This window comes from Anser anser (assembly GCF_964211835.1).
Source record: "Anser anser genome assembly, chromosome: 15".
NCBI classification, from domain to species: domain Eukaryota; kingdom Metazoa; phylum Chordata; class Aves; order Anseriformes; family Anatidae; genus Anser; species Anser anser.
This window is the reverse complement of record NC_139736.1, coordinates 10834018-10894623: the sequence shown is the minus strand read 5'-3', so window position 1 is coordinate 10894623 and position 60606 is coordinate 10834018. Positions and strand designations below refer to the sequence as shown.

General features: G+C 38.5%; 1 protein-coding gene and 1 pseudogene across 2 annotated transcripts; both read right to left on the bottom strand.

The window, feature by feature from the left end:
• Positions 1 to 6272: 6272 nt before the first annotated feature.
• On the bottom strand, positions 6273 to 18042 carry IL20RB (interleukin 20 receptor subunit beta; the record flags this gene model as incomplete). Its single annotated transcript, XM_083800954.1, has 8 exons — positions 6273 to 11378; positions 12058 to 12203; positions 12524 to 12674; positions 14117 to 14241; positions 15052 to 15104; positions 15811 to 15931; positions 17070 to 17260; positions 17969 to 18042. The coding sequence occupies 8 exons, from the start codon at positions 18040 to 18042 to the stop codon at positions 11253 to 11255; spliced, it is 987 nt and encodes a 328-aa protein (XP_083657080.1). The 3' UTR covers positions 6273 to 11252.
• Positions 18043 to 23179: 5137 nt separating this feature from the next.
• Positions 23180 to 40131, bottom strand: LOC310882334 (DNA repair endonuclease XPF-like; annotated as a pseudogene). The gene is made up of 10 exons (XR_014589240.1): positions 36737 to 40131; positions 36007 to 36187; positions 33342 to 33501; positions 33135 to 33189; positions 32492 to 32673; positions 32026 to 32154; positions 29889 to 30481; positions 29072 to 29164; positions 28257 to 28369; positions 23180 to 27179 (listed from the first exon to the last, which is right to left on the bottom strand). The product of XR_014589240.1 is annotated as a DNA repair endonuclease XPF-like (transcript).
• Between the last annotated feature and the right edge of the window lie 20475 nt (positions 40132 to 60606).

The following is a 60606-nucleotide window of genomic DNA, read 5'->3' as shown; positions in this document are numbered from 1 at the left end:
AATCATTTCTGATAGTATGTAGCAAAGACCTTAGCAGTCCTGACAGAAAGGTCTCATAAAAAGCATACATCAGAATCAATGGTTTGTTTTACTGTTTTCCAGCTACAATTTCCTTGATCCAGTGTCATTGATCAGAGACAAGACATTCCTAAGTGTCAGTTTCAGAGTAGCTTGTTTTGATATTTTAAACAGTTTTCGGTGTTGCTCATTCTTTCTTAGACACCAGGTCTGTGCCACTCAAAGACTAGATCTATAGGCACCCTTTCTTCTGAAAAAAATGGTGTCTCATGTGAGAAGAGGACCATCATCATGTGGGATATTTTGACAGTATTCTCTCCAGAGATATCTTTGAGGTCAGAGATAAGACAATACTTCCCATCCTCTTTCTTTGGTGGATGATGTGTTCACTCAGAAGGCGTGATTGTATGGTGCTATGGATTGCAAAATGTTATTTTTGCTGAGGAACTCTTGCAGAGTATGAGGCCTAGCTTAGGAGCAATCTCTTTCCTTCATGCCCCTCCATCCTTCACTGGCCAAACAATTCTCATCTTGATCATCCGGTAGTGACCCATAATGCCACTGTAACCCAGCTTCTGTGTCCAGGTAATTTTTACTCCAAATGACTCATTAGATTAGTGATTTTTATAAAGATGCTTCTCCTGTGGGAAGCTTATTGTCTTTCCACCTGAAAAGAGTACATATGATGTCTTGCGTGTCTGTGCTGTTCCCTGCATTTGACTGCTCAAAGGTGGTAGCACATCCTGCTTGCCCTTTCATAATGTGCCTCTGCTTGTGACTCAGGTTTTGAATAGGTTGGTTATGCACAAAGAAAACAGCACACATAAAGACGCAGCAATGCATATTAGGCTGTATTTGGTGAAAACAGGACACATTTATCAGCATCTGTCCACAGATCAGGGTATCTAGGTGCCATATAGGAGCATGCTGGAGAGTAAGAGGGCTGTGGCTTCTGTATTCCCTGTATAAAAGGGCCTGCTTTCAGATTACTGAACAGTTTGGCAGAAAACAGGCTGTGAAAACTCAGGCTGTGTTTTTGTGGGTGGTGCAAGTGGATTTTCAACACAGCAATGCCAGTGCAGCCGTAGTGATTCTCTCTTACAAGTGCTTTTGTTATAGCACTGAGTAGAGTTGAAAGTTGATCCCAACAGTTGCCTCCCAGAAAGGGATTGGATGTGGTTGCACTTGGCAGTTCAAGCTGCTGACCAGGGTTAACTCCTCCAGAACAAATCAGTGCAAAGATGCACACCTGCTCTATATCACGCCAAGTAGTTTTATATCCCTCCCTTTCTTGTGTTGTGCCTTTTGTTAAATTGCTTTGCTCTATACAGTTATTTTCATATCATGTTTAATGGGTAAATAGGAAACTTTTCCCCATTCACGGAAGGAATATTTCTAATATAAAGGATGCTTGCTACCCAGATAAAACTTTCATTCTTTAATTTGCTGCAAGGGATCTTGGTATCCATTTCTGACCCTGAATTAGAAATTTTTCTGTCAGTGAATTACAATTGTGAATTTCTTCACAAGCAAGATGCTGACTGTTGGGTTGGTGTAAGGTGAAAGTTTAATTAATATTTGTTACTTTTTCCAATGCTAACTTTGCTCAGACATGTTTAAATTATTACAAGAAGTTACATATTCATTTAAGCAGAACTCTAGAAGCAAAATTTATGTTCTGTATTGCTAAAATTAAAGAAGCAAAGCCTTACTGTCAGATTGTAAGTTTTTCAATATTCATAGACTCCTTGGCCTGGCAAAATGGTTGCCCCAAAACAAAAGTACCTACAATAAATATAGCAGTGCTGAGAAATGTCAAACACGCTCTTTTATAACCCAGACATCTGGCTTCCACATTCATAGAAAGTTTATATCCCACTATGCCTTTGGCGGTGCCTAAAACACTAATTACAGATGAATTCATTTGTATCTCTTCCATTTTTTTTGGCAACATTGCTAGGGTTACACTCACCCTACAATAGTTCTGCAAAGTCTTTTGAAATCGTATAGACCTTATGAGCATTGCATCCCAGCCCTTATAGCTGAACAACCAAATCTGAGCTGGATTTAATGAAAATTTGACTTCTTCCTCAAAACAAATAGCTTGGCTCAGGCTCTGAAAATAACATTTTAACTCTTGACAGGTATCATCTTGCCCTTCCATTTTCTCATTTGAATATATTTTTCCTTTTATTATCAATATATTTGTATGGACAGAATCTAGGCAGTTTAAATGACTGTAGTTTTCAGTTTCTGCCTGGCAGAGGAGTAAACCATGTACATTTGGTGATGTTTGTGTGAAAAATAATGTTGCTTATTCATTCATATGTCCATGTATTTTATTGTCATAAATAGGATTCATCCATATGCCCATGCATTGTAAGAGATAGAATATGATTTGGCAGTCTGATTTTAGCTCTGAAAGGGGTGGCCAGGCAAATGTGTTTGAAAAAGTTCTGTATCCTGGTTTTCATGTTTCTGTATATTCTCTCTGCAGAAATTGTGCTTTATTGGGAAAATAGACTTTACCAGAGAGGAATAGGAGAGGCTACTTATATTGGCTATACAAGGACGGCTTTTTGCTGGGGCCAGTATGTCTGGCAGAGATGACATCAACAAACCAGAACCAGTTCTTTGTATTATTTTGGTGGTTTCATTTTTTTATTTTTACTGAAGAGAAAATAAATTTCAGCATCACAAATGCACTTTCCAATAAGGAGAAGGTCACTAATAAGGGGAAAAAAAAAAAAAAAAAAAGGACTGTCAAGCATTCAGCTTTGAGTGACCCAGACCAGTAGAGGATCTGCATTTGTATACAAAAACATTCCCAAATTCCATTCAAGACTAGAAGTAGCAGAAAGAAAAAGCTTGTCGACAGGAGGGGCTGGGGGGCTGGCTATTTAAGTTTTCATAAAGAAGCACTCTAGCATCCCTATTTTAATGCTGGTGATGTTAAAGACTGTAATTTAAAACAAGATTGTTGTTGGGACATACATAATTTTCTAAGGGAAAACATTTAAAAATACGGTTTGTCTTCTGAGGAATCAGAGACAGCCATTTCTCCATGCCTACAGAGCTGTGATAGTTGTATGTGCCCTCAGACCATGGTAAGTGTAAGGGAATGCAGCTTCAATAGAATCCAAGCTGACCTGAGTCATGCCCTGCCTGTGGTGGTCTGTAAGCACACTAGTGACCAGCTGCTACGGTTTGGCTCATGTGTGGGCAGGGGTTCATGTGTCTATAGGCAGTCACGTATCTTGCAGATTTCTAAATGAGTAGGTTTTCTAGAGTTAGTCACGAGAAATTCACACTTCCAGGCCAAATGTAAGCACCTGAAATTTATAACCTATGCTGGGCTGCCGTTTGTCACTGTGCACTGTAAAGAAGGGAATATGCTATCATATATACATCTTCTTGACTACTTCACTGTACTACTGTGCTGCTGCTGAGGAGGGAAATGGGTCTGAGAACGTGCAGTTTTAACAAAGCCATGGAGGTGTAAAAGTCAACTCCATTCTACCAGCTCTCCTGGTGGAACAAAATGGATGGCAAAAATGTTTTTGACCAGGCACTTGTTTTGATTTTAAAATGATTTAGGCATATCCTTTATATGACAGAGGACAAAGTCACCGCTGGCTCATGATTCAGATAGAAAATGAAGGAGAATTCCAAGCCAATGGATCAACAGCCCTGGGGCTGCTGGCTCAGAGACAAATGGAAGTGGGGTAGTCTTCCTGAACATTAATGCTAAGTTTGGCAGCCACAGGAAGGCAGGACAGTCAGGCTAGCTCTAGAAACTGAAGCTGAATTTTGCAAAATACTGCATGCAGTTTATATTGAGCTAGGAGCTATAGAACATGGCAAATTTATTCATACAGCAAGAAGATTTAAAACATTTCAAATCTCAGTTTTTGCAGAACTCTTTCCGTCTGGGAAGATGGGAAAAGGTAAAGCAACACAGGATAAAAACAGGAGATTGATAGCAAACGCAAAACAGAGTGAAAAAGATACATCTTCATGGCAAAGCTAGGTAATTGCTTAACTGTTTAAAGTGGAAGAGAACAGGTGAATAGGAGGACAACAGGCTGGTGACCAGAAGGCTTGTGCCTGGCAGGCGACAATATATCACAGTGCACTGGAAGAAAAATGAACAACCGTGCAGTAGTGGCTATGAAAATGCCAAATTGCACAAGTAATGTGAGAAGCTGAGAAGGCTTGCGTGAGACTATCCCAACAAGACACACAGTGATGGTGAGAGGCATCTGCTAAACTGGTTTAGTTTGGTGCCACATTTAAAGTACCAAATTTAGCAGTATGATAACAATGTCAAAATTAACAATGAAGTTGTACCAGATGGCAGAAGAGGGAGTCAGGGTGAGGGCTTGGCAAAGAGGGGGAAAAATATTAGCCATCAGTCTGTCTGGATAGCGGCAGGAGGGATGAGATGTATGAGCAACCTGAAGGACAAACAGGATGCTATTTAACAGAATGAAAGCACAGCAGCTAAGGGTTATACGTATAAAAAGTGGGAGGTAGGTTTGGACACCACAATATGTAGTAATAAAAACTATAGAGCTGCAGCTGGTTTGTATCAAAGGCAACTTTCATAGGACTATGTGAACTTTCTGACCTCAGCAGGGGGGCAAAATGAAAGAGCAATTGTTCAAAAGAAAAATGCAATAAATCTTCTGGGAATTTAAATGGAATGAACTTGCAGGAGGGAAAAAGCTCAGCAGTAGCATAAGGACTGTCTGCTTAGGTTGGGAGCCTGAGGTAGTATTTGCAGGCTCACAGCTGATCATGAGTAAGTTATTTCCAACCCTTTCCTTGTCTGATTTTTAGATAGGGAAAAGTCCTTTTTGTTCTGTTTCCTGAAACATCTCAAGCAGGCTACAGGTCACCTCTCCAGTTGGCCTCTAATGGTGTGTGCATCTTTGAAGAGATCCCCATTTCCTCCACAATGTGCTCTACTTGGAGGCTGCATACTGTTCAGGTTTCACATAGGTCTATTATTCTGCATATGTTAATATTAATTCCGTTAAACTAAATGGACTGCATAATTTAATATAGATACAGAGCACTCAATTAAAATAGTTCTGCCAAATGTGAATTGTAGAATATTTTTAATTGGAGGGGATCTCTGGAAGTCATTTAATCCAACCCCACACTCCAACCTAACTTCCAACCTACATCAAAACTACTGGGCCTTGACAAGTTCAGTGTTATGCCCAAAATAATACAAGAGAGCTTCTGTCACGATTTAAGGAGCCATTTCTTTTCACCAGTTAGGGTGGTGCACAGGTTGCTGAGAGAGGTTGTTCAGTCTCTATTTTTGAAGATTTCCGTGCCCAGAATGGATAATGCCCTGAGCAACTTGGTCTGACACCAGAGCTGGCCCTGCCATGAGCAGGAGGTTGGACTAGAGCCCTCCTGAAGTCTCTCACAGCTTAAATTATCCTGGGATTGTATGAAGAGCGATGCACCACAGCTAGTATTCAAATCTTCCATCCACATGCAGGAACTCCAGGCTGAATAATATCTGGATTGTGTAATTTACTAATTTCCTTCCTAATGAACAAATACTCCAAGCACACCCACTTGTGAAAGGTAATCCTATGCTTTCAGATATAAGGACTTTGCTTGGGAGCCTTAATAAAATCCTTCACAGTAAACAAAGTTGTTAAAAGTTCAGTTCATTCTTCTGCTATTGCTCTATCTTCTCTGAGATCTGCTTTGAAACATGCTCATCTGTTGGCCCTGTAGACTCCCTGGCAAGCATCCCATTTCTAATGTAATTGGAAAAGGATTTATTATTAGTTTAGATGTTTTTAGGAAGTTGTATCTCAAATTCTTTTTGTCCTGATTTATTGTGTATTTACTTTTAATCAGACAGAAATTGTGATCCCTCCTTTTTTTCTCATTTAACTTTAGGTTTTTGAAGGGTGCCCTGTTGCTTGTACTATCTTCCCTCACCTTGTTATTTCAGCATACCAAGTTTTCTCTGTTCTTACTAAAGTCTTTCTTGACAGGTAGAATGCATTTTCTTTAAGCCCTTGGGTCTTTAAAAAGGCCTTAAGGGGTGTTTAAAAAGGCCTTAAGCCACTTGCTAAGATTTTCTGTTTGTATGCCCCTTACCTCTTCTTTTTAATAAGCTGCCTAATTTTCCCATACTACCATTGCTTGAAATTAGCACAACGATGTTTGATGTTTTGTCCTTATTGCTAACACAGATGTTGATACTAAGTGTATTGTGATCATCTCTTGGATATGAACATCTCCTGAACTCATCAACAGCAACGTTAAGAATGTTTTCTGGTGTAATGTTCAAGAAAGCCAAGTTGTTTCTCTTCTTATCGACTCTTGGGCTAGCTACTTTAAGAAATCATCAATGAGGGTGTCAAGTGACTAGACTCAGCACACTGCCCTGAGAAATTTGCCTAGTCCCCATGAGGCAACTGCAGCATCCCGTAAAAGCTGGTTTGGGCCTCAGCATCTCTCCTTATTCAGCAGAGACATTGTCAATCCCTTTGGAACAGTTTGTAGCCGCCCTTGCAGCACACCAGCTGTGTGAGCTGTCCAACAGCATGTCCTGCAGTGCCCTTGCTCATCGCCGTTAACTGTTATCATAGAATCACAGAATATCCCGAGTTGGAAGGGATGCTCACTATGACTGAGATGGCCGCCAATTGCCACGTCCCCCACAAGACCCTCTCTGTTCTCCAGCAACAGATCTAGGAGGGCACCTTTCCTAGTTGGCTCCGTTAGCACCTGCACCAAGAAGTTATCATCTAGGTGCTTTAGGAACCTCCTGGACTTGCTCGTGGCGGCCGTGTGGTAATCCCAGTTGACATCTGGTAACATCTGGCAAGGTGAAGTCCCCCATAAGGACAAGGAGAGTTGATCTCGAGGCCTCTCTTAGTTCCGCAAAGAATAATTCATCGGTATTGTCATCCTGGCCTGGTGGTCTGTAATAGACTCCCACAACAACATCCCCTTTATTTGTTCGTCCCTTAAGCATTACCCAGAGGCTCTCAACTTCGCTATCGCCAACTTGAAGTTCCACACAGTCCAGCCCCTGCTTCACGTACATCGCCACCCCCCCACCTCGGTCCTCCTGAAGAGCCCGTAACCATCTATTGTGACACACCAGCCACAGGACTCATCCCACCAGGTTTCGCTTATGCCAATGATATAGCAGTGGGACTGGGCCAAGACTTCGAGCTCATCCATTTTATTCCTCATACTGCGTGCATTTGTGTGGAAGCACTTCAAATGCGCCTCACTGCACGCAGCACCTTGTGGAGCAGACCAAAGGACCTCACTAGCACACAGTCCCTCTGATTCTAGCGCACCATCCCTTAGCTTATCACCGGTGGGCCTGGGTTTATCCCTTTCCCCCTGGGGAAAAGGGGAGTTTTATCCCTTTCTGGGGGTCTGGCCCCAGTCATTGCATCTGGCCCCGCTCTGCTGTTCTCCTGTGGGGTCCCGGGTGGGGTCAGGGACTTTAACTCCTCCGAAGCAGCTATTTCTGTGTCAAGAGCTAAATTATAGCCCATACAATGGATGAAACCAAAGTAGGGCTCCATGTGCAGTATTTATGTGGGCAATTTCACTTAACCTTGCCATCTTTTAAGTCCTTTTATACTTTGATTTAGCAATTTATTTATTTTTTAATAGTTCAGTTTATAGAGAAGACCATAATAGATCTGAACTGAGTAATTTTATGTTTCTGCAGTCTGGTATTCTGATAGCAACAGAATCTCTTCTACATGAACTCTTTAAAGAGTAAACATCTTTATCTGCAGTGCTTTAGATATTTATTATCTTTGTAGCACTTAGGATACATATCACATTCATAGAAAATTGAAAACAATTTGTAGTCAAAGTAGTGCTTTTGGATAGTTTTTGATTTTTTAAGAAAAAATATAACTTTTAAAGAGAAAAAATCATACTTTAGTTATACAGAAAATACTTTAAATGGTAATTTATCAAGTTATAGATCTCAATTCAATTGGAGAGTGAAATGCTGGACAGCATATTAATATCAGCAGCCCTTAAAAACTGCTGACAGTAATATACTTCCAAGGAAATATACTTCACAGGAAAAATTAAGTTATATTCCAGCCAGTTAGTGTTATGGAACAGATAATCAAGTTTCTTGCTTTCTTGTCAGTTGAGTTATAACATGTAACCCCTTTTTTAAAAGTTCGTGTATTCAACAGTCTTTATGCTGGTCTGCATTCAATAAACTAAATATTTTTTCTTTGAAAACAGGTCTTATCAACATTTCTTCCATTCTGCTTTTTCAAAGTCTGCAGGAAAACATTGTTTTTAGGAATTACATCCCACAGGTTATAAGCAGCATAGAAAAAAACAAAACAAAACAAAACAAAACACCACACACACACTAAAAAGGTGATGCAGGTTTGTACTTTATTTTCATGCAACATCTTTTGATGAAAGTAACAAAGAAGTGTATTTAGAAAGAAATGGAGCCACTTACCACCACACCAATGGAAAGAAACAGAGCAAAGTTCATTAGAACACATTGCTCTTTGCTGCAATTAGTTTTCTGATCCTGCCTTTGCAATGCATGGTCGTGGGAGCAAGATCAGTTATCAAAGGCAGCTGTTGCCATGACTGCTACGGCACGATTAACTCTTTCAGTGCATGGGAATGAACTTAAAGGAGTGACTGATGGCAGCTCCCTACAGCAATGTCACCATGTTACTGGGTGCATAGATGGCAAAATAATTGCTCTTGTTCTATTCCTTAATTTTCGGGCTTGGCAAAATGCAGCACGTACTTCAAAGTTGGAAACTTTCCAGGTACTTTCAATCAGCATCTCAAATTTGGTTTCAAGTCTCCACAGACACAAACTGGAATATCCTGATGTAAATGTGGTCTTGCTAAGATAGCAGCAGCACTTAAACATTTCCCTTCTGTCTCCCTGTTGCAATAGTTTTCCGTGTGTCTCTTTTGTTTAACATTGTCTAGGCATTTTTGTACAACTGTTTAACCACTTTATTGGCAGTGAGGAAGGTCATAAAATCTGTTATTGCAAGCGAGAAAGAAACATATGCACTATGCTTAATATTCTGAAAACGTCTATTAAAATAATGTTTAAAAGCCATTCACATTCAAATTAACAAGCCTTTTCTTTCCCTGCTTTCCTGTTTCCTTAAATAACTGCCAATACTGCAGTAATGCAACAAAGTCAGGGGGAAAAGAGATAGGAGAAGTGCAAAGGCTGCTCATGGATTGGACAAGCAACAGATCAGTTTCCTGTATGGGAACACCCTTGTGGGGCACACTAGAAACCACGACACTGAACTCATCCCAGCCAATGGGGAATAAAGTAAGGACAGACGGAAAGCACAGGAGCTCACTAACCCAGCTTTATCACCGAGACATCGGTAAGGGGGAGATATTTCAAAAATCTGAGCGCTGGGCAAAGCCATCTGGAGACATGCTTGGCAGAGAGCCCGTAGGCATGCTCGGGAGAGCACTTCGGTACCGACTCCTGCTCACCTGGCCATTGCTCCCTGCCACCCGCTGCCAGCTCAGTCACTGCTTGCCTCCCCCTACAGCCTCCCAGCTCAGCCTGGCAGCAGAACTGGCTGGGCCTTCCAGCACTCATCGGGTTAGGCCATGCATGCCTCCTCCTCCTCTTTGCTCCCCAGTCCTCTCGCCTGGGACTTGTTGTATGAAGTACTTGCAACTAGGCCTTTCCCCATTCATTAGCCACAACCTGACTATCAACCCTGAGCCAGCGCATAGAATTTCTTATTCTACAATCTGCTACTGATTCAGCCCTACCAACGCTATCGTTATTAACAATAATCACTAGGTCCTAATATTGCTAGGAATGAAATAAGCAACCCCGCTGCAGCACGAAAGTGGGGGTCCGGCCAGGAAGCGGGGTGCGGAGGCAGGGAGGCTGCGGAGGCCTAACTGCCTGGACGGGAGCAGCTAGGGCTGGGGCTGTCGCTTTCACTGTTTTCGCGGTGCTTTGTTGCCACCTGGTGGTCTGATGCAGCCTTGCAAGGATGCAATGCCTTCCGCTGCCCTGCTACCTACCACAGGTCTGCTCCCCGGGTGTTAAACGACTTGTCCTGGCAGCGAGAGCCATAACTGCAGTATATGCAAAACAGCTAGAGCTGTTATCTGTATTTAGCAGGAATTTTTCTTCATCTTTTGAGATTTCCTTCCTTAACATGATGAAAAGATATCCGGAAGAAAACAGTGTCATCAGGCCTGAAATAGCCACAGACATGGTAATGCTGGGCTGCTTGATAAATCCTTCCTGATATTCACCTGCTAGCCACGGTAAGCACTCCAGTTGCGCCCCACCCTGGCCTTTGTGGCCACAGAGGCAGGTTTGCCCTGTGTGACATAGTCAGCATCCTGCTTCAGCTGTGGGGATGAACTACGAGACTGCCCAGCAAGCACCCTGAACAGCCCTGGCCACATGATTTGCACATCTTTCTGTCCTTCTTTCTGTTTCTTTTCCCATTTCTTGAGCCTACCTTTATCTACCTTTGCTCCCTGCTAGGCACTCATGAAACCCTGCCATCCCTCATGGTACTGTAAATTTTATTGTCACCATACGTTGTTATCTGTCACATGCAGCAAATTCTCATGTCATGACGAGTCATTTTCAACATTATTTTCAATAAGCATAACCTCAGCTCAGGGTCTGATACCATTTTTTTTCCTGTTTGTTCCAACTGCTTAGCCATCTAAGAAGCTCTTGCTGCTTATTTCATCACAGGGTAATTTCTTTAAAAAAATACTGAGGCAAAAATGCTGACACTGAAGTGGTTTGGGCTTAAGGGACTTAAGGGGCTTAAGGGACCCCTACACTTATTGCTCTGGTGACCAGGTGCCTGAAGAGTGGGCTCTACCTTGGGACCATCCATGTGACTGAGAAAGGTGAAGGGAAGATGAGTTAACCTTTGTCTGGTCATAGGTATGGATATGAAGGGAAAGTACAGAAACTGGCAGTTGTCACCTGTGGCCTTTACTGGCTTTTCTGTAGGTGGATGAAGGTGTTAGGAAGAGGACGAGAGCAGGCCCCATGTTTATACACAACACTTTTTTCACAGCAGATTTTATACACAAAGATAACATTGCTACTTGTTGGTACTCTGAGGACACCTGCTGAAGCACGATCTGCCAGGTCTGTTTCGAAGATGTTTCCACAGGATCAGGGATTTTTTTCGGGGGGTTCACTAAAGTGTTTCTTGAATCCAAAGTCGGAGAACCTCTTCTGAAGGCATCACACACACCATCAAATCACATTGCTCAGCTTCTTCATTCCCACACAGTATCAGCTGGGTGGGGGGTTCTGCTGCTTTCTGTAAAACAAATACACATTCAAACACCCTCAGACTGATGAGCTAGTCTGTCCATCTTTCACTTCTCCCCACAAACCTCCACTCACCCTGCCTGCCACAACTGTGCAGAGACCGAGTGGTCAGGTCACAACCACAAAAGCTCCTGCCTGCATTCTCCCTTGAACCGGAAAGTACATTTAAGCTACCGATTTCAATATACTCCTCCCGGGTAAGCAAGACAAAAGGCTGCTTTTGATAACTGTTTTATCCTTGCCAAGGAGTTAACAAGCTCAGTGCTGGTGCCAGAGGACGTGGGGCTGTGTTGCCAATGACACAGCTGTTTTGTTCAGGGAGCAGCTGGTCAGGCAGGGTCAGCCTGTGCTTCCCAAGCTGTCTCCTGCAAGCACCAGGAGCATTGTCCCTACTCAGGGCTCTAGGCCAAAGGCAGTGACAGCCATGCAACCACCTCATGTGGGCTGCTTCACCCCTACAGCTCAGCTGACTGCTCATATGGACTTTCTGCTGTCCTGTTTCTGAAGTTACGATAAATGGTGCGCTTGCTCTTTCCCCTGGACACCAGCTCTGCCATCACACTGGAATAAACAAGTCTTCATATGCATGTGTCTGCTTTTTTTGCCTGCCCCATGCTTCTGTGAATATTCATCATCCTAAAAAAAATAAAGCAAAGCAAAGAAGTTACCAGTGTGTCTGGCAGGACAGCAATTGGGCAGCAGGAATACTGAAAGATTTTACTTGTCTTCCAGGCAAGGAAAAGCAGGGTCAAAGCAGCCAGAGCAAAGCCAGCAGAGGACATCATGGCAGTAACGAGCCACAAGGATCTGCCACCTAGAAACAACAGAAGCAGCAAAATTTCTCAGACTGTGAGGACAAACCACTCAATGCAATCAGACTCTTCCCTCTGCAGCTGCCCTTCCCACCCCCCTCTGGTGAGATTTTTTGTCAACCCACTCCAGATAAGGATACCCATGCCACTGTAGGGGCCTGCACTCCCAAGTCTTCCTTTTTTACTTCCCCCAAGGAACAAATGGGTAGCACATTTATAAACAAGACAGGAGATAATGGCTGTAAACAAAAATAAGAGATGCTGGGTTATCTTCCTGGGGCATGACTACACAGAGGGAAGAGGCAGGAAGGCTGGCTGTTACCTTGTGCTCTCACACACTGTGTCTGGCTGAAGCTACTGCTTCTGTTGATCGTCTCGACGTATGTCTGAGCTTTTACACAATAATCATGTCCTGCCTCCATGGTGTCCAGGTGAACTGTGGAGCTGACATCTTTCACCATCTTCCATTGCATCTGCCATAGGCCCAGGAAAGAGAACATCAGAATGTAGGGCAAGGACCTAAATGAGAGCAGGATTCCTAATATAATGCTAGCCCAGACTTTACTGGGAGAAAAGGAAGGAGAGTAATGGGAGCAGGAGGTGTCACAGAGGATTGTGTGAATAAGAGGAGATAGAAAAACAGCAGACTAAGAAGCACAGTTGAGTGCAGAATGAGATCACACATGAATGAGACCACACATGCCTGGAAGACTAGGAGGGGATGCAAAGAGAGAGTCATGAGCCGAAGAGTGGTGTTCAGCCAGAACACTAGACCATGACTTACTCCCCAGGCGTGATGACTGATCTGGGATCTGGGTTTTTGTTGGGATGCCAAAATCATGCCTGTTCTAGCATGATGTGATAAGGCTGCCAGAGATATGCTGTGATAGGGGTGCAAGAGCTGCATCACGACTGGAGCACAGAGAGGAGATGAACTGGACTAGCGAGGAGTGAGTGAATTCATGTGCGCAACTGTAACACATTCCAGTACAGTTTAAACAGCAGATGAACCTGACCTGAATTTCTTGTAACCTGATTTTCTTGTAACAAATACAACTCCATGAACTTCTAGCAAGATGAAGTTGCTATTCCCAGCCTGCCCAGTCATGAGAGAACAGGTGAAAATTCGGAGCAACTAAATCTTGCTGTGTTGCAGAGGCAAACCCTATGCTCACAGGAGGCTTGATAAGCCTCCACCATCACATACAATTTGATATGTCCAACAAGCCAGTAGGGCTCTTCTAGCAGGGCAAAGTCCGTCTCTCCATCAAAATACCTTTCTCCACAGAAACATGACCTTGAGAGCCGTTAGTTTGAAAAGATTTCAAGGAAAAATCAGGTCATTTCTTGCTTTCAGTGTATAACCTATTGCAAAAAGTCAAATCAGACATGTCCAATGTGACAATTATTAAAATATTAGAAGATTAAAAGATCTGGACATGTACTAACCAGTAAACCTGATGTTTGTGACAGTCCAGTTTGTAGAATCTATTAAGAAGTTTGGAATTAATATTTAGGTGATTAATATCATATATTGAAGAAAAGTAGTGTTTCATTTGTAAAAGGAAATTAGACACAAGCCTATAGGATGCTTTCTAATGTTTAAGCTCATGGGCTAGGTTCAACTCATTTACTTGGATTTCCAAAACGTAGTCAAGATTCATTTCAAAAGCCTATTAAACTAACAGCCATGGAATAAGAACGCATCAGGGCTCTGGATGCACTAAGCAGGCTGCAGTTGTCCTGACTAGCCTGAAGCGCAGAGGAATATGGCACACACGGCCTCTGGGCAGGTCTTCCAGCTTCATAGCAGCATCTTGGACTTGAAAAACAGACCCTGGGAAATGTTTGTATGCTTTCACTCTAAATCACATGGACTTTCTGTTTGTGCCCAAAATCCAAGGGTAAAACTCACCCTACTCTCCTGGCCTTTCTTCCAATAGAGAACACAGAACTGAAAGGCAGGCCCCATGTCTTTCAGCTCCACTAGTAAATGATACCCATCTGCTATGACCTTCATTGGAGGTGGGGTCAGGGAAGCTGCCAACAGAGAGAGAGCACTGTTATCACATCTGAGGCAAATCTTCAAACAAGTCTTCCTTTTCCCAGCTAGGAGAGGAGAGGGTCCCCACCATGACTGTCCTGCAGCTGCCACCATGAGCACAGTAATATTAATCTGGAATAGCCAGTTGCCTCAATCGGGGAGAAACATCTCTCTGCGCTACTCCCCATTTGTCTAGATACTGCAGGAGATTTTGAGCAGGAGGAAGACTGTGACTGTTATTGTGAAGGGGAGTTTGGCAATAGCTGAGTTGCACAGACTTGAAAGGTTTTGAATTTTCTCTGGTGGAGGAAGTGTCTGGCCTGAGGGTCCCATGTGATCAACAGCAGCAGAACCAGCTGGGCAACTAGAAGTTGAGACACCAGACACCTGTTCTTCTGCTTTTGGGCATTATCTTAGCTCTAATATACAGAACAGGAACTGTGAAACCACTGCTCCTTCATGGGAATTTTGACAGTTATTCAAAGGTGAAAGGGAAAGTAACATAAGCCTTGGATTAATTCAGTCAGTTCACATGAATCCAGATTTTGTTTCAGTATCTACATGGTTTAAGAAATACTTGGCTGGGCTGACAACATGCTGTGACATGTTTTTATAACTAGTATGCAAGTAAATCTGTTGGTGATAAGCTTAATGCTTACTCTGATATTCAAAGCTTGGTTTGGTCTGGGATTCTGCTGTGAGGAATACTAGTGAATCAGAATCAGTCAAGCATGGATGAAACTACACACTGCACCTTCATGAATCATGATTCAAGGGAGTACAGAGATTATATTTGCACCACTTACCTATGCCATTCTTTACTACTCTGCTGTAGCTGAAATTGGTTTCAACCTCTTTGCTTTCAAGAAAGGAAGGAGAACATACAGAACATACAGAAGAGATGTTCTTAATAGAATTTGTTCTTATGACAGTGAATTGCCAGTAATGCTGAAGAGTAAGAACACGTGAAATCAAAGTATGCTCATGATGACTGTGCCACAAATGGGAGGCCTGGAAAAACACTTTGTACTTTTAAATCAAAAGCTGATAAGCTGCTTAACATGATCATGTCTCAAGAAAAAAAAAAGTGATAACACCATTTGAAGGTTAAAAATAACATTGGGTTAATGTATTAGCAAATAAACACTGCAAGACACAAATACTAACCAAACATGAGCATTTAATACTTATCTCTTGTGCTGGCACAATGGACACCAACCAACCATCTGAACTTTGACAAATGAAGAACTAAAATCAACTAAACTGGTTGTTTTAAGGAAGATCTGTTAAAACTGTTTTCCATGTACTGCCATACTTTATGTATATCTATACCCAAGGCTTTGAGGCTGGAGCTTTTTTAGTCTAGAAGTACTGTGCGTTGTGCTAATGCCCTGTCTGTCCATAAATCACACACAGAACTTGCAGGCTGTGCTTTGAATTCCTTAGTTCCTACTAGACTCAGTGCCAGTTTTACTAAGATACACCAAAGTAAAGACAGTAAAAATGTATAGGCACAACAACTTACAATGCCTTTTCTGTCTCCTTTGTTCATATATTCACATTACAGCCCATTGGAAGCTGTATCTTCATAAATTTCACAGCTTAGCAAGAGGACTGTACTGGGGTCTCTAAGACACTGGACCAAACTGTCAAACACTTCATTGTACTGGGAAGCCTCTGTGATGCCTTAGTACAGGGAAAGGGTATAAAGGTAATTCCAGGTGGCCACTCTGGAGATCTCACAAATAGGCCTTGACACAATGTGCACAAACCATGAGACATTTTTACTCTTTACCACAAAGGTGAAAGGACAAGCAGGTCCCCTCAAAAGACTCATTTAAACATAAAGTGTACTTGCTATGCAAGGTGACCACTGAATGTGTGATACTGCTGAGGATAGCTATCACACTTCTGGACATGGCCAGACAAGTCCACAGCAGTGTGGTGGGATCTTCCCTTCTGTGGCTCTCCCTGAGCTCAGAAACAGCTCTAGTCACTGAGAGGGCTCTGGCTGAAAACAAGTCTGAACATGACCTACAGACTGTACCTGCCTGAGATCCTACCTAGGAACTATGTCCCAAGGTTGCCTAAGTCCTAGGCCAAGTAGACTTTGGGTAGCCTGTTCTCAAAGTGAGGGGAGGACCAAAACCACAGTCAGGAAAGAAAAAGCCTCACTGTGCCACATCTTTCTCAGTGATGATTAAAGGTGAGGTTTGGGTGTAGACTTGGCATCAGACTACAACAGGGTTTATGAAGGTGCCAGCTGAAGGAAACAGGCTGAGGACCTAAGATGCTGGGGAGCTGGAGGGGGGAGTTGCTTGGATGCTGATAAATGGATGTGCAGCATACCAACCTCCTTTTTGGTGACCAGGATGAGAACTGCCCAAAGCCACCGTTTAAGTCCTAAAAGATGCTGATGGCTCCAGCAGTTTGGGAAATGAATAATTCTAGTCTTCTATATGAGGGTCCTTCTCTGTCTGCAGCAAGTCCTTCAGCAATGCTGTAGCTGACAGGAGCTGATCAGGTAAAGCTGCTTACAGAAAGGCAAGATGCTCCAGTCAGTGGCAGAACTATGGGGCTAATCTGAAATCCTCAACTGTTTGAAAAAACTGCTGTCTGATAATTTGCTGTGGAAAACTGTAAGGTCCCTGAATGGTGGGGTCTGTTGCATTGCGATCTAAACTGTAGGAACCCTCAGAAGACTGATTATCATCCTTCATGACCACTTGTCAAATAAACCACTCTACCAGTCAGGGCATGACTGAAGGACAGAACTCAGAAACGAACATAACTGATGTAGCTTAACTCAAATAGCAGGACTTACTTGTGATGCGATTGAAGAAACCCTTCAGGGTGCCCCACTGTGATCTTCGAGCACCAATGTCTGCCCTTACACGCAGGTTATAGGCCACAGTGGCTGATATATCCTCTGTGATGTTACACACTGTGGCTGTGATGAGTGAACACTCACAGATGGGGATCCAGCTCTCATTAGCGTACTCACGTTCATACTCTCTGGGGAAAAGAAAAGGAAGGGAAGAGAAGGGAAGGGAAGGGGAGCCAGTCTCTTTTCAGTTGTGCCCAGTGACAGGACAAGAAGCAATGGGCACAAGCTGAAGCACAGGAGGTTCTGGCTCAATATGAGGGGGCACTTCTTCACTGGGAGGGTGACAGAGCACTACAACAGGTTTCCCAGAGAGGATGTTCGGTCTCCTCTGGAGATATTCAAAACCCGCCTGGGTGTCATCCTGCGCAAGGTGCTCTAGGTGATCCTGCTCTGCGGGGGTTGGGGGGGGGTGCGGTCGGACTAGATGATTTTCAGAGGTCCCTTCCAACCCCCCCACCCATTCTGTGATTCTGTAATATGTTTAACAGACTAACACTGGATAAATTTCTTTCCTCTTCTAAATAAACTGTTACTTCCTAATTTTTGAATTCTTTGGACAGAGGTATTTTTTGTATGTAGGGTTAATGCATACCCTGGATTACTCAGTTATCTATTAACAATCACCTCAAGCATGGCCTGTAAACAGCCTCAGTATTAGACCAGAAATTAGTTTTTTTCCACTCATGATCAACAGTGCTGGAGTATCAAACTTCTCTTACACTTGTGAACTGAACAGTGTTCAAGACATCTGAACTGTGCAGGACTGTAAATCTGAGTAAACAGTGCTGAAAGAGCAAAGAAGAAAAAACAACATAAAAACAGAAGCCAGAAATTACCCCTGAAACTCAACAGAGTATCTCACGGTTTCACCCTGGATGGTCACAGGACTCCATGTTAAGAAGTGTCTCATGTTGGTAGAAAGAATAGAGATATTCTGAGGTGAGGGCAGTAAAGCATCTTCACCTAAAATTCCCAGAAATAAATAAATAAATAAATAAATATTAAAAAGGTACATGAATGTAGTAAAAAAAAAAAAGAAAAATTGTGCAGAACTGTATTTGCATCAGAAATTCTGCATTTCACCACTGCCACTTCAGTGTTTAAAAGTATTTTACAAGGAAGAAATGACAACCAAAAAGCAGGTGACAGCAGTTAGGCTGGTACTGCTTACAGTAAGGCAAAGCATGCCTTTTCATTATTTCAGAGGTTTTAATTATACCAATAAAACAGTGGGAAAAGGTCAAGCTTTTAGAGAGCTGTCCTATTTGATTTAATGAAGACTGTTCCAATGTACAATTCCCACCAGGGTTATAAATGTACAGTTTCTTTCTGGACACTTGTGGAAGATCCTGGCTCTGGTACAGAGCCTTTTTTCATGTTGCAGGATTTTAATAGTGTAAGTGCTTGTAGGCTGTAATCAAATTACCTCATTAATTTCTTGGATAAACTTATTCAATGGACTAATGAAGATATAATGTTTCTCTCCAAGATCAGCAAAGAATAAGTTTGGGATGGTGCCTACATTACAGTTTATGGATTTTATCCTATGACATCTTAATGTAAAATTCTTAGCAGTGTTTGGACCAGACTACAGAAGGCAGTATTCCCCACAGGCACATCTTGCACTACACTAGGGGAAAAGTCTTACCTCTGTTCTGCTACTTTCCAGTCTCAAGAAAATTATGTTCTCTCTGCTCAGTGGGGAATGGTTCCCAAGGAACCACTGAAAAGAAGGAATGGATGGAGTGGTTTAAACCAATCCAGTGTAGCAGTGGTGATTTCAACACTCTTCTAGAAATAAGGTAATTACTCTGGCATAATATATCTATGTTACATAAAGATTGTTTCCTTTATAAGTCTTTTTTATCTATTTATTTAATCAGATCTGTTTCTCTTAGCGAGGTCTGTCTTCCATTAATCTTTCACTGTCATTAAAAGAGGGTGCCTTCTTCTAAGCTATGATTATAAAGTTAACCAGTTAATGTCAATTATTCTATCCAGGATCAAAACCAGGTTGATGAGTCCATGAGCAACATTTTCATGGTGATTATTATTCTACAGCACTGGAACAACAACTCTTCTTTCTGCCATTAGAATATTCCTCATATTCATATCTTTATAAAAGCATTAATAATGTGGGGAGAAGATGCCAAATCAATGTGATTCTTTGGCAAAGGTTATTTGAATCTGTTTACATAATGCTCAGCCATTCTTTAAAGTAAATGCCAGAGATCTCTGGGATCTCCTTGCCACTTAGATAATGGAAGACTCACAGTCTGCTACATCAGTAGTTCTACCACTTCTGGTTGGGAGTCCCTACTACTGTCAAGGCACTTTTTGTCTCAATCACCCACTTAGTTTCTTGGTCCATTCTCTATACTTCTTGACATTTTGGTTGTATACTACTATTTTTCCTTGTACTCTTGTTCCCATGTGAATTTCTGGAGTTGGCATACTTAAGTGTGTGAATTACCTAACAGACTTTAATTACATGATTGGGCACCAGTTTTTCCACATGACTCACATACACAATGATGTTCCAAGTCCGAACAGAGGTAGCTTGCACTGGGTTGCTTCCTAATTTTTAAGCCCTCGACTTTAGGACATTTTGGGGTATATAGTTTGTTGTATTACAGAATTTTATCTTACTATATTTTCTAGATACCATTTTTAAAAGAAGAGGATACTTCTGAATTGGGATATTTACCCTTTAATAGCTGCCAAACTATTTTTTTATCTGGCTGAGATCAATCTTCATTTCCTGGCTACACTTAGTTTACTACACTGCATTCTTAGTTTGCTGACAAAATCCGTGACTGTTTTACATACAGTGAAGCCTGTTGCCTCACTTCATCTGAACCACAAAAGTTCATATACAGACACTAAGGTTTCTTTTTTCCTTTCATTAGGAAAAGCTCTGAGCCAAGTAACAGTCTATGTGTTTCTATAAAAACTTCACTGATTTGTTTCTTTTTGGTATTAATAATTTTTGGGATGGGCCCAAAGGCTGCTGCTGGGAAGAACTCTTCTCCAAGAAAGGAAAGATATATGAAAACCTAATACTCATTTGTGTTATCTACAGAACACACTTGCTGATTTTTACAGGGCCACATACTTCTGAACTTTCCTGTGGGAAACCCATAAAACACAGCAGCTATTCACTCAGTGCCATTGAGAGTTTGTGTCTCAGCGTCAGAAAACTAAGCTTCCAGCACCATAGGTAAGGCAATGGTGGTGGGGAATAGTGTTATGGACATATAGTTCAAATGAATGGTGCGCTCGCTGGGACATCTGCCTTCAGATGAAGAATTGTATCCCTAGGGTAAGATTTCATAAGCAACACAGAAAAAAGATATATGTGCAGACATAACTATACATACCTTTTGTGTGTGTGCGTATAGTTGTTACATGTAAAAATGATAAAATTTCATGCTTGTAAGGTTAAGGAATTAGATAATAAGTACACTAAAGCGAACCTTAGCATTCCTCTTTAGTATACAATTGCATATGCAGACATGTTTGTAACTGCACTACCATGCCCTACTGCAAATACAGTGGACATTCCTCAGGAACTGAATCAAAAAGGTGTAATGCTAAAACTCGAGATCTTTTCGTCCTGTACACAAATTAAAAGGGGGTCTTGAGCAATAAAAGCAATGATGCACTTCCCTCCTTTCTGCCTGAGACACAGAGCACCCTGAATACAAAGCCTGGACCAAAGGGCTGGATGGGAACCATGCGGTTTTCTAACCTGGTGTCAGCCATGCACAACCACAGGAGTGGTTTTAGACTTTCAATCAAAAATGTTCTTTGCTGAGAAAGGCCACTAGGAGACATAAGTCTTCATGTGAAGGCCAAGGGAATGGGGGACACTCAGTGGAAAGTTCTCCCACCTTTCTCTCCAACTGCCTGTCACAACATGCAAGGCAAAATTGGATGAGTATCAGTTTGGACAAGGCTGGTGGACTCTGCAGACTCAAACAGCATGGCTCCTAGGCAGAAACATCACACAGCCTTAGTAATCGAAAACAGTAAAATTAAAAATGGGTTCTTTGAAGAATAGTTGCCCGGTTCTGCCATCCATTAAAAAACATTTGTCATAATTGTCCCTATTCCACATAATAAACTTTCAGAGAACATGCAAGTTAGAGCTGAGGCAATGTTTTTCCACATCAAGCAACTAAGAGTTACAAATAAGATTCAAAGTGTTTTGCTGTCCAAACAAGCTGTACAGTTACTTCTTCTGAGGCTGAGAACAAAATGTATCAAAACACAACTGAGATGCCACCCTTAGAAGACAGCCCTGAGCATAACCTGAGTGCACTTGGCAAGCCATGTCTCCAGAGGACTGACCACTGCAAAAGCACGGCAGTGTACTTGGGAGACCCTGAAGCAACACACCTTCTGGATGTATTTGAAGACCAGCTTTTACTTGGAGAAGCAGATTGCAAAAAGTACAGCCTCCTTCTAGGGCACACAAGCCCCTCAGTGAAGATCTTTGAGCCTGTAATTAACACTTTATAACCTTCTCCTGCACCCACTCCACAGGCAGGGCATGCCCCTGTACCCAAGGACACCAGCATTGAAAGGCGACTTGCAAGTTCGGCTTCTCACAGAACAGCAAAAGAGTGGAAGCAAATACAGCATTAGAATATTATTTCCTTCGAACTGAAATTTCCCCTTAGATTTCAGAATTGACTTGTAGAACATAGAATTTATAGGTTGTCTTTTTCAGTTACTTATTCTAGTATTAATTTTAGACAAAGAATTAAAATTCAGGATCACATGACCGTGTGCTATTTAGCTTAAGTTTTGTAGAGGCAGGTTTAAAAAAGGACAAAAGAGTTTTTGTTTCTCACAACCCCTTAGATTTTGGCTTCAGTTGACTAAAGGTATTTTAGTGATTACCTGTGAGATTAGGTGCAATCAGAGCGCAGAGGAAGAACCAGGCGATATTTGGGAACGTTTTGCTCTTGTTCATCACCTTTTCCCTCATTCATCCCCTGCTGCGCGTCTCAGAACGTTCCCTTCCTAGGCAGAGAGCCCTGTCTGAGCTGGCCGTGCTGCGAGTGAAGCGGAGACTCTGGGAAACATCTCAGCCACAACTTCTGTGCTGCCTGAGCCGACGCTGAAGACGTGTGTACGCTGTTGGTGTGGGTGAAGTTACAGGGAGTGGCAGGAGAATTCGCTGCCAGCATTTCTTTGCAGGTCTGCACAACTGCTCACCTAGATGGAATAATGCCGTTTCATTTAGCAATTACATATATTAAACAAAATAAGGAGGAAATGGGATTAATTGGATATCTTCATGTAGTTTATATAGCTGTAAATGCTCGTTTTTCTACTCAGCCCCCAAAGTGGATAAATCCTAATGCTTCCTAGCAACAGCTCCCCAGTAATAGTAAGGCATGCCTGTAGTCTCACACCTTGCACAAACAACTGGTGAAGGACTGCGTACCTCTGGACTGGCAGAAAGGAGATTTGTTGTCTAATTTATCTTTCTTTGAATATTTTTAAAGCTGCTGTGCTGGGATGTGCTGAAGAGGATGTTTTGTTTTCAGATCTGATTTGGCGTGGGCACATGAATCCCAAGGTTTTCCTGTCTTCCAAGACCCATTGTGCTCCACCTTGCCTGGAGCAAAGGCAGGCTCTTCATCCAGAGGATACTCTGAGAGCTGCTTAGAAACCCAAAGAGCCTGCTGGCTCCAAGGCTGCTGCAGCAACCTTTGTTCTTGCAAGTCTGATTTCTTCAGAGGCCAAGGGAAAGACAATGTTCAAATGGAAGATTTTTATGTTCTACAAAAGGCCATCTGAATTAAATAAAAACCTGACTGTACAGATGACTGGGGGGGGGGGGGGGGGGGCAAACTCTATCAAAAGCTTTTAGCTCTGATGAAAGTGAGTATTAGAAAACTTTCCTATAAAACCCCTTCCTCCCTCCTGCTGTTTGCATTTCAAAAGGTTTTATTTTTCTTTTTCTTTAAAAAATGATCTCCTTTTTGATACCTTGTTACTACAGGTGTCGGTCAAAACATGTTTAGTCCACATTTTCTTAGAAAATAAATCATATTTATTTATTAAAGAATGAAATTAGCATTCCTTTAATCACAGGTTTTCCCGTTCTCAGGCATGGAGGAAAAGCACTATTCATTAACAAATGCATCCAATGTAAATTAGTAAACTTCCTCATCTTTCATGTGTTCCTGACATCTTTGAAAATGAATGTGTTTCAAATATTTCAAATATTTCTGAGCTTTAGCACTGGTGTGAAAACTTTCTGGTTCAGTGAATTAGCACTGTATGCTAGTAAAGTACTTTTGGTTTATAAAAATGACACGCTTTCTGTTCTCTGAATTATGATAGAACAGGCTGCTGTTGACTAATACAGATATCTCAGCTTTTTTAAGTCACAGGGAGCTCATATCTTCAAAGTTGCCACAGTCCAAAAAGGAGAATGTTGCTCACATCTTGTTTACATCATAAACCAACGAGAGAATAGTTTCAAGTATTTTCATATTTGTTTCTTTTTTAGTGAATATATTTTCATATTGTGTTATGTAATATACACAATCTATGTCTTTATCCACATGTAGATATATATCAAGATCCATATGTGGCCTGCGTGTAGATTACTAAGAAAACTTCTGTTGAGGCAAAAATGGCTAGGAAACACAAGCTAAATCAGATGCGTATTAAGGTAAATGTTATCATTTCATTCAGTCCTTTGTTTCATGTAGACTGAAAACCTGAGTGAGTTTTCTAACATCTAGGGTAGATTGTCAATCTATACATTCTAGTGTACTTATACCTCCACTGGAAAAGACTGCATATGCTGCTGTGCTCTATATCAAAATCTTCTAGCAGGGGCATTTTATGACCTAATACAGTTTTGGGCTCAAAAACCAGCAATACTCAAAAATGAGCTGTTGCTTTAATATATTTCCTTTGACCACTCTGCTTTTATGTTGTGCAAACATCTTAGAATTATTGTTTTATTGTAACAAGTGTTTACTGGGAGCAGTTTTCCAAGGCCAATTGTCACAATTATCAGTTAAATCTTCAGATGATTTGGTTATGGCTTAAATTAGGTTTCACAGTCCAGGTACTACTCTGCAACTTTTTCAGTCAACAATATTAAGGCAGAAGTTTAAATGAACAAATATTTTGAGGCTTTATCCTTCTAACAGTACCTTAAATACTAAAAGTGACTTAAAAATGGAGTTATGAAAAGTTATTAATAGAAAAATCTTAAGCCAGCTTTCTTAGATCCTCAGGAATCATGTCTGAACATGTACGATACAACCTTGATTTCTGAATCTTTGTCAAAGATTTTATAAGTGAAGAGAATTAGTTTTTGAATAATGACAAATTTTTAAGGTTTATCTGAGAACAGAGGATTTCAGCAAAGATATTCACTAGACAGTTCTCTGACAAGAAAATAACAGTATCCTCTGCTACTGTGACAACTGTGGCTTTGAGCTTGGTCCCAGTCTATGAATGCCTGCTCTAAGGCTGCATTAGAACCCATCCCTTAATGAAGCATATAGCTTGATTTCTCACTATTCCGGTATGTTAATCTTCAGTGATGCTACAAATGGGGACCAAAATAATCAACTGTATTCAGTGTTAAAAAAAAAAAAGGTGCCATAATACAATAGGCAGTAGAAATCTGCAGTCATTTGGAGCAGTAGAAATTTCCCAAAGGGAAAGATGTAAATCACAGGATGAAAAAAATAAAATTAAAAAATAAAATAGATTTGACTTGATATACTGAGGGGAGTTCAGAGTTCGTGCTGTTTCAGATTCTAATATAGTGCTGACAACATTGAAGAAAACATCACACTGGGACTGTTGAGAAGAGTGTAAGAACTAGAAGTCAGCATTTGCTGGTGTGAACATAAGCCAGCCTATAAGCTAGCATCTTTTCTAAGGATTTGTTTGCAAGGTAATTTTACCATTAAAACAGATACTACATTTTTGTTTGTTTTTTTACGGTTTCATTCTGCAAAAATGACCAGTGTGCCTTGGACAGATTACTTTCTACCACAAGCAAGTTTTATTAGACATACAGGTTTGGGAAGAAATGCAGCATTACTTGGTGTTATCAGAACTGTAAAAATTTCTACTGAGATAGCTAGTGAAAAATATTTAGATTACACAAGGCTCTTCAGGAAAAGATTAAAAATAAATTCCATATGGTGTTCATCTTTTCATGAAATGACCACATAGAAAAATCAGAAACTGAATCAAACTATTTGGTACCCACGTACAAATCTTCTAAAGAGAAATAATACCAATCACTTATAGAGAGAAATTAAAACTTATATCAGTTCATAGGCAGCTCCACTGCTGTATTGATTCACACAGATTGATGAAGTTTGTGCTTTTATCTATGTGCTATGTGGATGAGTTAACTCGTTTACAGAGCAGAGAAGTAGGTGTGAATGAATTTTTAGACTCTTACTGAGAGAGAGATGCTGTCTACAAAGAGGTTCATTAGATCTTCCAGTGACTGTTAAAGTATCATGCCTTTCTAGCCCAGCTTGTTCTTGTGCTGAAGGTTTATTTTGTTCCTCTTACTGCTGTACCTGTTCTTTGTGTAGATTGGTGATGGCTACTGTAGATGGCAGCAGAAGCTAAACAAAATACAGAGATTTTAATAATTAATAAATCCCCTCTCTGCTGCTGTCCTAAGTATGTTCTTTTCTCTTGGTGTCTGCCAGCTGTTCTTGAGGATTCAAGCAATTCTAGGCAACAGAAGCCAAATTAAATAAATTATATACGGAATTAAGGTTTTATTTACAGACTTTTTTTTGTCTTTGTCAGTTCTGTGTGTATCCATGTCAAATAATAAAAGCCAGTTTTAAAGATCTCCTGATAATGTCTGAATCTCCCCTCCTTGTTTCTCTATAAGCTGCAGTGTTGAGCAAAGATCAGCAGTAATTCTCACAGATGATTTTTAATTCTGATTTTTCTTTTGGGAATATTTAATTTTATTTTGTCCCCTGTAATAACTGCTGCTGCTTGCTTTCTTTCATGACAGCCAACTATTAATGCAAAATAAAAATCTGAGAGCTTGTCCTAGTCATTTTCCTTTTGTTCTTTTCTTAATAAGTAGTAAGACTGGTATGTGTATGATGTGCTACAGCCTTGAGCTTTAAAGATGCTCACTCAGAGCAACTTAAGGTAAGAAACCAGTGACCTAAGTACCACACAATCCAGCTCAGAGTTGCAGTCAACCTTCACAACAAGATGTCCCTAAAGGCAACAGTAAAAAAAAAGAAAAATATCTTCTGTAAAGTCAAGAATTTACTTGCATTTCATACTGCTGCTTTTGCATGCACAGCACGTGGTGCTAAGTTGCCCAAGCCCTGCTTGTCTAGTTAAACCTCTGTATCAATGGGGTTTTGCTTTTGCAGTCAAGAATTTGTTTGGTTGGTCTGGCCTTTTGTTTATGACCAGGCTTACCTGACAGTGCTAGGGTTGCATCATCTCCCTGTGTTGTCATATGCAGACTGATCTGCAAAGAGAGTTATACTTGTCTGACTCGGTAAGAGTTTCAGAATCTGCTGTTACAGCCATTGCTGTTTCTGCATCAGGTTGTGGATGATTTTGTTTTAACTCTTCAAACAGTTCAGCAGTAGCATGGGGAGAAGGACACCACAGGATACGTAACTGGGAAATGGAGTGTAAGAAGAGTTAGTTTAGAAGTAACGTCACTACTGGAAATCTCCTGATGTAGAGAACCTCACAGAATCAAGGAGAAAGGTTTGTTAGGATCAAATTCAATCAGAAGAATTGGTGGCTTATAGTAACGGGACATCAAAATGCATTGTGTATACAGTCTTCCATTGTTTAATGAACCAATAAGATCACTGATACTTTTCCGCTCTACACAGACATCAGGAGTTAAGATATAATCTCCAACTTCCAAAGTAACAGGCTCAATGTCAATACCGTGACGATGAATCAGTGATGGAATCTCACTACGAAATTCCTGCATGTCGGCTATTATAGTTTGTTGAGTACTCTTCTGTTCCTGCCCATCTGAAGAGCAAAATAAAGAGTTAAACAAATTAACACATGACCTCCAACTCTAGCTATCCTATGTGATGCCAACTCTTCCATAATGGATGAACTTCACCTTTCACATTATACCTCATATTTAGCAGTATAATAAATCGAGACTTTATTAAATTTTAAACTTTAAAGACAAATGAGTTGCCACATTATATACTATAGTTTATGGAGTATGCTCTGCAGTTTAATAGAACTATCATGTTACCTTCTATACGCTGTGTAGTGACAATGAGATATATTAAACTGTAGAGGAAAGTTACTTAAACGTGTGAAAAAAAAGTCTAAAATGTTTCCTGCAAAATCAGATAATGAAGTTGCTGCTTTTTATTTCCAGCTGTTTCCCACAGAAATATGGCATTTCATTGTAGAAGATATATTTTAACTTCTATAGATCTATCCGTAAAAGGACATATGAAAAGATCGCAGCATTGAGGTGACTAAAGACATCACAGCAAAGATTAGAGAGCATATGGTAAAGAAGAGCAAGATTTCAAAAAATGACAGCTAAGAAAAATAGAGGCAGAGCTGTAAAGATGAAGACAGAGTACACATCAGAGGAAGGGAACAAAAATACGGTTAGAAATGCAACAAAAGAAAAAGAAAGATGCTTTATTGGAAAGAAAGTGAAAAACATGATCTGGAGTAGTTCATTCAGGCAATCTGTTTCACCAAGATCACAAGAAGTTCCAAACATTGACTAGTTCAAGAACAAAATACATCACTTGACTATCTCTAGACTTCAGTTTTAATGTTTTAGTTTCTTTCCACCTCACTACAGGCAACAGGCTGCTCAGAAACAATCCAAATGGTATCTGGTAAAATACTTCCTTAATCTATAATTTCTTTTCAAATAAAAACATACTTCACTGATATTTCAGAATGACAGTGAGAGATGCACTAAGGTAGATAATGCTTCTTTTCCATCAGGATTGCAGAATCCACTTGCCTCTACCACCCAGATGCTTTGGACAGGATTTAAACAAAATAGGTTACAAGCCTTTTTCACAGCTCAGAGCTGTGAGCCCAGCTTCAGAAACCACTCACCTGCTCTGCGTATGTCAGTGGAAACAGAGGCAGGTTTAGCATCTCTCAGAAGGTCTAAGTTTGTTTCATCTCTTCCTTCTCTTTCTTCAGTAACAACCATAGTGGCCCTTTCCCTAAGGAACCACAAACAAAGAATCACTGAAAAATTGCAATTATATAAGACAAATACTTCGTAACACTTATGTACTGTCCACTGAGATGTAAAATTACATGTGGTTGAATACTAATTGTAAACCCAACTAGAAATGCAATTCATTAGGATTTCCAGATTGTTTGGGCTAGATTCTAAACATTTATTTTAAACATTTAAACATTTTATTTGTAGTACTTCTGAGCATCTCTCTATATTTTTTGAATTTCATAGAGCACATAAAACAAAAGAACTAATGACTAATACAAGGAGTATAACCCGGTGAGAAGACATTATCTCATGCAGTCTAAGAAAATAATTGGTTTAGTCCTGAAAACTACTTAAGTCATGAAAGCCTTAGAAATACCTTACAACATAGGTTACCTGCAGACAGAAACACATTTTCAGAAGTTTCTCAAAAGGAGAATCTTAAACAATTAAGTAAAAATACTAGTTATGCTGGGTAGTCTTTGAACTTTCATACTAAAATGCCAAAATATCAGGTACTCTGAAAAGGAAGGTTTTGTTTTTTCCATTGATAGGAAAATTCTTTTCAAAGATCTAAGAAGCAATTGAATTTGGAGTTTACTTAAAGCCTTTGCACAGTTAAGAACTTCACCATTTTAAATGTGAGCACTTAAGGGAATTATGTAAGAAATTAATAACAGAAGGTTAATTTTGTTACCAAATGAGTTTTTCAAAGGCTTCCTTCTCTTTTCTCAGAGCTGTCAGTTAGCGCTGTTCTTCTGTTGAGCTTCCATATATGAGGAAATACACCCTGTATGTTTAGAGGGGGAAAAAAAACAAAACTATTTAGTAAATTAAAAAAAAAACACCAAAAAACGGTATTTAAGATTAGTAGCAGTAAGTGCCTGAAAAGCTGAAAAGGTAAGCTGAAAACATCATCTTTTTACTGCAAAGATACTGCAGAATCAGCAACAAAAAATCTTATATCCATTTTTCCCTCTTTTCTTAAAAAGATATAGGCTTACTGAAATTTTGGGATTCAACCAGGGTGGACTCAGATTTTAGTCAGACACAAAGCAAATATAACGGAGAAGTTACTTTCTTAGTATTTTAAAAATCTTCCCAGAAGACTATTTATAACAAACTACGATCTGCAATTGTCCTGATGTAGGAAAAAAAACACACAAAAAAACAAAAAACAAAACATGTAAGACTTCAAATCATATATTTGCACGAGGATATCTTATCTTCTACATAGAACAAACTGCCTTTTATAGAATGGACATTTTATTACAGGTGTTTCTGTTATTAAGGGACTAAATACCTAGTAGGAATTAAAATTTATCTTGCCGACTACATTCGACACAGTTTTGTTTAAAATTAAAAAGAAGGCTAAACAGGAATTAAAAGGTAGCTTAAGAAAATCACTAGATGCATTTTGTGCCTTGACTGCCAGAAGTGCACAATAGATTTTTATTTCTTTTAAGACTAAAATTAGAGCAAGAACAGTCTTGATTATCACCAAGTTCACTTGCCTCAGAGGCTTTCCAGGTCTGCTTGCCTTGTAGATTTTCAGCTGCCACACAAAAGTTAGCTCTGCATCATACAACGTGACGTATCTTGGTTCTACCTCATGCAGTACCCTGGTCAGAGCATAGGGATCACTGCAACCCTGCAACGGATGAATAATTATGAGTGGGTTTTTGAAAATACCGTAGTAAGAATCTGAAGGTAAGTTCACAGGTGAAATCTTCATGAATGGTCTCATCGATACTGCCTTCTTGGCTACTGTTTAACTCTTTGTTATCTTCCACATCCAACTCCTCTTTGTTTTCCTCCTCAGTTTTCCCTATCATTTGGATTATAGTCCAGTCTTGCTGCTTCTTGTGTTTATTTTGTTTTGAAGAAGTTGCGAGTTTGGCTTTTTTGGCTTGAGGCCCTGTGTCTGGTCTGGCATTTCCTTTGGACTTGACAGCTTTTCTGTCCTTAATCCACACTTCTCCAGCTTTCTCATCCTTTCCAAAGGTTTTATTATACAGTCTTGTTAAAAAGGCTTCTGCTCCATCAGTAATATACTCCCTGAGCTGTGCACAAGTTCGGTCATCACTGGCACAAATAAGCACTTGCCCTGCAGCCAAGAAACAGTATCATGTTTATAATCTGTTATGATGTACTTCTTTTAATCCAGCTACCAGACATCTTGAGCAAATTGTTTTTAATGATCCTAGAAGTGTGCCTGCCAAATGCCTTTTACACTTGGTGGTCACAGTTGTTCTGGACTTGCAGGGAGTCTAAATTGCATCATATTTTGTATCAAACCAAGATTAGAGAAGATTAACGAAAGTTCAGCGTTCCTTATTCTTACACCATCTAAGGTTTTTCTTTTGACCATTCGAAATGAAGCAGATATAGCATGGGCTGAAACATACTCAGATGCTTTCTTTTTATTTTTTCTTAAATGTGGGATAAGACAGAACTTAACTGAGACTGTTCTAGTTTTCAGCCTTTGTCAGCTGTGTTAGGGAGTCCAAAAAATACAGGTTTCACACAGTATTATTGATGTTTGTGGGCCTTGAATAACAATTCTCTGCAAGCTGATTCAGATAAACTCCTACAACCTAGGTTAGAGAGCCAGTTCTTATCCATAGTCAGAACACTGTGGGTGGGAGAAAAGAGCACTTTTTTACCCTTACTATTTCCTAAAATAAAACTTGGTGAAATTTAAGGGGATGAAAAGTCCTAAAATAGGAAAGGCAGCAACGCAGTTAGTTAGAAACACACTCACCTTCTACTCTCTACCCAAGAAGCTGCACCTCCTGGAAAAGTGATTTTTAGGTGCCCAAGAAAATGTATGAGATGGTATGGGCAAAAGATGGAACCTCTGTTTTTTTGAACCTGAACCAAGCAGTACCTTAATTACTATAGTTCTAGCCCCCTGCAGCTCCATGCCCCTCCACAATCCAAGCGAGGGCCATGGTTGTCTTAACAGTTCAGGGAAGACTGCGTAACAGACCAGTACAGCTTGTAAAGCTATGAAGCAGTTCTATTTCTGCATTACTTTAATTGCTGTAGAAGGCTGGAACGTGTACAAGTTGCCTCGTTATTTAGAACAAAGACCACAGCAGATGAGATCTTTTGATTTGCACTGGGATAAACTGAATAGATAATTGTCTTATAACTATCTATCCTACCAGTGAGAATACATGAAACACTTTGTTTTAAGTCCATAAATTATTGTTTAAAACCAGCTCTTCAGTATAATCACAGTAAAGAATTCTAAAGAATTAGAGCTACTTCTCTCAATTGACTTGTTCTTCAATTCTGAAACTCCTGAATGAAATATATATATATTTAAAGTAATGGCAGCTTCTTATCCCTTATCCCATATAAAATGCAAAAGATCAAGCTGAAATCTATTTAATTGAAGAACAATCCTTAAAAGCTCTCCCAATGATCAGCTGAGTAAGCTGAGAAGAACACCTTACTTTTTTGTGACTGTTTTATGTTGTTTATTATATGCTTTTTAAACAAAGATTATGTCTCAATATATCCCAGCTACCAGATTGAGGTCTAGAGTTGTGTAAGATCCTGTAACAAACCACAGCACAATAATACACAGAGTGTTTGAAATCATGTTACACTCTCTAACTTAAAATTAGGAGCGATCAGTACCATTTTCCTTCTTTACATTATTGTTTCCAGAGACTTTGCCTTTCTGATTCAGTTTCTCATGTGCAATGTGATAAATTCTCGCTCGAGAATTTACAAACATTGAAGTACTGGAGTCAAGAAACATCCAACCTAAAGAGAAAAAGAAAACATTAATTGTTTGACATTTGAAGTGTACATGCTTCAGACATTTCCAATAATAGCCTCACATCTCACATCTGGATTACCTGTGCTACCTGCTTACTATGTAATTACTAGCTTAATAAGAGACAGAAATGTGATGCAAATCTCACGCTGTTAAGTAACAGCAGTTAAGTGGGAAGATGAAAGCATTATCTGTCAATAAAAACCTACGTCCGTATGGCTGGTTATATAAAACCTAATTAGATACCTTCATGTGTTTAGGAATGTTAATTAAAAATATCATTTCTCTGTTTCATGCATTAACTTGTATGGTTACTGTGTTTACCTGAATTCTTGCCAAAAGCTTTTTCACTTGCTTTCAGTGACTCCAGAAGATTGAGGAAAGTGACACAATCATTCTGAGTTAGATACTGTAGCAAAGTACGCAGTAGTTTCAAATCCTGGACCAAAGATTTTTGTCTTAGTTCCAAGCTGATGCCAGAGAGGATCTAAGTAGTGACGTATTGTCTAGAAATATAAATTGGAAAACTCAGGATGTTAGATTTCTACTATACTAATCAAGATATAAATGCCCTTTTTTCATTTGCAGGAGATGCCACTTGCCACTTTTTATCCCAATAACAAATAGCCAAGTGAAGATGTGATGGTGAGACATTTATTTTGACGAGTAACCATTTTTTGCAAAGTTACAATATAGATGCCATTATGTAAATTCATAAATTCAACAAATACATGCAATTCAACGATTAGCAGCTATATATAATTTAATGCTTTCAGTACATATTTTCCTTTCTATATGAAGAAAAAAAAAACGTAATATAAATATCAGTTAAAAAAAAAAAAAGGAAAAATCTTATTTTACAGCTACTGGCCTGTGCCTCTAGTGTTTAGCATCCTTTATTTAGCTAAAGTAGAAAACATTAAAATGTCATTTAATTTTCAAATTAAGATGAGTATGATACAGATACACAATGTAGAAAGCCAGAGGAATAAAAGCCTCCAGATTTTTTAAAGTACAGAAGGCTTCACATCAACAGTAAATATCAGTTAATAAGTGTTTCGCTATGATGGCTGAAATATGGCTGATACCGTAATTATAAAGAAGTTCATATAAACTAAAGTTACAAACTATTTAAATGTAAAGTAAGCTAAATGCAAGATGAATCCACTTCTACAGATGCAAGGACTGCAGTCTTATGAATGGCCTCATAAAACCATCTGATGATTTCATGATTATGACTGTTCTCATTCTAGGCATGTGAGCCCGTAGCTCTGGTGACTGATCCATGGAGAAATACTGCACCAGATTCCACATCATTATTACAAGTAACAAACCTCAAAGGAAGAACAACAACAACAACAATCTCATAAGGAAGAAACTGTAATGGGCTCACAAATCCCTTGAAGTCATATGGATCTGCTGGCAGATAATTTAACATCCCCAGCTTTGGCTAAGCAGCAGGTCCTTGTTCCAACACAGCCTCTATAAGCCAATCTGACCACACAGTTACAAAGGTGCCAGCTGATTTTACAAACAAAATGAGGCACGGAGAAGAACACTATGTCTGAAGAACTCTGCAATTCAATGAGAATTTTCCTTACTTTGTGCTGCACCCCCAGGTCTTTTCATGGTTCAGAAGGCAAGAAGGAAAATTCAGAGAGCTTTGTGTTGTTCATTTCTGCATCTTTGTAATACCAAAAGGTAGAGTTTATAACAAAGAGTGTGAGTACACAAGATGTACATTCTAGACTGGACAGAAAAAAAAAAATAGGCAGACCTCCTGCCCAAGGCAAGAGCACTGAATGGGTTATCAGCTGAATTGCCCAGTCTCATTTCAGGCTCTGCTCCTGGAAGACTTAATGCATGCCACAGACATAGCAGCTTGGTTTCCACCAGACATCAAGAAATATTCATATCACATACATGAAAAGGAAAATTAAAAAAAAAAATAAACAAAACACAACACAATCTGACACAAAGAAATAAATAACCATAGAGTTTCACCACAATCGGAAAAAAATACTTCCACGAACAGTGGAACTGTGAGACTGTGTTCCTGTTACTTCATGGTTTAAATTATCTCTTCAATAAATGATGTTTTTCTTAAGCTATTTAGATTATCACTTTCTGCTGTGATTTCTACTGGCTAAAAGCACAGCTATACCATAAGGTTAAGCCTCTTAAAGATTTAATTTGAGTCTATTTTCAAAAATACTTAGAGAAATTTAGGTCTTTAAGACCATTTCTTCTGTCACAAATTGAATGAAATTAGTTTTAGAATACAAATAGGGAACGAATACAAATAGGGAGCAGAATACAAATAAGGAATTCATTCAGCTGAATTTACGAGTTCATGAGCTGCTCATTCTCACGTGATTCTTCAGTGATTTTATAAACAATATTTCTAACACTTACCAACGCTGTACCGTATTTTTTCTATGTTAGTTCCTCAAGAAACACTATTACAAGCTTTTGTTGGTTTTGTCGTACAATTTCACACCCAGGTAGTACGTTTCCAATAGAAACACGTGTTACCCAAGCTTTAAATGAAGCACCAGGTTTGTAAAAACTGGTGTCACACTGACCTCCAGTGGCATTACTATGAGTATAACAACTCTGTGTCATTTCAGGTCAGTAATTTTTAAAAAAATCTTTACTGCATTTATTCCCTTCATCCACACAAAACCCAAAGATGTGTTTTATTTTGTTTTGTATTTTTCTTTGGGATAAGGGGGAAAGGCAAACAGGAAAGAGCCGAAGGGAAGAACAGAAATTAAAGGAAGTGCCCAGAAACTGTTTACCTTTTTTTTTTTTCAGTTGGAAAAAAACAGAATTGACAAGTCTAGTGTCCTTTTGCCTTAGCATGAAGCTGTTCAATATGTTTCACAGATTTGAGGTTTTAAAGGTTGACTAAAAGGAAGGAGATATAGCTTGTGAAGCAAAAACTTACATTCTTCTACACATTTAGTATTCTGTTGCATTTAAACATTATAAAGATGTTAATATTATATACCAGTAAAATATTCCTATACTCTCAGGCATCTGTTTTACTAGCTCTCCAGGCTGTAAGAGGGTTTCCAGCTTAACCGCTATGTTTATGTTCTTAGACAAGAACATAAAAACAACTGAGATCAGGAGAAGAGAGGGACCAGAACATTAGAGAACAAGACAACTGGAATATCTTTCATGCGTAACTTCTATACAACAACAAATAAAGTCACAAGCTATGCCCAAAAATCCTTGCGAAGTTTTAACAACATTATTTCATAATATTGCTATTTAGATAGCATCCGAGATGTTACAAGAAGATTAGTAAGACATTGTTATTTTATTTGATGGGAAAAATCATCAGGACTAATTCATTAATGCAAAAACCAGCAAGTATGCATGGTTGATAAATATGCAATCTAAAATCAGTTTCAATCACAGGCCATTTACTGAGAGTATTCTGGACGTTATTTTCTCAAGTATAATCAATTATTTTCCTTGGAAAGCAACGCAGCCACTCTGAATTTCCATGTTTCTTATGTCGTGGCATAGTTTAACTGCTGATTGTTTTCCAGTTTATTATTGATATCAGAAAGCCATACAGGGACATTATCCACTACCTAAAAAGAATGTGGATTTTTTCAAATTGTGTGATTAAATAAAGCAAACAAGTTTCGAGCAAAGATGACCATTAAAAAAAAAAAAGGTAAGAACTACATATTTGTTCCTTTATCTCAGTCTTTGTAAAAAAATAAATAATTCTTCAACCTTAACATCAGTCAGTAGAACTCTTTCCACAGAATTAAGCTTTATGTATTTTCAGTCATAGCTTGACTTCATTAAGCTCTTACCAGTAATGAGGTTTGCAAGAATCTTGTCGGGAAGGAAATCTACCACGAGGATTCGACTTGTTGCAAAGAGAACTCCTCCTTGCGTGTAAAATTCATAGCGAGTGTTACTTGCAACCTTATTGGTAACACGTCGAGGAAGATGAACAACTCCGTCTGACCTCAGTTGATCAATAAAATACTCCTAAAACAAATGCAGTAAAAACACAACAGACTTCATTCTGACAACTGATGAAATGGATACAAAAAGAATTGCAATTAGGCCTATTTCATTAGTTTTGCAAATCTGTCCACAACCACATCAAAACATGACAGTGTAAGATACTAGATAACGAAGTCAGAATTATGGTGATGTTTTATTATTAGACATCCTTCATTAAGTTTGAAACCCTTTCAGGTGACTTAGAAACAAAAGTTTCTTCAATATCAGTTAGACAATATTCAAGTACAAGCCACTGCCACTCGATGGATCTTAGCTACCCTGAAAATTTTACCTTGCGTTTTTCACAGTATGTTAACGGCCCTTTTTTTCAGGGAGCAGGCAACACTAACTTACGGCCCGAGAAGCGACCTGGGCCCGTCGCGGCCCGCCAAACCGCCGCGGGAGAGCCCCCAGCCGCCAAATCCCATCTACAAGGCGGCAGCAGCCGGCGGGCAGCCTCTGCTCGGGCCCGGGCAGCTGCCTTCATCCCTCCTTCCTCCTCCTCCCTCCTCCTCCTCCTCCTCCCCTCACCTCCTCGGCGGGGCTCGTGTTCAGCACCAGGCTGGCGGGCTCGCTGTAGAGGCGGAGGAAGCGCAGCAGCAGGCGGTCGATGCCGAGCCCACAGGCGCACACCACCAGCCCGTCCTGGTGGAAGAGGTCCGACAAAATCTGCTTCCCGCCCTCCCGCAGCGCCACCATAGCCGCCGGCCCCAGCCCGCCACAGCAGCGCCTGCGCCCGGCCCGCCCCAGCCTCGCCGCGGCTGCGGAAGCGGCGCCCTCAGGCGGCTGGAGGCGCTGCCTCCCCTGGTGGTTGAGGGTCTTCTGAGGGCGGGGGTCAGGTACGGAGGTCATTTTTTTAAATTACAAATGGCTCATTTTTAGTCACTGACTAGGGGCATTTTTTAACCAATGAAGCTGGCCGAACCGAGCCTGCGCTCCGCCATGAGGCAGAAGCACCTCAGCAGGCAGTGTCCCGCTGAGAGGAGCCCCAGGCCTGCTCCCAGAATGGCTGCCAAGGCATAAATATAAAATAAAACGATAAACCTGGACGTTTTCTGGGCCTGCCACAGGGCAGATGGGTGCTGCTTTGGTTGGGCCGCATGCTAGCAAATTTAGCTGTTGAATGTGGTCATTTAATATAGGATGTTTTCAAATTATTTTAGAAGTAATTTGCATTTTAATAGGCAAACATTCGGGGCAAAGCAGAAAAAATGTTTAAAAATGGACATAAATTAATAAAATATTGGGACTATTCTTGAGTTTTTTATTTTCACACACTTGTTGTACCATTTCAGGTATGTTGATACCTAAACAATTTTTTCTTTATACATTGGGTCACATTGTCAACTCTTGTGCCAAGTGCCATAATTTGGTTCTCATTTTTAGCTGGCTGGTACTCAGCTCTCTGATATTCACATTTACACTTATTTTAGACTGTAAAAAAGTCAGAAAAATAGTATTTTTACTTGGGCAATATTTCATTTTTGTGATTTCCATGCCTTCAGTCAGGAGGTGCACTTGGTGATCCTCATGGGCCCCTTCCAACTCAGGATGTTCTATGATTTTACTGGCCAAAACATTTACACAAAAATACGATGATTATTATTAACATTTATTACTATTTTTGGATATTGTATGAAAAGCTGTTGTCCAATAAGGCTGCTACTTTGAAGAATTACAATACTCTGTAAAGATGTCCGTAGAATTTAGGAGCCAACCATTTCCTTAACCTAATGTTTCTTACCTGAATTAGAAATAGTGATTTTTAAGCAGTCAAAATAAAATGGAATAATTCAGGCAGTTTAGTAGCTCTTCCCCCCGCCCCCTTACCCCTCATACTGTATGTATATATATATATATGTATTGACTTCGGCTAAATATAGTACTAATGTACAATTGTTATGAGATGTACTTCTCCTTATATATTCATTAACCAGTAGAGGGCTGTCATTTGTCAGGGTTATATTGGGAGAGCAGAACTTACACTTAAAAAGTCTTGCAGTCCCTCCTCCCTTCCTCCCTTCCTTCGTGAAACAGAGTAATATTAAAAAAAGTCTCCATGAAAACACAAGAAATAAGTTGTATGGGTACAGGATAAATAAAATGCTAAGAATTAGGAGTGATGTATAACTTTTAAGTTGGCAATAACAGGTTAGGAGAACAATATATTTCTGTATTCGACAATGACAGCTTATTTTTAATTTTAAACAAAACTTATATATACACAGTAAACATTATGAATAACTGTAGGAGGTCCATGCCATATAAAATGTTTTGTATTTTATTTATAAAAATAAAAACAAACTATAGGTTACTTTCAAGCTGATAAATGGTTGGTACAGCCTGTTACCAGCCTCACAAGAATGAAATATACTTGCACATTTTAACAATGCATCAAATGACCTATTTACTTCATCATATTAATGCTATATGAGAGGCAGATTAATTGTATGGTAGAGCAATAGAACAAATCATTGGATATAGGCTTATTACTTGTTTCAGTCATTAATATAATCAAAAATATTAATATGAATCTTCTTTGTACAATATGCTTTTGACAACCAATTGTTTTTAAAATTTTAATTTTGACAAGTTATTATTAATCAAGAAAACGATGCAAGAAGCCATGACTAAGTCATTAATCTATTCATCTGTGTAACGACAACAGCCTTGTCTGAAAACTACTGACAGTTCTTGTGCATTATGTTAACGAACCTTTGTTACTTATAATGTAAAGAGCTGAGGAGAACTCCCTGTGAGAAGAAAACCAGTATTTAGATAACTTCTGTAAAGCTTACTTTCTGTTCTTTTTAAAACATTGACATTTTGTCTTCCATCCTGTTGTCGTGTTTAAGAAAAGTTCAGTATTTTCAGCCATGAAAGCGTGGTGAGATTTCCCATTTTGTGGATTTTTCAGTGTATATTTGGCCTGGTCTGTAGTTTGGATTTTAGCCTGATTGACCCCATTATCTACTGAGAAAAATCTCTAACTGGTTTAAGGGGTGTTTTAAGCCTCAGTTGTGCTATCCAACTAGCAAGACTATAGCCAATTTCTTTGAAATGGCCTAAAAATTCTTGCATTTCACAATTTCCCACAGAAGCAACTTCATCATAAATAAAATCTACTATATTTATTTATCTAAAATCCTACATACAGTTTGATGCATTATCTCTGGTTAGGTTTATCAACTATCCCCTAAACTCACTAGCTGATGAATTTTAAGAGATTAACAGCCCTAGTCCTGGTGTTTGTTACCTTGCATCATTACCTCATGGAATATATCTTTGTTGTTCTTCACGTTTTAGTAAGAACAAGGATCTGCTGGAGTTTATAATTATAAAGATAAGACTGTGAAGCAAAATTCTCTAAATCAATGAATGGTTTTATTATCCAGGTTACCAATATATTTAGTTTTTTAAAAATATGAACAAATTTATTTTCTGAGGAAAAGAATAAAAATAGAAATACTGATGTTTATCTGTACATATAAAATTACATTCAAAATTGAAAAAAAAAACAACAGTATTTTGGAGATTTATTATAAACCATCTTATAGCCACATCTCTTCATGTTCTTGGAACATTTACTTCTAGGGCGGGCACTTTCTATAATTTGTGATGGACTGAAATAGAATTTTCTCCAGCAGTCTACATACAGAACATTCTTTACAGATTAAAAAGCAAACAAACAAACAAAAACTTTACCCCGTAAAAGAAAATCTTTTTTTTTTTTTTTTAAATGAAGCTATTGTAAAAACTAAATGTGACACGCTGCTTTTGCTGGCTTAAAAATGACCACCAGTTAAAGAACTGATCTGTGTATGGTCTGATGGTTAGGGAACATTAGTAAGGAAAGTTAGGTTGTAATCCCAGGTTGGCTTTGCGCGGACCGAGACCCTGGAATTACCAACTCCTTCCCCTTAATTCCCCTCTTAAGTATAATTGCCATACAAGAACAGCAACTGTGTTCTCTTTACTTTGTCTTAAGTAAACTCAGAATTAAACTTAAGCAGCTGTTAATGATTTCCAGTGGTTTGTTTGTTGTTTTTTTTTTTAAATCCATGATTGCAAAGCTAAATTAAAAGCTTTAAAGATATATGCAGTTTGTAATAAGCACCCTGAACCGTCTTAATTTTGATTTTTTTCTCCACACGTGCATCTTAGATAAATAGTGACCATGTAGAATATTCCACTTAAATAGTTTCTGTATATAAAAGTCATGAAATATGTTGAGGTTTCCTTATTGTAGGATTATATATCAGTGACAGATAGATCTAGGGTATTAATGTGTTAGATGCACATCTGTCGTATGTTTCTAAGGGAGGTGATCGTATTCACTCGGAAGTGTTTAGCTGCTCAGTTCATAGAAGTACTTTCACTGATTAACTACTTTGGTACTAGCAAAAGAAACAGTTGGTGATTCAGTGGGGAGCGTTTCATTGTGGCTGGATGTAGAGGGTATCACAGGTGCAGAAGTGTTTGCACAGCTGTGGCCAGCGTAGATTTGTGGTACAGCAGTGGCAATGCGAATCTGGCTTTGCCATTTTAGTTGAAGATTTTATGTTTCCTGAGCCCTAAGTGAAAAAATGTTGGAAAAACATTATCTGAGTGCTACAAGAAGTTGTTATTTGTGAAAAGAAATGATCTTGCAATGTTATTACTTAAAAAATGTTTGTCTGAATTGCAGATATGTATCACAAATAGTTGGAACGTGCAGTTCAATGAGTATCCGTCCTTCTGATTCCAACGGAATAGCTATGAAATGCAGGGATTAGAACATAAAAATTACTCTCACTCACAAACCAAATATTTTATTAGATTGCTATGTTGCTGAAGAGATGTCAAAATACCTTGTGGAGGAACAAAGCTAAGGTCTTGCTGACGCAGAGTCCTGGCAAGCATGTGTTTAGGCACCAGGAAGCAGCTCCGGAGCCACACAGTGCCTCAGCCCATCACTGCCATCATTCCCCGTGGGGAAAGGAGTCGCGTGCGTTCCTTCCAAAGCACAGCCGCTTTGTGGGCAGAGCGGCTTGAGTAACTGCTTTAAAAGCTGCACTCCCCAAACATGTGCTTACTATGTAAGTCAAGATACCTTTGCATAGACCAGCACTATTGCTGTGGTAGCATCCTGCGGGCAAAGCACAAGAAAAGATAAAATTATAACTGCACCTAAATTTTTCTGTTAAAATATCATTACCTTAGAAGTTAATATGAAGTTATCAGTTTTATACAGACATTTTTCCTGAGGTCTATTATCAGATTTACTGTTTCTCCCATACAGAAGTAGTTGAGCAAGGAAACATACTAACATGGCAATTAGAAACCTTTTCATATTAATTTGAAAATTGTAAATGTGGAATTAATGTTGTTTTACATTTCTAATTAGAATGCTTGTATCCTGTTGCTGAAATGGGATATGGCTGCTGATGTAGGATCCCATCTGTAATCATTTTCTTAACCCTTGAGTAGCTGCATACAACTGCAGGCTCTTCCCTGAAGGAACATTCTGATTCTCTCTGTGGGGCAGATTCACACCTCCGTAACTTCTTGTCTTTTAAAGAGAACCTGAAGTTAACGTGATGAAAACTTTCCTGATATATGGAGTTTTCCAATTCTCCGAGCATTTGGTTATAGAAGACACATGGCAAAGGCAGCAATTGCAGCTTTTACACTGTTGTACGAACATAGGCAGCTCTAGCCTGAAGCCTTCCCATGTAATTTCATTTTGGGCAGATTTGTTAGGGGTTGTTCTAGGACAAAGGGAAAGCATATTTTTTTTCCTCTTGGAACTACGAACTAACTCTGTATTAACTGTATTAAGCCTTTTTAAATTAGAGACTGGTCTAAATAGACAACGGATCACACTTTTTCACCTCCTTTATAAAAGCCATATCAAGCACCAAAACTGAAGAGAAATCAGAATCAACAGCCTTTACTGATGTCTCAAAATCAAATAGAGTGAATTTCACCATTGCAGAGAGGGCTTCTTACCATTTCACTGCTGAGCTGCTGCTCATATAGGCTTTTTGCAAACATTTCTGTCTGATTTGGGGCCCTTATCGCTGTCAGAGTCTAATGGGAAACGTGTTTCAACAAGGCAGTGATGGTTGTACTGCGGAGCTGTTCGTATTCAGAGCGCAGCCAGCTGCAGAGCTCTGGCGGTGAAGTCGTCAGTTCTTTTATGGATCTCTTGCCCAAGGTGCAAGACATACCAGCGTTAGAAGTTAGGAGTTTGGAGTATGTTGTTGTATAGGTTGAAACGATAGGAGAGCTTTCATTTTAAAACAGGTGAACTCTGGTAGTTACGGCTGTTCTATTGCTATCTGCGAGAGAAAAACTGAATTTACTATCCAAGGGTGCATATCTCCTTCCAGGGTTCTTTAGTACAGCAGAAGCACTAAGTCACCTTAATTTAGATTACTGCTTTCTAGGAAGAGAGATTTAGATTTCTGAACAGAGAAAAAGGCTCATCCCTGTTTCAACTGTGCCACGTAAAACAGGACTTGTAAATAAGTTGAATGGCCATCTGCCCAGCTGACCTATGCCAGTGAAATAAGGAGGGTGGTTAACAGCTTAATGAAAGAAAAACTTAGCATCCAATTCAAAACATGAGGTATAGATGCTTGGCAGTCCAACATCACTGATTTCTTAGAACGTTTTCATTTGGGGCAGTTGAAAGTGAGAAACAATGCTACCTTCTGTCAGTGTTATATTCCAAAGGTAGGAGTTCAGGGACTGTATTACTGTCTCTTCCCTTTATTTCACTGATTGCTGGCTTTTATATTCTAGTCTGAATGAACTGTATTTCTGAGAAACATATCAAGAAAAGGAACATTCTCATTAGTAAAAAGTACCTGGAACATCTCCTGAGCATTTATGAACTTGAATAAATTTCCTGGGATTCATCATGCAATACAAAAATCAAAATCGGGAGCTACATCTTTACTTGCATTTCAGATCAATATGTCTTTTCCACTCTTTGCTTTCAGTAACTCTATCCAAAAAGTTAGATATGTACCAAATTATCATACCTCTCAGAATTCTTAGTAAGATTGTATTATGAATGTGTGATCTGTTCTATTTTTAATGACATTTTGAATTCAATTTAAAGTAGAGAGGAAACTGTTGGCTTACGTTCTTCGGAGCCTGCAGGAAACCTTTAATTATGAAGCAGCAATAATCAGTTCATAGTTAAGACTGAAGCTGGCTCCTTCGTTTAGACCTGAATAGTTAATTGTCTCTCCTGAGCTCCAAGAGTTCTCTGAATCACTTTTAAACTTCGTGTTAGTCAGATAAAATATTTTACAAATACAGTACTCAAAAATCTCATCTGACTTTTGAACATTTTCCTTGAAAGTGTAAGACCTGCCCCCATCATTTCATTCTTTTGCTAAGAAAACAAGTATATTGCTTTAGAGCTATAATCTGTGTATGCTAATGAGGAATTATGCAATAACAAACTTTGTGGTATGTGAGACTCAAACCATGCTCCAGCCAGGAAAGTGAACAGAATTCTAAATACTTAAGTCCACATAAGTAAAGATACTATTAAAGAGGTATGGATTAATTGATTCTTGATAAAACTGCAGTTTAAACTAGCAACATAAGCATAACATAAGAGACAGAACTAGAGTTACACAGGGCTTTGTTAAAGAAGTCTGCAGAGATCTGAGGCAGCCTCCTGAGAAAGAAAAAAACAAGATTTTCAGATCCAGACAAAACAGCAGATAAAGTAGGAAGCTACCCCTAATGCCAGATATGTTAGATAAACCTAACAACTGCCTTTTTTTTCTTTGATGTATTTGATGGAGGTACACATTTCTTGTTTTTTGTTTTTTCTTTCTTTTCTTCCTTTCCCCTCCCTCCCCCCCAAGGAAGGCTTCAGTGTAGAAAGCAGTAGAAAGACTTCTTGAATCCTGGGTTTGAACAGAAATATGCTCTATACAGAAAGATACGTGCTTCTAGAAATCTCATTATATTTTGATTCATTCTTTCAGATTTTCCATTGCTGCCTTTCACTTTCCAACTCCAGGCTTTTTGGGTATTCCCCTCTGGCATCCCAGAACTTCGTGCTGTAATCCCAGTCTGTCTTTCCTATGCATCTATGCATTTCCTATGATTGCTTTGGTTTGGTCTGACTTTTTTTTTTTTTTTTTTTATTTTCCATTATGTAGGAGCCTTGCTTAAATGTATTAATTTGTTTGGACAATAAAGGTATATTTATTAATCTAATTGGCTCTGTGCTAGAGCCAGAAGTTTACTTTTCTTTTTTTTTTTTCATTTATTCTATCAAGAATAAACACTACATGTTTCTTTTCTTTTGGACATTTTGAGCAATACCAATATTTTTACACATTAGTCAACAAACTGATGATGGTATCCCAGGGAAGGGTTTTAGAGAAGCAAAATCAATATCCTTGCTATATTGGTGTTACAATTTTTGTGCTTTATAAACAAATATATTTTTTTCAAAGTAATTTTAAGAACCAAACATTATTTTGGCTTATACAGAAGTGTGGTTAATTGTAACGTGCTTTATATTTTGGTCAGTTTTTATTCTGAAAGCCCAGGATGTGGTTTGACAGTATGAGAAATCTGGCTTTACATTGGAAAATTGCTATCCAAAATGCTGTGATGATGTGACACGATCATCTGTAACGTTCTGCCACTTCACATTCATGAAAATAAATTGGTGGATTAATACTAAACCGAGTGACATTATGTGAGAATAATTATTGTTTGTCTTCTGATTACCAGAATAACACTAGCATAAAATTTGCATCATGTGCTTTGCTTGACAAACTGTGCTTATTTGCTCACCTCTGGCTGGACATGTCACTGACAGTGGTGTGGAAATCAGGCGTTTCCTAGGCGTTCTTTGGTTGCTAGCTCTTAGAACACTCCAACTAAAAAAAGGTAGAAAAGGCAAAACTAAAGTATGCTGAAAAAGTGGATGTGACATGGCACCATATACAAGTTAACTGAAGATATAACTTTGCTCCTCCTACAGTGACCTTATATCCCAACCTGAAAAAATATCTGGTAGGCAAATTAATTTATACTGCCACGGATCTAAACTAGAGCTATGGGCCTAAAATAAGTAAGGATGTATGTCATTAAAAAAATCATAGTTGCACAAATATGGGTGTGCAAAATTTGCAAATAAAGTCCCTTCTTTAAGAGCATAGGTTAGTGCTTATCAACAACGTTAACAACATATTACTGTAAACCTTCAATAAATCCAAGTGTTTGTGGACTTTAGCTTTGCAAGACTGCAGTAAGATGTATCTGAAAAAAGAAAAGTGAGTGGTTAGTGTTTGAAATGCAGCAGACTTCTGCAATAACACTTGGGATGATATTCTTTCTTTATATAAATTTTAGCTACGTAATTTATATACCTAACAAGAATAAATGTTAGTTCATCAGAAAAAACATTTTTTTTCACCATCATTCAGAATAGTACTTATATGCATATTGCATTCGCTAGTTTTATTTAATGAATCAATATCAAAAGTGTTGCAGTGACACTCAGAAATAGGGGTTGAGGCTGACAGGAACAATTGTGGGATCACCTCTGCCTTGTCAGCAGGCAGGATACTGCAAGGAAGTGAGATGAAGCAATGAAAATATTGTGGACTACTCATTAATACCTTCATGTGGTACAAATACAATAAAATAAGCTGAGAATATTTCATATAAAATAAATGAAATCAGGGCCGTCACTGATGTGATGCCTTGTCCTTGCTACCTGACCCCATTATCGACCTGCTGGAAGCCTGAAAATGAACGGCAGGGATTGAATAGAGTTACACCAGGTTTTTCAGTTCTGCTGGGAAAGGCAGGTTGCAATTATGATTTGATTAAGGAAAGAGTGTCCTTTTTGGCAGTACTGGCAGGGGCCGTTTGGGAAGCCCAGGCAGAAAGGGACACCGCAGGGCTTGCCCACCTCAATATCCTCCCCAAAGAGCGGGGAAGATGGGAGAAGGTGAAGGCTTTTCCTACACAGTGCTTTGATTTTCTCTTGCATTTTGAACTTTGAAGTCTTTGGCAGTATTACATTTTCTTTTGCTGTCATTGTATCATGATGTGCCTTTGATACTTAAAGGTTGAATTCCTGGAGATGGTTTCCATAGCAATTACAACTTTGAATATTCATGGCACTGCTTGCTCATTGTCTCAGTTTTTCCAAGGACTGTTGTTTACCAGATGGATGGTGGATGTTAAAACTTTATTAAGGAGCTCCAAGGGGAATTTTCTGAGTTTTTTTTTTTTAAATGAGAGTGGCTGTTTTAATCATGGCTTTGCTATGTTTGCCCAAAACATAATGAATAATTTGGCAATTTTTAAAATACCATTGTTATCTCCCCCACCTGTGTACCCCAATGGAGCATGTAGGTGTGCCGCAGCCATTTCAGTTCAGAAGGTGTTGCCTGCATGCAAATCCATCACAAATTAGGCTGAGGGTGGTTGAGATGCTTCGTTTTGCTGTTCTTCAGAGCAAGCCCAATGGAGTGAGAAGTGCCGTAGCTTGCAGGTGGCAGCTGTGAAGTCCTGCTCTGTTTGTGAGCTGACTCACAGCATAGGATCAAGGGCAGTCTGGGATCTTCAAACTCTACTGCATTGTAAAATAATGTATAGTAATATAGAAATTAAAAAGCAAGTACTGGTAAGTAGATTTGATCCAATTCTCTGCTGCATTTCACCTTTGAATGATCTACTGGCAGGATTTCTGGCTTGTGACAATAATTCTCCGTTATGGCTACTATATATGTATACATAGTATATAAGCATCATCTTCTACATGATACTGTAGTGATATAGTAACAGTGAATTGTTCTGGACAGTGACTTTTACAAAGAAGAAAAGCACACGTAAGTTGGCAGTTAAATTAATTCAGCACTGCGGTTCACTGGGAAGTTACGGAAACAAGAACAGAGGAGCATGTATCATGCATGGAAGCTATTCGAGTTCTTTGTCACAAATAAATGTCTCTCTTGACACTTTTCACACTTTGTCAAATTTGGTTCAGTGGATCAGTTGCCGTATTTCTGCCTCCTGGCAGATCTGCTGCTGCAGAATCTTGCCCCATTCGTTTATTAAGAAATGAACTCAAACGAACAGTTTTTCAAACATTCCTGGGACAGGTACACTAAACTTTCTGTGGATTTTCTTAGTTTTCTTCCTAGAAGAAGTTTGAGAAGCTAATATTTTCTTAGATCTCTGTAGAATCCCTGCCGCAGGTTGTCAGCACTTTTGAATGTGAGCACTTGCTTTCAGCAGATGTTTTAGACAAGAACTAAGAGATGAATTCTAGATTCTGCTACCAGGTACGCGTAGTGGCAGCCTGTTCTTTATAGCTTCGCAGCCACATTAGTTTAAAGAAAGATGTTGGAACCCTCCAGTTGTACCTAGATTTCTGTGTATTTTCTTACTGGGAAGTGATCAACAATGAGAGGGAGTTTATCTGTTGGAATGTGTGCAGTTAAAGGACTGAAAAATTACATTTGGAAACTATTTTCGTCATATCAGACTCTGAAGAAAAGGCTTATATCAGAGTTTAGAGAACCAGATCTGGGACATTGCTGCAATATTGTGTTGCCACCTACTCCTATCCTTTCTCTTAGAGAATACTGAAAACTGTATCTTTAAAATTGCTGTATAGATTTTATTTTTATTTCTTTAGGTGTAGCAGTTTGCTTTTCATTTTTTAAATATTAGTTGACTAGGATTTATTTGATATAAATAAAAAACATCTATGATAACATATATATTGTCACAGAGACTTTTACTGTGATATGTAATACAAGGAAATGCGTATTGTTATAAATTTTAATAGTGACCCTGGGGCATATGAAGCCAAGAACATATATAAATATTGTAAAAGCATGGTTTACTGTAAAGAAGCTTCACATACAATCTTTTTTTCTTGCATCATTTTTTGAAGTGATAGTTCTTTGCAATCCTCTTTTTATAGCATCACGAACTCAAGGTTGTTTATGACACTAAAACACCTTGAAGTTTATACACACTTATTCTCTTCTTGGTTAAGCAAATATATTTTTAATTATTTTTAATGTTGCTGAACGATAGTATAGTGGCTGAAATGTGGATTATATTGAAGGTTAACTGGGCTAATGTTAAGAGAACCCAACTTCCTTCAGTCTTTCCCACAGACAAAGAGTTCCAGAATGTAGAAGAGGGAGTCTGGTCTTGGTGATTCTGACTTTTAAAAAGTTTTTTCCTTTTTTTCAGTATTTAATAAGCTGCATAAATATTCCTAGTTCAACAGGACAGTTTCATTTTAAACCAAGCAGACATTTTATTTCTGGATTTAGGAGTTGTGTTCATGTGTTACTAATTTCTGAATTTATTTATCTGATATAAAACTCAGTATTGGTACCAGTGTCTTTATTAAATGCAGTAATATCAACCTGCTCCTTCATTTGAGAGCTCAGGTTGTCATTTAGGTCCCAAGTATATATACCTCAGCACTAAATAAATTTACCTGTGTAAAATATTTATTGCCTCTGTATACACACATCTAGAAAAATGAGGGTGGATCTACAAGATACTTTTACAAATCTATAAAACCCCTGTTGATTCAGCTTCGATTTTTTTGTACCCCTAATGAAAGGAAACCTCCTCAGAATGGGTAATTACAAAACTGCCAGAGAAAGGCCCAGTCTCAATCTATGATTCTTTATCGTTGTCCCTCTGTTGCTTGCTAAGTCAAATTAGACCAACCAGTTCAGTCTTTAATATATGTAGGAGCTTTAGTGTTTGTTGTTGTACTTTTGTTTCTTTAGCTTTATTTTAGTTTGATTTAATTGAAAGTCTTACTTCTTGTTTTTGGATAAAGTTGTGGAGATGTAGCCATCCTAGGAAGAAGGGGGAGAAGAGTAAGATCTGTAAGAAAGAAAAGATATAGCTAAAATTCACAGGGAATGCTAACACTTTGAATGTGGCAATGTACATTGGGCAGAGCCTTTGATTTAAAATGTTTTGAAAGAGGTTTGGAAAATATTCTTGATCTAACTTTTTAGCCTTTGAAGCGTTACTTTGTGACCCCATTTGCAAATGTTCATAATCCTATAAAAGAGATATATAATGAGGTTCTTAAAAACCCTTGAACATTGATTAAAGTACTTTAGGATCCAAAAAATCATATTCATATTCATGCATAATAAAACAAGAGCCTTTATATTAAAACTGGTAACCTGCCATGGCTTCTGGGCATTTTGCTTTTTAATTCTCTCAGCCTTAAGTCTGATGTTTGATTCCTTTTGCAGCCAAATCTCCCAGCTAGATTACCAGGGAGTTCAGGATTACACTTTCAATGCCAAATACACATGTATTGGAAAAGAAATAGATAAATGGATGACTAGGTAACACAGCAGATTCAGGTATGTTTTTTCTATATTTTGTCCCTTTCTTTTTTTTTTTTTTAAAACTAGAATGACCTGCCTTATTGTTAACATTTAGTCATATCTTTTTCAGTCTAAAATAGGAAATAGTAAATTGTTTCCGATGTCATGTTTTGATAACATTTGAATTTTAATGGTATGCAGTAAAATAACGAAAATACAAAATACATAGGGTTACAGCTGATTAAATGTGCCAGACTAGAACAGCAGTCGGTGCATAATTACCTTCTAAACACCATACACAACACAGAGTATCATTAAAAAGTATTATTTGTAGCAGCTGTAATATTTAGCACCTCTTTTGTTGTTTGATTTGTCTGGTAATACTGCTTTAATACTTTCTTAATATTTATCCAAACTAACATAATATTTAATCACCTGCTTTTGGGGAATGACATAATTGTAGCCCTATTGAACAATTCCTTTCTCTTTCTAGGGGGCTTTTCTCTTGGCACTTTCTTGCAAAGCTTAAGAGTGCTTCCAACTATGAACTCCACCATATAGCTTGTTTTAGGGTGGAGGAGTTATTTTCCATATCTATGGACTCATATTGCAACCTGGCTAATCTAGGTAGTAAGTGCAAGCTACAAAGTCATGTAAAGGTTCTTTAGAGGCAGATATAAAGCAGCTTGATAGTATCGGTCCAATTGCTCTTGAATAGGTGTCCACATCACAGAAAAGCCTATCGTGACTGGCACTAATTGGCAGCCTTGTTGGCAGATTCTGGAATACGGTCCAAGGACTGATTGGATAGAGAGGATGAACTAATGCATCCACCCCCGTTCAGAGGTAGCTGGTTCTTGTCAGCATTGACAGATTGGGGTGGGGTATGAACCTTGGCGAATCCTTTCCTTTGGTTCTTTTCCTTCATCCTTTCTGTAGTTTTTGGTTTCTAGAGTTTCAGAGTGATGCTTCTCAGAGAAACAAAAACTACTTCAAAATTGAATAAAGAGAAATCAAGTTGATACTATTCCTGAAATTTCATACAATAAAAATGTTAGTGGAAGAGGTGAGGCATTTTTTTCTCAGTCATATCTAGAGAGTTGCTATTTTGACTTCTGCCAGAAGAGAGGACTGCCCAAATGTTTCTCAGCAGGGAAGGCCAATTTAGTGGGGTGAAGTGGTGACAAATCATCTTACAAGGGGCATGGAATATGCTTTGCAGGGAAAGAACCAAGATGCCATTCTGCCTTTCTTTTTTCGTTTCTTGGTATGTTCTCTAAAAATAGAGACTCTGCCTGATTTTAGAAGATTTTTGGCTATTGCATTTCTCTGCCTGTATGTGTAGATTCAGACAGCCTCAGGCTGTTGTAGTCCAAAACTATATTTTAATAAGCAGCTGGTTTTGGTTATTGTGTTTGTATTTGAAGCAGTGTTTTTGTGTGTGCGTTTGTGTGTGTGTTGTACATTAAACAATGTATAACACTGTTGTGGGGATAAAAAATGTGAATGAAAAATAATCAGTTTTGTTCAAATGGAGCATGTTACAAACTCCTGAATCTGCTCATGGATGTTCTTCTTGCAGATCTGGCACATCAGCAGAAGCTCCTGTACACAATTCCTTACTTTTACTCTTAGGACTTCTGGCTCTCACACTGAACATTAATTTAAAACTAATTAAAAAAGATGAAAATACTTGTGATCATTTATCCTTTTAATTAAATTAGAAGACTTGAGGGAATGTTTGTGGTCATTCCTGACCACTCACGCATTTCAATTGTAAATTAATGGGAAAAATGTTCCCAGAGTCATTTGCAACTAGTCCCATGAGTCATGTTACTCACTGCTTTTTCAGAAAACTTCAGTGAATAGGGGCTGGCTTAATCTGATAGACAAATATTACACTAGACTGCAATTTTTATGGAAAATACATTCTTCTCCAAATACCAAATATTGCTTCAAACATCAAAACATATAGCAGTCTGAATTATGTGCTAAAGACCAAGGCACTTCTTCGTCATGAATCTTGGTGTGTAGACCTCTGTTCACAAAGACATTAATAAACTTTCTATATGTATGTTATAAAGCCAAAAGTAAAAAAATAAATGAAAGTTTTCCTGGTAGCATGGCACAGAAGTTTATGCGTAAAGACTATATAGTTGAATGATATAAGATTTTTCATTTCCAATTTGGTCAACCCCTATTTAGCAACTTAGTAGTAAATTTGTAGTTCATCTGGATATTGACTTGCTGATAATAAGTAGAGAGTTTCACAACATTTGGATTATGCCTGTTAAAATTGCTTTTTTGATGTTCCTTGAAAACGTGATGGTTGTGACCTGGTCACTGCACATACTGTATGGTGAACAAAATTAAAAGAAAAACTTGGTGAATAATTGTCCTAAATGTGGACTCTGGAGGAAATAATGAATATATGGGGCAGAGTAAGTATCTGTTTGAATGTGGGAATTTTTATTTGATGCTTACTTTTTCTTATTTCTCATAAAATACTCCCTCAATGACAAAAGAGTAGATTGATAAATATAACACATCAGACAAAAGAATCACCACTGTAAAGAGAGGGATAACTATGAACTTGTGTTTGCTGAAGACTTAAAGCTCTGTCTCCCTGCAATGCCAATCTTATCACAGGAGGGCGGAGGAAGTAGGAAGATACAGACTACACTTGGGAACACAACAGTAATAGAATCAGCATCTGTGGAGTGCATATGGTAATGTGCTTATTTCTGATGTACAGTCCTTTCCCAAGTTCTCAGTGGGACAATGAGACTGCAACAAAGGAGTAAGGATTGCTGCCACAGTTGTCTCCAGAATCTTTAATCATGTCCAGGAAGGCATTTTTCTTGATCTTGTGAAAAGTTACCTCTTTCATTTGAGGTTAAAGTTGTTAGGCGTTGGTTCACTTTAACTATATTAGATTATGAAAACATTACACATTTACATGGAATGAGACAAACTCTGCTGTCCTGTGCTTTCTTGCCACCTAAACTGGATTGCTAATGCTCCCTGCTAAGAAGTACAACTAGACTGAAAATCAAATATTTTTAGTGGTAATTTATGGCATGTTTGCAGAAGATACTTCTGTAAGGAGTTCGACATTTTAGGGGACAAAGAAAGAGGACAGAAAGAAAAAATAGCCAATTCTTCACCTGTTTGTGCAGAATGTGCACCTGACACCTGATTCTGTTGGTAACACTTGGTACAAACAAGAGTTGTTAAAGTATGAACCTGTTTAGGAGAATCTTATGGACAAATAAAAACAAACAGAAGAATGTAAATAAAAATATTAGGTGGATTGCTCCTGCTCTTGATGATGATGTTTAATTTACACGTTAAAAAAAAATCTGTATTAGGCAAAACCTTGTAGGTAAAAATATCTAAAGCTAAAGCAATAACAAAGGCAGGAAGTCATCTGTAGGATGTGAACACAGGGAACCGTATCTTCCACAAGATGGAGCTGTGTGATTTCTGCTTTTGGAAGCAAGTCAGTCTATTAGTAAACGATTCTTTGATTACTGTACAAGGACAGAAGAATCACAGTGATCCATCATTGCTTTCTTACTCTGATGCTAATAAACTGCTGCACTTTAACTCAAGATGGTCATTTGGGAGCTAAAAATACAGAATTTAACATGAAGGCCTCTGAATCTCAAAGAAAAACTATGTTTAGAAAAAGAAATCCATTACCTTTCTCTTTGAAGATCACAGTGATTTGCCTAGTGTGTGGTGTCCTATCAGCTCTCCTTTATTTACTCACTTTGATGATGACTGCAGTGCAGGTTTCTTTGGAATGATTTCTTATCCTTTATGCTCTGTAACATCTGGATGAGGGAGGGATGTGATTGCTTAAATGATAATCCAAACAAGTATTCTCAGTAGCAGTGATGGACCTCCAGTTCTGGAGTGTTTATTAGATCTGAGCAGATGTAAGTATGGTAATTCATCAGCAGAATGGAATACTGGCTTTGAAAGCAGTAACTGGAAAAGATCAAGGAGTCATAATGGAAAAATAATAGAACTTGAGTGCTTGGTGCAATCGATGCCTTTGCATAAGAAAGTAATACAATGTTTTCCTGAATAAGCAAGGAAAGCAACAGAGGTAAGGAGAAGGGATTGTTTTATTTTATTTGTTTTGTTTTTATTCTTTACATGGCCTTGGTCAGCCTGCCTGAGGAGAACAGAAAGAAATGGTGAATTGAAAACTTTCAGAGCAAGGGTTTGACATCAGCAGAACAGAACAGAAGCAAAGAGCAGGAAACACCAGGATTCTCTCAGCTCAACGTGGACCAAAGATCATGCAGACAATGGCCTGAAGGTAAGAGTACTTCCACAGCATACCAAGAATCTCTTATTTAAAGGTTCAGTTATTGAGGTGTTAATAACCTGGGGTATGCCAACTGTGTAATTACTGATCAAGGAGGTGTAGACCCAGCTAAAAAGGGCATGATTACACCAGGCCTCCTGGGTCAAGTGGTGGTTGTGCAAAGAGATTCAAGAGCACTCAGGTATACTGGCCCTCTTGAATTAACACTGGCACTGCTGTTCTGTTTGCAACATTGTTAAATCACAGCAAGTCTGATATTTGCTGAGTTTTCCTGTTTTTTATTGTTTTGGATTGTAGTGGGTTAATGATTACAAACACTTTGCAAACTTTAAAAAATGATCCTATTACAGCTGATAAATGTAAGCCTGGTTTCCAATATGTGCACTCAAGCTACAGCTCCCTTTTTCATTCACCTTTCATTGCTAAAATCTAGCTTCTCCACTGATTCCCAAATGCACGTCCAAACTACTCCTCTGATCCCTTGCTTGTGGCTGGGTGAGAAGCCAAAGACCTGTGACTGCTTCTGAATTACATGTAAGCGGATTGTGTGGCTGATACATACACAGTGATTGGCTTGCTGGTATGTCAAGCATAATAGATAATTGCTGAGCTTACACAGCAATATTTTCCTCACTGGGAAGACTCATGTCAGTCTTTGTCTCCTACTCAGCTGTCAGTTCTCATGGAAACTTGTTGGAACTTGGTATCTTTGAGACCAGGTCCTTTTGTCAGATTTGATCAAAATTAGCCAATTCATTCAAAAGTTAGGAGGGAGGGGATGAGAAATGACAGGTTGGCGGTACATCTGTGTAATTTATTTCCTTACAAAACTGGCACGGAAATCAAAGTATTCTAATTTTCAAAACAGGCAATCAGAATTCAGTAGCATGCATACAACTGAAGCTTCTAGAAATTCAGATAAGTTATGAGCACAAAGTATTTTGTGGTAAGTCACAATGTTGAGTGTCATTGTTTTGGGTTTATGTACATATCTTTGAGTTTATGGATATGTATCTCCTCTCACCTGATCACATTCACTACAGAGAACCTCCCAGAGGATAAAAAGTAGATTGTCTAACAGTCTCCCTTTCAGGCTGTTTATCTAACACAGGCCATTTTGGGGAAAAAAAGAAACAATTCCAGCAATGACAATGACAATGAAAACAGTGAAGTGTTGATTGTCCACCTACTTTTTTGGGGTGAAAAATATTTTAGCCAAAGAGGAAAGCTGAAGGAAATAGTTGATAGCAGATGACAACTATGTTTCCACATCTTCTTAAGCTCTAATATGCTTTTTGTTGTAGTGAACTGACCCGCTTCATACTTTTAAAATATAATTAAAGAAAGATGCTGCATTTATGAACATTAGGTGGACAAAGGAGAACACATAGTTACTGAATTGGCAGTCCATGGATTAAAATTCTCTTGCAGAGTTTCTCTTCTTTGATTATGTGTTTCTGAAGGCAGGGAAATTAAATGAGTTTTAAAGAAGTTAAAATATTGCCAGCACTATGTAAGTAATAATGAAAAAATGTATCCCAAATCTATGCATTTTTTATTTTATGTAAGATAAAATGAACCACACAGATGTTTTGTTTCCCCTTTTTACTTTTTTACACATTTGCCATAAGACTTTTGAGCTGTGCCAGTCTTCAGTTTGTAAGAATATTCTTACATCTGAAGAAGGCAAGAGAAATGATGCTGTGGTACAAAAAAGAGATTTTGGCTCTGCACAATATTCCAGCTAGATAGAATTTTTTACCTTCATAGTATCTGTTGAGAAAGATATGATTATGTGTATTCTGTTACTAAATCATATTTAGGAAAGAATGGGAACTCTATAATATGATTCTCCCCCTCCCTCTACAGGTAGAAAATGTAAGAACCTGCTTGGTTGAGACATACTTAAAAGATTTTCAGAAATGAATAATCCACATCCGTAATGTCACTTGAATTGCATCCCATGAGGGAAAGCATGAAAAGAAAAAGGCAGGCATTACTAGTAAAGCTTTACTTTTGCACCACCATTAAACAACATTTTAAGTGAAACACAAAAGCAGTTAAGTGTGTGAAATTCATAATATGAAAAGGAGGCATGTAATAACAGGGAGAGCTTCTGAAGTAACTTAAAGAACCAAATGAAGGTGCTTTATTTGCAGGTAAGTATAGTGCAGCCTACACACTTCAATCAAGCCAGCAGTAGGCTTTAATAAGTGATAATAAAGTGTGAAAGGTGGTTTTCTGAGAAGGATGGAAAGATGCATGTACTTATTGCATGTAATTATGTATCCAGTAAACACACACCAAAATAGCTGCTCCATGTTGCCTTGCACTGTGGCACCCAAACAGCAGAGTAAGTATCCATGGGCTTAACTGAAGCTGAGTTTGCAGTTTTGATTTGGTGAGTTTAAAGGTCATGGGGTAGGAAAGGTCAAAAATGATAATCAGGCTAGAAAAACATACATGTAACTGCTTTACAGGTATCCTGCCAATTAGCAGGCTGTATAATTAAAAGACGACAAAATACTTAAACAGTGTGTATTGGAACATAACAGTTTATTTAACTACAATGACATAGCTATCTTGTTCACTTGTAGATACAATTTGAAGTCCATTTTATCTTGGCACTCAGATATGGAATTTCTATACTTTTGTTTTTTTTATCTGGAAAATGGAGTACTTTCTGATAAATTTCATAATTAAGAAAATACCAACCGCTTTTTCCCATAATGAAATCATTTTGCAACTTGTTTCAGCAGCAACAGAATTTCAATCTGCTGTTAGCTATCCAGCAAGCTCACTATATGTGCTTATGTGGGATTAAATTTCAATTTCCCTGGCCTATTTCAACTTGTTCACATATTGATTATTCTTGAAAAACATTGGAATAAAAACAAGTAAAGAACTCTTCTTGTGAATGCAGTTAAAGTGCAATTATTCTATATAAAGACAAGCCAAGATGAAAAGTACACCCAATCAATTTAAGACAAGCCTGGTAAGTCATGGAGCAAATCTGTTGTGCATATAGCCTCCACTTAAAATAAAAAGGTAACTGAGTAATTCCTGCTGTGCTCTTTGTGGGCTGCCCATGGATGCCTATGGTCATTGTGTAACACACTCTGTATGAAGAAAGGTGCCTCAAACACTTCTATTCCAAAAGTAGCGTTACTTTAGAATAAATACTGTGAGACAAAGAGAGTTGGTGATTTTTAAAGTCACCTCTAGCAGAACTTTTAGAAAGCTTTTGTCTGAAGTATGCATCTAGTTATTTTATTCAATGCCTTTTTTTATTTGGAGAAGCAACACACTTGATTGACAACATCCTGCCCAGTGGGTATTGAGGTCTAATAACTACTTGTATGACTTGTAATGAGAACTTTTGGGCTGGTTTAAATACTAAAGGGAGAATGAAGAACAGAGAAAGAATAAAACAGCACAATTTTAATGTTAAATGTATGTTGGAGCCCTTGATTTTTCTGTTAAATGGCATATTCTTTTGTTTTCTAGAATTTACTCTCCTTATACACTTAATAGGAACTGTTTAGAAGCCATGTAGTGTACAAAATCCATCTTCTTCCCCAAAACATAGCTGTAAAATACATATTACCATACAATGGATACTTGATCAACTCAGTAGTTGAGCCGTGATGTGCCCCAAATGATGTGCAAATACAATGAAGGTGTAATGAGATGTCAGCTGGAAATGGAGCGTCCTGGCTGAGCACCAGGGCCCTGTCTCTTGGAATCAGTGTGGCATTCTGTTAATATTGCAGGCTCATGAATGTTTTAGCTTGAGTAAATGCAAAAATCCTTCAAACTCTGTCTTTTATGTATCCGGCTGGCTGTAAGAATCTGCTGCAGGGTTAGTTAGCTTTCTACTATGATTCATAGATGTGCTTTCTCTCAAGTGTATTCTCTTGTACAGGGAATGTTGCTGTGTTCTCCTTTCTTTGAAACGAAATGCTCTTGCCTGTTGTTTCAAGTGCTGGAACTTATATTTTGAAAAGAATAATTAATTGTCATCAAAAGAATATATGCCATTTTTTGAGGGGTGATTCCTGTTCAGCAGTGCCTGTTTGCCTATTCACTCAGCATGAATTAATTGGATCTTTATCTTCTCTCCTTCCTTTCTGTATTTTGCCTTCCTTTTTGTGGGAAGGCACTCAGAGATCCATCTGAAAGCTCTCCCTACATGTAGAAAAATGATGGTGTGGTGTAGAACAGGAGGGCCAGTATAAGGGAAATTTAAGATAAAAAGTACTTTACTCAGATATATTTTTACCGAATAACAGAACAGGTCTAGAAAAGTAAAGAAAAAAAAGAAAAAAGGACATTCTCAGGCTGTCTCTTGTATATTTTTGTAAGCTCTTTTGTGACCTATTAGGTATGCCTTTTTTTAAAACAAAACAAAACAAAACAAAACGAAAAAACAGTGACAATAGCACAGGAAACATATGACGATGTTTTGGACAAGAAACATTATTTCAATCCAGATTATTACTATTTCTGGATCCAAATTACTTCAAAACCATCATGTTTGATTAAGTAATTGTTTACATCACCAGGTAGCAGACATTAGTTGCCATCCGTATGAAGTTTAGGCTTAGCTCTTGGGCAGAAGGGAACAGAATTACCAGTTTAAGGAGATTCTCCTTGCCTTCAGGCCATAGCAATGCAGGGATACCAGCTTTTCAGGAAAGAAGAGCAAGAAGGTGAGCAGAGCCAGGCGAGGGTTTATGCGGAAAAAGTGGAATCCTGAGATCTCTGAACATATGGCTGAAACTGCTTTTATGAGATGGGAAAATAAGACAGTTAATGAAATAATAATTTGGGAGATCTGAGTATACTCCATTGAAGAATGATGGCACCCTGGTAAGTGGATGATCTACCTGTGTTTATGAAGTATAGTGTGGACGAGAAAATATATTAAAGTGGTGCCTTTTTACTCAAGTTAGAGAATCTCCTGGGATGTAAAAATACCTGTGTAGTGTACCAGTGGTATTGAAGTGATGCTAGGCAGTCACATTTCTTTGTTTTCATGTTTCTTGATAAGAACATTAGTTGAATAACAGAGCTCTTTTTTTCTTTTTTTTTTTTTTTTTTTAGAAAATGTTTGCAAGCCATTCTCAATTTTTACATATAAAATTATAAATGTTTTAAATATAGACCTGAGGGAAAATATTAGGAGACTAATGTAACCTCTAAGTTTGAATTTAGTACACAGAAGGAAGAAAGTACAGGTGAACAAGTATATGGCAGATGGTCAACAGAAATATGTACAAAGACAAAATAAACATTAACACTATGCTGGTCAGTATTCAAATACATGATCAGAAGGACTGCCTCCTTACCTGCTAAGTAATCTTGTGTGGCAAGTAAGAAATAACACAAACACCTGAAATGTGAGCAGTAGAACCAAAGAGTTTAACAACTAGTGTGCAGCACGTAAAAAAAAAAATCTTAGAGGGATAACATTAAAATTAATGATGCCACGGACTGTAAAGAAAAATTTATGGGTATTATAGATAAAAGAGAAGCCTTTGGGGGAAGGACATAAAAGACATTACACTAAATAATGTTGGAAGCAATTGTAGCATAATTAAATAACGTTTGGGTATTTCAAATGTATAGTTTAAAGGAGAAATGATACAGACATAGAAGGAGAAAAATACAGACAGCCCAGATATCCCTGGTAAAGTTAGTTGTCTCATTCCGTCCCTGAACAGAGATAATCCTTTGACCATAAAATATTGGGATTAAGTGAAAATATTAAGCAAAACCAAGTTGCTAAGTTTTTGGGTTTGGCATTCCCACATACATTTCTTTTTGCCATAGTCAAGTTTACTTTCCAGTTCATTTGCTGTTTTGACTGCTGTAACTGTACAGCTCTTTATACAAAAATTTTTGGGCAGCTGCTCTGAACAATCTAACTCAGGTGTAATATTCATTTACTTGGAGTAATAATGACTTTTGAGCCAATAATAAGAAAAAATATTCTTCAATAATGAGAAAAAATATTTCTATTACACTTATGTTCTGGATATAACACAGATATCAGCTATAGATGGGGGACCTCCCTTTTTCCTGCAGGCATATACACACCTTCTTGTTCTGGATTAGATGAATCTCTCAAGGACACCAATAAACTTCTCAAACTTCTTTATGAACTTTGCAGAATAAATGCAGTATATGTTTCACTACTAAGTGTAAAATATTTCACTGGAGACTTCCACAGCTTCTTGAGACTGGAAGCTTCACGGTTCTACTTCAAAAGCGTGCTAAATTACAGATATTATGTGCTTCAGATAGGGGTTATGGCTTGAGTCACACATGAGATGAATGTAGTTTTGTATTTTTCATGAAATTTCACTCTTTTTTTGTTTGTTTGTTTGTTTTTCAGCATAAGACTTGCTTTTCCAGTTAAACATTTCTTTTGTATATGTGCAAACAGTTGTAAGGCCTGTATTTCTGAAAATAGTGGGTCTCTTTAAACAAACCGTTATTGAAGCTGCTGGTGATATGAGAAAGTATAATTATAGCAGCAGTTTCTAATTCTGCTACACATAAAATAAAAGTTTGGTCTGTGATAAACTCTAGAAAAAGCATGTAGTGCTATAAATGGAACAGTTTTAAGAACTAGGTACAAAAAACGTTGTGTTTAGAATGAAAAAGAGGGTTTAATAGTATGTTCT